This window comes from Morus notabilis, unplaced genomic scaffold, assembly GCF_000414095.1.
Source record: "Morus notabilis unplaced genomic scaffold, ASM41409v2 Scaffold346, whole genome shotgun sequence".
Lineage (NCBI taxonomy): Eukaryota > Viridiplantae > Streptophyta > Magnoliopsida > Rosales > Moraceae > Morus > Morus notabilis.
This window is the reverse complement of record NW_010358050.1, coordinates 14,338-68,216: the sequence shown is the minus strand read 5'-3', so window position 1 is coordinate 68,216 and position 53,879 is coordinate 14,338. Positions and strand designations below refer to the sequence as shown.

Genomic DNA, 53,879 nt, shown 5'->3' with positions numbered 1-53,879 from the left:
TATATATTATAGTGTAATATTATTATATATTATATTATAAGATATAATTACGTTATAATATATTATATATTATTATAGAATATTAAATAAATATATTATAATTTATAACTATATTATAAATTAATTATTATATTATTAATTTTATTTTATTTTATTTTATTTTATTTTTATTATATATTATATTATATTATATTATAATATATAACTATTATATAATATATTTTAATTATATTATGATATTGAAGGGTAATTATGAAAAATAAAAATAAAAAAAAAACTTAGAATGACCATTTCTCCCATATGAAAAATGAATGATGATTCATCCAAAATAAGTGAATGACCATTCTTTTTGAATGATCATTCACTTCTTATAAATCTAACCAAATATCAAACTAGAATTTCATTTCATTCTATTCCATTACTTCCCACCCAACCAACAAAGATTAAATATGTTATAAAATTCAATTTTAGCTACTATGATTGGTAGAGTGTGAAAAGACTGCTCGTTCACTCGATAAGATTTTAGTCTATTGTGTTAAAATCTGTCTCATTGTCGTAGGTGGGATATATAGAAAATTCACTTTGTTATCATTTTGAAATTTTATGATATGTTAAGACTCTATAAGCTATAACTATTTTTTTTCTTTAGCGGAAAAGAAAAATAAAAATGTAGTAAGATATTTATCTCCCCTTGCATTTATATGGATGGTGTCGTGGGTGTAAAGAAAATCCAAAGAATCATAAGTCTATTGACATATTTTGAATATAGGAAAAAGTTGAGGTTGGTACCAATAAAATTTAATGCACCTGGTGAAGTTCACCTCTGTTTCTATTCGCTTTGCCAGTACTAATAATCCAGCCTTTGGACTCAAATGGACCCAGGAGACAAACAAGAGGGTTCATGGATTGTCTTTTTTAACGAAATTTCGTTACGATTATTATTATTATTATTATTTTGGGGCTATCGTCATGATTATTTGAATCTACACATGATGGAGAAAGGATGAAGGAAGTAAAACAATGTGGGGTTTAGAAAAACAAAAGAAACAACAACAACAAAAATCCTCGCAATTTCATAGTAAGAAAAATGAAAGAGAACGAAAATATTCGCAATCACCGCATCAGCAACCGGTAATAGTGACTCTTCTTCTACCCCTTCAAGCCAAAAAAAAAAAGACCTTCACGCTTATAAGTCAGTGTGACAATTCTGCAGTCAACCCCACCAGTTCAAGTGCTACTTCTACTTGCCCTTGTGTTCTTCAAACTTCAAACCGTTAATATTCAGTCAAAAAAACAATAAAAAAATAAAAATAAAATGCCGTTAAGTCCCTCTCATCTTTCACTTCCTCCTCTACTTGGCACCCATCAAAGTTAGCCCCATATAACCTGAACAATCTCTCTCTCTCTCTCTCTCTCTCTCTCTCTCTCTCTACATATCTCTCTTTTACATGGAGAACAAAGCAAGAAACAGAGCCGGAAATGCAAAAACCAAAACACAGAAGGAAAAAAAAAAGAATGGTGGTTATCAAAACGAACTATCAAAGTTGGCTGAGGCGATTTCAGCTCACCTAAATTACAACTACCATAACGCTTTGACAAATTAATCACAAATTAAGTTCCCGAAATCCCAATGCATTTGTTTTTAAATTAATTGCTCATATAGAGAATCATGAATAGTTCTCTGATCCATTAAAATTTAAAACCATGTGGTATTAGCTAAATTAATATTGTATCACCAAAGACATGAAAAGTAGATATTCGTTTTATAGCATTCCAATTGCTAAAATATACTCGTTAATGTTTGTTACATTTAAATTTCTTAAGGCAAAACCGGCAAAAGTTAGGTAATGTGCTGGCTGGTTCTGTTGCGCATTCAATTAAAATATGCTAAAAATAGTAGGTAACTGGTGTACGTTACCATTTTTGTGACAACAACATTAAGAACCAAATGACAGTTCCCAAATGTGACCAAGTATAATGCAGAGTTTTGCTGTCCGAGAAATAATGCAGAGTTTTGCTGTCCGAGAATCCAAATAATAATAATAATAATATCATTAGCTGATGCTAAGAAAACATTATTAAAGCACATAGGAAACTAGTGTACTAAGTATGTTCTTTTTAGAACTTCAAATTTTTTACATGAGTGAAAAATAATGTAGTAAGAAAAACAGTTGAATTTGAATATTGTGAGAAAAATACTATAACAAAAAAGTTTTAGTTGTGAAAAGAACAAGGTCAACCTCTTAAACAAAAAAAGGAAAATTGACAAAAGATCGATTATAGAAGGAGAAAATTAAATTGATTCACTCTCAACCTATCATCATTTACATGTTATATCTTAAATTTTTAATTTTGATATTTAGGATTCTACAATTTATAATTCTTAGAAATGTAGTAGAGTAAAATATGGACTTTAATTTATGAATGGCAATTAGGGTTCAAACTAAAAAAATTTTACATTCAAGCTTCAACTTGCCAACTAATAAAAAATTTACGGTGCAATTGTACTTATAAGAGATGACAGTAGGATTTTTCTTTCTAAATTAATACTTAGAAGATTCTTTGATACGTCTGGTGTACCAGTAGGTAAGGTTTTTCTAATCGTTAGATCTGCGTACTTTTTAGTTTTATGTGATTTTATGTAGATCTGACGGATAAAAAACTTAACCTACCAGTATGTTGGCATGCCGGATAAGGTCTCGTAATACTTTTATGCTATAAAAGTGTTAATTCAGCAAAAAAAGAAAAAAAATGTTGTCATCTCTGACGTGTTAATTTTAAGCTATTGTCGTTTCTTAAGTCATTCTTCTTTCTTCAAGACTTGTTGTCGTAGTTTTATATTCTACGTCGGTTTTAATCCGTTCTCTGTTTTCAGTTGACGACCTTTACCGAACCTACGCCCTTGTTTACGTTGTTGGTGTTTTCCATAACGCTGTTGAGTTATAAGGTTGTCATCTTTTGGTTTCTCAAGACAATGTCGTTTTCTTAAGCTGTTTTTATTTTATCATCGTTTTTTCAAGTTATTGTCATCTCTGATCTCTTGTCATTTTTAAGCTTTTATCTTTTCCAAACCGGTCTCGTTTTTTAAATCCTTAAAATGTTTTTCAGGCCAGCACAAGTTTTTTTTTCTTCCCTCAACTTTGCACCTGCAAACTTACTTTTTGCCTTAAACCGAACTGTTTGTGCCAGCCCGACGATTATAGCTTTTTCTGAAGATCATTAGTGGGTGTATTTTTAGGTGATTGTCCTTATAAAGCAAATTCATATTTTTAACAGTTGTGTTTTTGTTGTTATCGCTTCTTAGTTCTCATTTTTAAGTCCATTTTCGTTTCATGGCAGATTTTTTTTATGGTAATTCATTTTTAATGAAACTATCATTTTGCCATCCTGATATGGTTTTCTCCCATTGCCGCTTCGATTAGGGCTAGTAATTCGTGTTAACATGTCGTGTTCGAGCCGACATGATTATTGTAAACTCAAACACAGAACGCTAATAACACGACACACAAACACGTTTACTAAACGGGCCGTGACGAGTTAATAAAAAACACGTTTATGATCTGTTTATGACTTAACTAGCAAAACTAGTGAAATTTACAACAAATATCATTATCAATAACTAACCAAAAATGCTATTAAACACTACCAATAGCATTTTGATGAGCGCTAAGACATCAGACGCTATTAAAAGTCCTGCAAAAATATAACGTTCTAAGAGCGATATGAAAAACGCTGTAGAATTGAGGTATAATAGCGTTTAAGACATGTTATTTTCAACCTCTTACAGCTATTTAGCATGGCTGCGGTACAGATCAATAGCTTTTTTCCCTTGTTATGTTAATACTCTTGTAGCTTTTTAAAATTATTATTGAATATTTTACCAATAGTAAAAATAATACATAATAACGTCCTATCTACTTTTATTATATTAATATCCTTTTGAATTCATTCAAATAGATGGTGATTCCGAGCAACATCTTACATTTAAATATGAACATTTAAATTAAAACATAAAAACATTCAACGTATCAATTGTTATCAGTATCTACCAAGTTAGCAATAAGATTATGTCTACAACATAAGTCATACAATTTGTCCAAAACCTTAACATTCAAAACAAGTAAAGAAAACAGAGGAATAGCTAGAGATGTCAAAGTATCCAAAACGTCTAGCTAAATGAAATGGTGGAGTAAATCCTTCCATCTTGACAAAATGCTTCGACAAAAAAGCCATCTCCACTGTTTAATCTGTAATGTAAGAAAGTGATCCACTATTAAGTCCCAAGATATGCATAATAAATAGAACAAAGAAAGTAGCAGTACATTATCATATAACCAGTCTCGATGGCATACATAAAGTGTAGAACTATTCAAGCAGTAATGGCCAAAGAAAAGAGCACCTAATCAGCCTGAGGGAGAATGGCGACAGAAACAGCACTTGTATGAATCCGTCTAGCCTTCTTTGTCACAGGAATTCTCTGAGAAAAGAAAAATGGTTAGTTATTTAGGGCGACACTCATAACTCTGCTAGCTAGACAGGTGGGGATCAAACCTGTACTCTGTAAATTCCCTTCTCAAATTTAAGTTTGCCGTAAACATCAACCCCTGAGATTGCTGCACTAGCTTCCTGATATCAAGAGTTAACAAATCAAAAACTTTTTACCAAGTTAAAAAAGAAGGTTTCATTTGGAATATCTAAAACTTAAAACAAAACTACACACTATCTGCAGGTGGTAAAACCTATAAAAGATCAAATAGTAATTGCCCAAGAATCAAGATTGCTCCCAAAAGGTCTATTTGGTCTTTATAATTCAAAAACACACCTTATATCCTCTAAGATCGGATTCTGTTACATCTACCACTTCAAACTTCCATCTTTTCTTCTGCGAGTACTTCTCATACCTGTTGAAATTTAGCGTTTGAGAGTCTGAAATGAGAATATTATAAATACCTTTACCACTAATAATGCTTTGCTTGCCATCTAGCACTAACTTACATTTTGAATATATCCATTGCAAACAAAGAAGCCTATTCCCCTCCAGTGCCTGCTTAAACTTTATCGTCAATTGAATGAAAAGCAAGAGTATACATATAAATGGTGATTGAGATGTCCATTTCATCAGGTATCATTTACCTACTATCACCTCCAAAATGCAGTCCCTCTCATCAGGATCATCCTTAGGAAGCAGAGACTTCAGCAACAAATTCTACAGTCGTTTCTCCTCTACCATAGCTTCACCCAATTCCTCTATTGCCATACTAACCATGTCTTTATCTTCAGAACATTCAACCTTCAGTGACTTCAAACCATTGATCTCCTGCAAAGAGAAAAAAGAGACACCAGAATACATCCCTCAGCATTAACCAATGAAGAGAAGCAATGGAAGCACAATGACTAATAGATTGAAAAACCAAACACTAATCTTGCTCACCTGTTAGCACGCACTCAATCTTTATGAATCATCCTAACATCATCAATCCATTTCAAAATTAACATAATGCTAAATTAATTATCACATTTGTAACTAAGAAATAAACTTTAGTCTTAACATAATTATAATACCAGACCAAACAAAAAAAGAAAAATCACTTAATACATAAATCTTGTTCATCACCCTAGAATACATAAATCTTGACAAACACAGAGAGATTTAGGACGTTTCCAATCCAAATTTTTATTCACACCCGAAAGATACATAAAAATGTGTACCTACATAGACTTTTGAGCAATTATTCATTATTTTTCCCTTCTAATTGGCAAAACTCCATCCAACTGAACAAAGTATCTATTGATCTGTAGGAAATAACAAAAGCCAACAAAATAACAAATGAACACATGCTAAATCAAAAATCCAAACGAACACATTAATTAAAGCATCTCACAACCAAGACAAACAAATGCAAGTTTAGGATGATAAACATTATGCAAACTATAAGCATCATTTCATTGAACATCATTGATATAGATTTACCAAGACAGACAAGAAATAGAATCTAAAAACAAACAAAAGATCGCATAATGAGGCACAATAATAAACAACCATAAAAACATAGTAGGCATTTTAGACATATAAGACCACTATACATTTCAACAAACATGATATGCATCTTAAGCAAGTTTAAAGCATACAGAATGCTTATTCAAAGATTAAACCAACAAGACAGCTTCGGAATCAGTTTTTCACTTCAAAAACTCGGTCCAATATCAATAAATATGTGCAAAAACATTTCAAATCCAATATATACTAACACCCCTTCAAGATTTTCATCTCTAAATCATATAAAAGTCTATCAACAAAACTCGAAATTCATTAAAAAAAAAAAGAACTCATATCAAGCTTACTAACAAAAATAGAGGAAATGATTTCTCAGTAAGAGTATATTTAAGAAAAATAACACAAGCGCATGAAAAAAATAGGAGACCTAACACCCAATCCATTCAAGGCTGCTATTGATTCTTGCATTCACATATAACAAGGAATACATACCTCAGCTTCATCCATGGTCAATGCATAAAACTAATAAACCGTTAGTAACATGAATTTAGACCCAGTAAACAACCAAGACCAACTACTATTGCTTCCGGTGTGTTAAACAAAGGATCTAAAAAGCCAAACAACACTTTAATTAACTTACGTGTGCTGGTGAAGGAAATAATGAACATAGTCCGAAGCAATCTGAGAATCAGCGGCCTGCAAATGCACAAATCCTCAGAATCATAAACGTAAAAAATAACATTAAAATAGCTCATAAAGCTAAATCAAACAAGAAAATGATCATAAATTACAAAAATTTATCCTTATAATAACACCGCCATGGACATGCCACGCCATTGACGATTACAACACATTTTCTCGCTTACAAAGAAATGCAAAGAATCTCTTCTAGCTGCTATCTAGACTAAAAATTTGAAATTTTACAAGCTATAATTCTAAAATGACGAGAATAATTCCATCAAAAAAAGCAACGTAATAAACTATGAGAGATAAGGATTAAAACTGATCTAGAGTGACAGACGTAGACATTATTGGTGAGCTGAAAGGAAAAGTGAAAAACTTGTTGTTTGAAGATGTGGGTTTGTTCGAAATTGGCAAAAAACGAAGAGGAGAAAGAAAGTTGGGGTGATTTAGAGAGAGAAAGAGAAGGGAAATGAGGAGTTACCGGAGAAGATCCAGATGAGGGAAACGACAAAGATGGAGAGCTGAAACAGAGCTGTGACCTTGCCCACTGAAAAATTTGACTTCCCGAAGGCCGAATTTGACGAAGAAATGAGCAGAACAAGCCTTCACGAATGCTTTTCAAGTAATGCTAATCACCCGGAAATGCTTTTCATTTCGACTTGACAAAGATGAAAACAAAGAACCCAGAAAAATTAAATTTAGCAATACACAGAAAAATGAAAAAAATAATAATAATAAAGATAAAAAATAAAAGAACCTCGAGGGTGTGCTTGTAACGGTGAGACTTCCGGAGGTCCTTGGAAATCCGGTGAAGTTCTTACGCATACAAGAATACAAACAATGAGAAATTTGAACAAAAATAAAAATAAAAACATCAATACATGGTTGAAGAGGAACCAAACAACCAAATAAGCTTACGGAATCTAAAACGTGAAAAAAGCCCCAAAGAAACTGAGCATACCTAGGTGTCTTTGAGGATATCACTAAGGTGGGTTTTCTTCTACAAATTTGTCGTTGCAAAAATATGTCCAAAATAAATCTGTCATTTACAAATCTATCAGAAACAAAAATTTACTGACCTAGAGATTAGGGGTTTTCTTCTACAACTAAAGAATTTCAAAGAAAAACAAAAATCTAACCAAAAGAATCGATCAATGGACAATTAAGGGAGAAAGAAGCCCAAAAAATCAAGGCATACCTTGGTATCTTCTAAAAAACCGAAACTGGTATCTTCGGGAAAAACCCAAATGAATCGATCTGCACAGAGAAGAATAGGCGAAGAGAACATCAAAAGTTTACAAACCTAAACTTTAAACGAGGGGATGGAGTGATGCGCAATGAGATTGAATGATTATTGGACCGGTAGGCTCTTTTCTTGGCTGGGGAAGTGGGTTTTCTTCGAATGACTGGGGAAATAAGTGGCAATATGTAGGCTCTTTAGGAAGGTAGCAGAGCAAACAAGAGGAGAGTCAAATAGAGGATTTTCAGTACCGAAACTAGCTAAGTGGTTTTTCTTTGAATTACAGGGCAAACGAGGGAGCAATATGCTAGAATGACTATCCAACAAAGTAAAATTAGTAAAATAATCTTCTTTTATTTTTTATGAAGAAGGAGTCCTAATCATTTTTTATAAAAAATAGTTATTTTATAAATAAAAATTTTTAAAAAGTTATTTTACTAATAAAATTTTTCTATTAAGTTATTTTTACAAAGCCCTTTCCGATGTGGGAATATGGCTCCTCGGGAAGGTAGCAGAGCAAACAAAGGGAAAATAGACCAAAGCATGAATTTAAAATTTTAGAGGGGGCGGGAGGTGTTGGGGGGAGTAATTTTCAATACTGCCAAATTAAATTCTAATATATTTATATATATAAATATATAAAACATTACTCCTGAAAACTTCATGAAATTATAATATATATAGAACATAACAATTTTAAAACGCTAGTATATATTAGCAAATAACGTTTTTCTAACGTTTTTTAGAAACGTTATAACTAACTGCTATGAAAAAACTATTCTGTTGTAGCATTTTTATATTGTATTTAAAACTAATATTAATTGACTACTTAATATCACTTGTAGTTGAAATCTGACGACTATATAATAAGAAAAACTTTAAATTCTATATTTCTCCCTAATAGCCAACACACATAAAAATATCTAATTATTAAACACACACATATATATATATATATGATACTACTATATTATCAGATATATATATATATATATATGTGTGTTTCAAAACATTAACATTTGAATGTTTAAGTGCATAAAACATAAAATAAATATAAGAAAATGTCTTCTTTGAGGTTGAATGTCTAAGTACGCTCTAAAAGTTTCCAGTTGCTTTAATCTATTCATGAAAAAAGATAACATTTTATTAATGAAAGGAAAATTGTAGCATGCACATGCCACAATTTATTCGTAAGATGGAAATGTCTTCATTGTTATACTGCTATATTGAGTAAAAAATTAGTGAAGAAAAAAAAAACTTTAAAAAGGTCATCTCCATAAACAAACTGAACTTAGAATCTTGTTTTATTATTAGTTTTTTAGTTATTGGCCAAAGACAATTCATAGAGTTACTTGTAAAACTTAATTTATAGATAGGGAAGAGCATTATAATATTATATATGATATATATATATAAATATATATTAAACAAAGAATGTCAATATATAAATAAATTTCATGTTACCTTCTGTTCTATTTGAGGTGTTGAGGCTATGAGAATTTTAAGATGAGCCATAAGTGGGTTCATTGATATTCAAAGTAAAAACAACTTTAGTAATTTCATCCACAATTTCACGAATCGATTTGTTGTTTTCTACACATAATAAATAACTTATATGGTTAAGATAACACAAGCTAAGACAGATAATAAACAATAAATAATAAATATATATTTATCTCTAAATAGTCAATTTCTAGTACAAACTAATGCATCAACCAATCCCTAGAAATAATAAATATATTTTTTTAAGAGAATCTTTTTCTCTTCAAAAAATATAAACGGACTGGTCGTGTCTTGTCGTGTCGGCCCAATAACGTCTTGTATAATTAAACGGGTTAAGCGTATTAAACGGACTTGCACCAATCAACCCTATTTATTTGTGTTATTCGTACCAACCCGTTAACGATCTAATTAATAATCGTGCGTTTAAACTTATTTATCTAGTGTCGTTTTCGTATCGTTTTATTATGTCGTGTCCGAAATTATCGGCCCTAGCTTCAACTCATTGTTGTCATCAACATTTGCGTGGAAGCAATCATTGTCGTCTTCTTAGATGTTGTGTTCCTTGTCCATAATATTTTCAAGCTATTGCCGTCTTCAGAATAAAGTCGCTTTCAAGTTTTTGTCTTCCTTCCTTCTGTTCTGTCAAGATTTTAATGTGATGTCGTTTCCTTCTCCCAAAGTTTTGTCACAAGTGGAACCATTATCGTTCTCTATGAAACTGTCGTTTTCCAGGCTGATGTCGTTTTCCAGATTTTGTCGTTATAAATGCAATATTTCTTTGGTTTCTGTCCTTATCTTAATATAACGTGGGTTTCCAGCATTTTGTCGTTTCCTTTCTCTCTTCTTTTATCTTTTGTTTGGAGTTGCGATCCTTTCTTCTTGTACCAAGTCCTGAATGGAATAAAACTAGTGCGACAAATACAATTGAGCTTTTTGCAGAGAAGAGGCAAATTGCTTCTCACCAACACCAAAGCTGTGTAACATTTCATTTTTTTTCTTTCTTTTTTTTTTTTGAGGAAAATGCACAATAACACTTTCCGTTGACAAATTAATACGATGGATAAAAATTTCTCCAATATTATGAATTTTCATCAAAAGTTTGAAACTTTTAAGTTATGAAACATGTTTTGGATGTAAAAACCTTCAGAGAAATTTCGGTAAAAATATCGATTTCAATAAAATTGTAGTGTATTTTCTACAAAACTTTTAAAAACATCAGATAGTCTTGAAAAGAAATATAAAATATCAAAAATAAAACTATTTTTTTTTCATTTTATCAATGTTTTATTAGATAGATAATAGAAAATTATCACCTAACATACTTGTACACTTTATAGATTAGCATGTCAAGATATTAATATTGTTTGAATCACCAGCTTTATAGGACTTGTTTTTATATTGGGATTTCTACCTAATAGGTATAGAGTTTTTATGTTAAACTTATCGATTATGCACAATCAGAACTATTTAATAACTAACCCCCTTTTTTTTGCAAGGGTTACATGTGTTCTTTGATTAATAACCCAACCGACATGACAATTAGTTAAACAATTTTCTATCACTTGATTAATTTGTACAAGTCAGAGGATGTTTAATTGGAGGATTCAAATCATGATTTAAATCATAGTTTATAATTTATTATAATATTTTCTCTCATAAAAAATATACATAAATTAAAAATAATTCTAATCACATAATTTTAATCCATAAATCAAACGTCTCCTTCAAAGTTATTCTCCACTTGTATTTTACTCCTTTACTCCTAACTAGGCGTTTCTTATTTTTCAAACTTTCACAAAGCGTGGAATATCCCACTGTTGGGATGGGAAAGATAAAGCTGAAGATTGTCTTAAATTCAAATATGATCTTATTAAACTTTTTTTTAAAGAAAGGGGAAAGAATTTGAGACTGCCACCCACTCCATCTATGTCTACACACAACCAATATTTTATTGATCTACTGATTTATATGACTAACTTAATTAACATTAATAAGGCTTATTCGTTTGCACTTAAATTCAAAAAAAAATTTGAACTTAAGTTATAATTTTAATTAAGTTCATTTTCTTTTATAAAATTTGAGTTTTTATTTGAGTTTTAACTTGAGTTTATAGTTAAAATATGAGTTTAAATTTCTCCTTCAACTCGAGTTTCTAAACTGAAACTCAAGTTAATAAACATTATTTTTTCTATTCTTAAAAACGATATAACTTTTTCACTTTAATTTCGATTAAGATGATTCTTTTTTTATGCATTCACAACGAATAGATGAATAAAACTCCATCAATATACCATATTAAAATTTTCTATCATCATTGAGTTTTTATTAAAATAATATCTAAATATAAACTCAAGTTTTGACCCACCTAAATACAAACTCAAAAAGATTCTCATATCATATCTTAACTCAAATGTACACAACCAAATACAAACTCAAATTACAACTTCAACTTAAATTATAACTCAAATTCAACTCAAAATTTACATTTAAATTATCATAACTTAAAAATACAACTGAATAAGTCTTAAACGACGTTTATCTTTCGGTCTAAACCTATCAGACTGAATAAAGAAGAACCAAATGCATTACGGCTTGCATTGTTGGAACAAATTCACGTTGAAGCTGAGGATTTGGTAACTTTATTTGTTTCCTTATAATATTCCCAAATCTTAGTTGCCTTTTCTTTTTATAAAATTCCTAATCTTAGTTGTCATTCCATGGAATGTTTGTTTGGATGTTTGTGGATTAGGTGGTACAATCCATTTAATTAATTACCCGCCAAAAAAGATTGAACACTTCTTTAATGTTTTTTATTAAACGGAAGAATAATAAGAGAAAAAAGGAATTAAATGAGGCAAAAGGCCATGTGCTAGAGCAGGTGAAATGACCACACGCCGGTGAAGTATGTGGGGCAAGTTGCTTGCCAAATGCCAACTTCCAACAATCCAATTCCATTACTATTTATTATTTAAATGTACTAAGATCTCGTTCGTTTCGCTGATTTGAGTTTAAAATTCGAGTTGAGATGTGATTTTATGTGAGAGCTTTTTATTGTAATAAAAAAGTTAGATGTGACTATTTGTGAGAGCTTTTTACTGTAATAAAACTCAAATTCTAAACTCGAATCAGCGAAACGAACGAGGTCTAACTCAACTCATAAGAACTATTCACTCTTTTTTTTTAACGAAACTTTTGAAGTCCATACCTTTTACTCATAGGACTATATTTATGCAACATGGGGAAAAGAAATTCATACTTCAATAGTAAATAGCCATTCCATTGCTATTTATTACTGAATTGTACTATTTGAAGTCTTTTGAAATTCGTACTTTTTACTTAGGATTATGAGAATTTTTATGATGTTTTCTATACTTTTAGCAACACTGAATTTTTTTTATTTAGTAGTCGTCAAATTTGTATTATCTTTTAATCTGATTTAATTTTTGAGTAGATTTAATACAGATACAACGATTGATAGGTAGTAAATACTGATTTTTTTTAAAAAATAGAACATTAGAGAAAGTCTCTAGGACTAAAATTGTAAAAAATGAAGTAAAGCAAACCAAGAAATGTCTAACAAAAATATACTTGTTAGTGGGGGTATTGAAGTGCCTGCGCAAATTTTGTAAACTTTTCAATCACTCTATAAAAGATGGTAGATTCTTTAGTACGTTTGTTGTACCAATAGGCTAAATTTTTTTAACTATTAAATCTACATATTTTTTACTATTTTTAAATAATTTTATACAGATTTAACAGATAAAAACCTTAACTTACTAAGTTAGCGTTTTAAAAAATGTCGACCATAAATTAAGTACACGCAGGTCAAGGTCATTTGTCCTTGCATATCACGAAGTAGTAAATGTCAATTAATTTTGCTGATCCCTCCAAGCATAATTCTCCACTCTCTATTAAATTATTAAAACCCCTTTATCGGCTATTAATAAAATTCATTGCCATTTTGAAAAAACAAAAAAACAAAAAAAAAACAAAAGCTACAAATTTAGAAGAGTCGTGGCCTGCAGCATCTAAAATCAGTCATCTTGACTTGTGAGTCTCGTTGCAGAAGTAATTGAACCGGATCTGGCCGTAGTAAATCTTCGAAACCTTTGAGAAGAAAAATGAATAAATGTTTCCCTAGTACTCCTTCATGGAGTAAGAATTTTGATAAAACAGCGGATTCGGAGTATCACCTGTATTGGGAACCGAAGTGTAAGACAGTGCATGAATCAAGGTTTATCTAGAAATAAGACAAAATGACTTAACAAAGATTAAATATGTTATAAAATTCAATTTTAGCAACTATGATCAGTGAGGTGTAAGAAGACTGTTCGTTCACTCCGTAAGATTTAGGAAACGTTTGGTTCATGAATTAGAATTATGTGATTAGAATCATTTTCGATTTACGTGTATTTTTTGTGAGAGAAAATACTGTAACGAATCATGAACCATGATTCGAATCAGGGAATGAATCCCCCAACGATCTATTGTGTTAAAATTTATCTCATTGTCGTAGATGGGATATGGACAATTCACTTTGTAAGAAATCATATTATCATTTTGAAATTTTATGACAACACTCTATAAGCTATAAATATTTTTTTGGAAAAAGAAAAATAAAAATGTAGTAAGATATTTATCTCCCCTTGCATTTATAAGGATGGTGTCGTGGGTGTAAAGAAAATCCAAAGAATCATAAGTCTATTGACATATTTTGAATATAGGAAAAAGTTGAGGTTGGTACCAATAAAATTTAATGCACCTGGTGAAGTTCACCTCTGTTTCTATTCGCTTGCCAGTACTAATAATCCAGCCTTTGGACTCAAATGGACCCAGGAGACAAACAAGAGGGTTCATGGATTGTCTTTTTTAACGAAATTTCGTTACGATTATTATTATTATTATTATTATTATTATTATTATTTTGGGGCTATCGTCGTGATTATTTGAATCTACACATGATGGAGAAAGGATGAAGGAAGTAAAACAATGTGGGGTTTGGAAAAACAAAAGAAACAACAACAAAAAAAATCCTCGCAATTTCATAGTAAGAAAAATGAAAGAGAACGAAAATATTCGCAATCACCGCATCAGCAACCGGTAATAGTGACTCTTCTTCTACCCCTTCAAGCCAAAAACAAAAAAAACAAACAGAAAGACCTTCACGCTTATGAGTCAGAGTCATCAGTGTGTTTGACAATTGTGCAGTCAACGCCACCTGTTCAAGTTCTACTTGCCCTTGTGTTCTTCAAACCTCAAACCGTTAATATTCAGTCAAAAAAATAATTAAAAAATAAAAAAAAACAAACGCCGTTAAGTCCTTCTCATCTTTCACTTGCTCCTCTAATTGACACCCATCAAAGTTTGCCCAAATATAACCTGAACGATCTCTCTCTTTTACATGGAGAACAAAGCAAGAAACAGAGCCTGAAATGCAAAAACCAAAACACAAAAAGGAAGAAAGAGAGTAAAAAAAAAAAAATGAAAATCCTGTTCTGGGTGTTTCTTGTCTTTGCTCTTGAGTTATCAATATTAGCAGAATCAGCTTCTTCTTCATCATCAGTATGTGAAAGTCCAGACCAAGAACTACTCTCCAAGGCCTTCAAATCAGTCTCCGGCTTCAACCTCTCTTGGTTCCAACTCCGAAACTGTTCAAACAAACCCATCAGAGAACTCAACCTCTCGTCCAAGAATCTCACCGGAATCATAGCATGGAAGTTCCTCAGAAACATGTCGGAGTTACAAACCGTCGATCTCTCCAAAAACTCTCTCAAAGGTTCCGTCCCAGGTTGGCTCTGGTCCCTGCCAACCTTGCTCAAAGTCAACCTCTCCACGAACCGCTTCGGCGGCAGCCTCCGGTTCGAACCGGCCGGGACAAGAAATTCCTCGATCCATCTCCTGAACCTATCCAGAAACCGGTTCACCAACTTGGCCCGCATCTCCGGCTTCCCAAACCTGACGGTTCTAGACCTTTCGAATAACCATTTGGGAACTCTACCGTCCGGGCTCGGAAATCTCACGAGACTGGAGCATCTCGACATCTCGGGATGCGGTATCTCGGGAAGCCTCAGACCCATCTCGAATCTCCGGTCGTTAAACTACTTGGACGTCTCGAACAACGCTTTGAACGGAACTTTCCCGTACGACTTCCCTCCTCTGAACGGCGTCAAGTTCTTGAACCTCTCCGCTAACAACTTCACCGGAATAGTCACACACGCGAAGTACCAGAAGTTCGGCAAATCGGCTTTTATCTCCGCCGGGAATTTGACCTTCAAGTTAAACTCGTCCAAAAGCTTGGATTTTACGTCGAAAAACTCGACCTTTCATCCTAACTCTCCACCACATAATCACAGAAGTATCGAACCAGTTCAACAAGCCGCTCACAAAATTAGAAAACCCGAAAGGAAAAGCTCGAAAAGTAGGGTTCTGGTTCTGGGCATTTCCTCTGCTTCTGCAGTGATTTTCTTGGCTTCAATGGCGGTTTGTTTGGTTTGGATACGGAGAAGAAGATTGATTAAGAGAACGAACAAGTGGGCGATCTCGAAACCGGTGATGCAACTGCCGTTCAAGATGGAGAAATCTGGGCCGTTCGCTTTCGAGACGGAGTCGGGGACGTCGTGGGTGGCGGACATCAGAGAGCCCTCGTCGGCGCCGGTTGTGATCTTCGAGAAGCCGCTGATGAACTTGACTTTCAAGGACCTGATGGCCGCCACGTCACACTTTGGGAAGGAGTCCCAGCTTGCCGAGGGCAGGTGTGGGCCCGTCTACACCGCCGTGTTGCCCGGAGACATCCACGTGGCGATCAAGGTCCTCGACAACGCCAGAGACGTCCATCACGACGACGCCGTTTCATTGTTCGATGAACTCTCCAGGCTCAAGCACCCCAATCTCTTGCCTCTCTCCGGTTACTGCATTGCAGGTACCGTACCGTATCGTAAACTATACAAAATTACCAATTACTCCAATTTTTATTTTTATTTTGTTTATTTATTTATTTTTGAACTTCTGATTCATGGCAGGGTTTTTAACCTACCATCTTAAATTGAACCCATTCACGGGGTATAATTAATGATGCTTCTGTATTTTCCCAACCATTTTCCCACACGTAAATCTAAGTACCAGCCTATCATCATTACATTTGACATTAATTATTGAAATTCGTGAATTGTATTTTTTAAATTTTTTTTTGAAATTTATTAGGGGAAGAGAAGCTGGTTCTGTGCGAGTTCATGGCCAACGGCGACTTACAAAGGTGGCTGCACGAGCTACCGACCGGGCAGCCCAACGTGGAGGACTGGAGCGGCGACACGTGGGAGCAGGTGAACGCTTTCCACGCCCACTCGCCGGAGAAAATGGGTTGGCTCACGCGCCACCGCATCGCCGTCGGGATAGCGCGTGGGATGGCGTACCTCCACCACGCGGGATCGCGGCCGGTGGTGCACGGCCACCTGGTTACCTCCAACGTCTTGCTGGCCGACAATTTCGAGCCCCGGATCTCGGATTTCGGGTTCCGGAGCTTTGGAGGCCGAGAGAGCGGTAACTGCAGTACACAGGCGGACGTGTATTGTTTCGGAGTTGTTTTGATGGAGCTCTTGACGGGTCGACCGGGGACGGCGGAGACGGTTGTGTGGATGCGGAGGCTGGTGAGGGAAGGGCATGGTGTTAACGCCATCGACCCGAGGCTTCGACCCGGTGGAGGATCCGACTTGGATAGGGAAATGGTGGAGACTCTACGGGTCGGGTATTTGTGTACGGCCGAGTCGCCTTGGAAAAGGCCAACCATGCAGCAGGTCCTGGGTTTGCTCAAGGACATACATCCCACCATCGACTTGAGCTGAGTTGACTCGTCTCGTCAGCTCTCCAAGTTCAGAGACTGGTGTTGTCCCCTCTCCGCACGCGATACTGCAGCGCGTGCGGCGCGTGGTACAATTTCGCCGCTGCCGAGACGGCGGAAAATTGCCTTTCCTGTGTTTGGAAAAAATTTGAATAGGTAGTTTTTGAATTTTTCGCCAGTTGATTCTCAATACGAGTCATGTTGTGAAGGAGAGTGGACTTCACGCGCCGTCTTGTCGCGTGATATGCACAGTTGATGGGATTTTTTTTTTTATAAAAAAAAGACATTTTGTTGCCTTACACTGCCAATTTACTTGTTTAAACTTTTGGTGTTATTTGAGTTTTTAATTCGAATTAATGTGAGTTTATATGAGAATTTTTTATTATAATAAAAAAGTTAGATGTGATTATTTTTTAAAATTTTTTACTGTATAAAATTTAAATTCTAAACTCGAATCGGTGAAATAAACGGGTTTTTTAACTTTTTAATTTAAATTAAAATGTTATATTTTTAAAAAAATTAAAAATTAAAAATTTAAATTTGTGAAATAAATAAGATTTATATATTATTTTATATTGTGATGTATAGACAAAAATTTACAGGATAAAAAAAAAAAAAAAAAAAAAAAAAAAAAAAGAGAAAAAGAAAAAGGGTGGAGGCGGGGGAGTTATGGTATGGGATGGTCCTGGTGGAATAGATGTTATGGTTTTGGTGAGCATAGAGACCAGGGAATCCCACTTATTGCTTGTCTCTTCTGGATGCGGTCATCAATCATGCATTCTTTATCTTTAATTTTCTCCACTTTATTTTTTGTTTCCATTCCAGTGTTTCTTTATTTGTTTCTGTACCTGCTTTATTCCTTCAACCTTTTCTTTTTTCGCTTTTAGCTTTTGTTAGGGGGATGTTCCTTTTATATTTCACAAAAAGGAAAAAGACGCTTAGATATTCCCTAAGTTGATCACTTTGATCCATTTTATCTAAGTTACGTGTTGTATAATTGGACTTTATAGTGGGGGACCTTACTGCTATATTTTTGGAAATTAACAAATGTCTCTGAGTGTGTGTTCGTCAATTTTGTACGCCATGTTTGTCTGTGGCATTGTTTTGAAACATTCCTCAAGTCCTAAGTGGTGTACTTCTGCTAATTGTGTGAACGTAAATGTCATTTGCAAAAGATGTAATTTACTTGCTTCTTGAGTTGCATTTCTTCAGTGTAACAGTGTTTGCATTTGCAATATGAAATGCTTCAACTTGCAATTATCTTTCGGAAAAAGAAAGATTAATGAACGAAGATTGTTATGAAAAAACGGTCAAAGTACGTCTCTCACACGTCTGTTTTTCTATTTGGTCTTATTGGTAACCAACATATGTAGCCAAAACAGAAATTTTATGCGCGTTTAGAACTTGTTCTAAAATGATTTTATTTTTTGTATGAAAATGAAAATGAAAAGATTTTTTCAATCTCAGATATAAATTATTTTTTAAAATGCGTTTGATAATTTTATCAAGATATTATTTTTAGTATAAAAAATTTAATTAATGTCTTTATCTCTTTCTCTCTGCTCGAGAGAGGAGAAAACGAAAATAAAAATTAAAAAACGATTAAAAGTCTTTTTTTTATTTTTCTCTCATTTTAGACTAAACTAAAAATCATTTTCATTTATGTTTTTTGTCTTTATTGTACGAAATACCGTTTTAGAAACGTTTTTATTTTTTCTTTCTCAAAAAACATAAAAAAATAAAAACATGATCAATTCTAAACACGACGTAGATTACATCTATATGCAAGCAATTTTGTTAGATTTAGAAAAAGAAAGGTTAATGAACGAAGATGTATTGTTCTCAATAGATCAATCAACTGTTCAATTCTACTGACTTATCACTCTTTATCTCTTTTGCTCTAATTTATATACACTTGTGGAACCAATTTATTAATAATAAAAAAGAAAAATGATATATATATATATATATATCGGTTAAAAAGAAAGTAAAATAGAAAAAATAAGAAATTCTATGCAGGACTTTACTAATGGAACTTCTCTTCTCTCTCATTTTATTCCTTGATGCCAAGATAGAAAATTAACGGAGAGCGTAATATAACTGATTGATCTGCAAATAGGTTACCTACTCGGAAGTGAATATGAACTTTTGTTTGCAAAAGCTACACATAATTCCATTATCGATTCTGTCAAGCAATACATAGCAATACATAGACTAAATACGCCATCTAAAACTGCTGATATACGAGACTTTTATATATATATATATCTGTTCATACAAGAAATCACCTAATGAGTCCTTTTCTATCCAACTAAACAAAGAATAAATACAACGGTTATAAGCACCACTAATGAGAGGTAAGTATTGTGGAATTGGACTTTATTAGGACTTGAGTTTGGTGTTTATTGTTGTGTGTAAACGATGTGTGACTTGGTCTTTTTTTTTTTTTTTTTTAACTCTTTACACCCCATCACAAGATGATGCTCTCTTTAGAGTCACTAATATCTTCAATGGGATAGATCAAACCTTTAATAAGATAAAATCTGATCTAGTCAGAATTTGTATATGTCAATAGCGGGGTTGGGTCGCAGTTGTGGGTTTAAGGTCATCAAGTTGGTTGAGTTGTGAGGTATGATAAGTTTTTGGATGGGTTTGCGGTTGGTTTTGTGGCTCAATAATCTTATAAGCTGGTGTTTATTTTCATGTTTTAAACGACGTGAAATTTAAATTTATTTTTTCCCATTAATTTACAATTATGATATCAATCTTCATGAAAAATATAATATAGACTAACAAGAAAATTTTTGTATCTATTTTGAACCAATACTATTATTGTAGAGATCCGGCATCCCTCTCAGGGTGATCCTATGGGTAAAAGTAGTTCGTTGTACGGCTAGTGGCTTGGTAACCGGAGGCGAAGCAAGTCCCATGTTTTATTTTTATTTCTTCATGGATTGACGGCCGAGGAGTTAAAATCCTAGTACGAGTAGACCAAAAATAATATACTAGATTTCAATTTTGGCTACTAGATAATTACTTGTTTCCATAAAATCATACGTCCCCTTGATTAAGCACAAGTTGCCCCATGTTTTAAGATGCCGTTTTTATGTCATCGTCTAACTTTATTCAGAAACCTCAAAATGGTCAAATCTCACACAGGCAAAAAGCTTTCGTGGTCGTTCTTGATTTAACTTGTTGTCTTTTCTATGTCGTGAGCCGTGAGGCTGATATTTTTAAGGCTCGTTTCATTATACCTGTTTAAAATTTAAATTTTATTACAGTAAAATTTTTTTATAAATAATTATATTTAATTTTTTTATTATAATAAAAAAATTTTATATATTAATTTAAATTAAAATTTTAAATCAGTAAATTAAATAAACTTTACAGTTACGTTAGAAGTACATGCAGCGCGTAATGAAATCTGTATTAGGCGTAAAGCAAAAGGCACTTGAGTGAGATCTTCTTTCTTTTCCTAGAGACTAAAGCAGACAACGATGGGAAAAGAAATAAATACAGCTGAACATAATTCCGTGCCCTGTGGGCATGTCTCAAATTTTATCAGTCACCGTTTTTACCTATCCAATATTTTTGGGATAAGGATATTAAATATACAAACACATGTATATATGACTGGTAATTGGTTCTTCTTTTCCTGTAGCATAAAATAAAAGTGAGCATTGCAACCTGATATTTGTTATAGAAAGTGAGTATGGAAAAATGTAAAACGTACCAAGAAAATTTAGTTATTCGAGATTATATTGTTATATAATTTTCAATATTAGTATTATGTTGAATAATTATTTTAGTACAATTCGTGATATTGTATGTTACGGAGATATAATGAGGCCTAACGAAATTTGATTTTTCGTTCTACACGAAATATTTTAAAGTATGAATTTAGTCCTGCTCGATTCGTAGTGCTTGGCGGGGTGTATCTTTTAATAATTGGCCAAAGCATATATAAATAAATTAAGAACGAGATTTAGACAAAAGGTTGTTATAACTTTGGTGGTTTGATCGAGAATTTGAGCATCTGCTAATCTATGGTAGGAATACCTGCTTAACCAGTCTTTCCTGAACTTACAATCAACATTTGTGTTTTCTTTATTATTATTATTATTATTATTATTTACTAAGAAAGCAATTAGCATTACGCGTGGTTTGAGATACATATTTTGAAAAAAATGCTTAAAATCATTAGTATTAAACACCCTCACTAATAAAAAGTAAATTTTAATTGTGAGTTTTAGGACCCGTTTAGTTTGCTGATTTGAGTTTTTAATTCGAATTGATATGAAACTTTTTATGAGAACTTTTTACTATAGTAAAAAAATTAAATGTGATTATTTTTGAGAATTTTTTATTGTAATAAAACTCAAATTGATAAAATGAATATGATCTTATATTACATAATTCACTTTTTTATTAATGAGTGACGTTCAACGCTATTATTACAATCGATATCTTGTGCTCATATTTTCGTCATATTTCCATGTGTAAATGTTCGCCGTGTACTCCAAAACTGAGGTCAAAAGTCTATTCCTTTTGGACAATCCATCTTGGTTGATATTGTGTGCATGTGAGAGCGTGTCGTGTCTTGAAAAAGTGCTCCTAATTAGATTGATACATGACAACGACTTTTGTATTTACATGTATCGAAGTACAATAGTCTAACTCCACTACCATTCCAATCCTATAATCAAAGTCTATTTTTTTCGTTAATTTGAGTTTAAAATTTAAATTTTATTATAATAAAAAATTCTTAAAAATAATTATTTAATTTTTTTACTGTAATATAAAGTTCTCACACAATATCACATCTAAATTTAAATTAAAAATTTAAATTAACGAATCGAGCGGGCCCCGGCGTGCCTTCTATAACCAAGGCGTTGGGTGACTTGATCATTTCCGGCTCATCCTAATTTTCCAAACCGTGAAAATAATGATTTGAAGAGAAACCAATAATTATTGGTTTTGACTTGGGCAGAGGAGACCAATAATTTAGTAGTGATAGCGTGCCTTCTTTCTATAACTAGTTGAATACTATGCACATAATAACCAACCCGTGTGTTAAGTTTTGATATCATGTTATTATCTTTTTTAAATTTATTTAATAATAAAAATCTTAATTTATTAGTTAGTTATTGCACATAACACAAATATCTTTATAAATATCGCCGTTAAAATTAGAGAAAAATTAAATAAGGACACACATGAAAAAAATTATTTCAATAAAAACACTTGGTAAAAAAACTATATACAAGAAGTACATCAAAAAAGGATTACATTGTAGAGAAACTTTTACCAAAATAAAAATAAAAAGCACAAAAAAATAAATAAATAAGCATGAACATATATGAAAGAAATTATGTTAAGAGCAAAGTAAAGGAAAATTGCATTTTAAAAGCACCCAAAAAAACAAATTAGAGAGAAGGCATTTATTAACAAATAACAGTTGCAATTGAATTCGGCGTATAGAAACGGAAATGCACATCACAATAAAATTTTCTGAAATAAAGTTTTGAAATGGAACACAATTAAAAGCATATAATATTTGAATATAAAATCTAAAAAATGAACCAAAATGAAAAAATAAAATAAAATAAAAGTTTAGGGCAAGCATCAAAAAAGGTAAAAAAAAATACTAAAATGAAAAAATAAATAAGTTTTAAGGCAAAAGGAATCAAAATGAAAAATAAAAATAAAGTTTTAAGGCAAAAAGAAAAAGAAAAGGTCAAAAACAAACCAAAATGAAAAAATAAATAAATTTTAAGGTAAAAGGAACAAGAAGGAAAAAAAGGTTTTGGGGCAAAAAGAAGAAAAAACAATAAAAAATGACCAAAATGAAGAAATAAATAAGTTTTAGGACAAAAGAACCAAACAAAAATAATAATAATAATAAAGTTTATATTTAGAATTGATTCCCTTTTTATTTTTCACATTTTTCGGGAAAGAAAAAATGAAAACGTTTCTAAAATGGCGTTTGGCGCAATAAAGACAAAAAATAAAAATGAAAACATTTTTTTGGTTTAGTGTAAAATAAGAGAGAAATGAAAAATGACTTTTAGTCATTTTTCATTTTTTAATTTTGTTTTCTCCTCTCTCGAGCAGAGAGAGAGAAATAGAGACATTAATGGGTTTTTTTACTCTGAAAATAATCTCTTGATAAAACTACCAAACGCATTTTTAAAAATAATTTCTGTCTGAGATTGAAAATGTTTTCATTTTTATTTTCATACAAAAAATAAAATCATTTTAGAACGTTCCAAACGCGTCCAAATTTTCAAAGCAAAACTGAAAAATGGTAAAACATGGATCAAAATGAATAATTAAATAAATTTTAGGGTAAAAAGCAAAAAAAAAAAAAGTCAAAAAATGACCAAAATAAAAAAAAATAATTAAATTTCAGGACAAAAAAACAAAAACGAAAAACATAAAGTCACATGACAAAAATAAGAGAAATGGACAAAAAAACCAAAATGAAAAATAAATAAATTTTACGATAAAAGGAGCCAAAATAAAAAATATAGTTTTAGGGGCAAAAATAAAAAATAAAAAGGAAAACAAAAACGAAGATAAAAAAATAAATATGTTTTAAGATCAAAAGTAAAAGTTTTTGATAAAAAACAGAGCGGATGGATATTTTGACCAAAAAAAGCGCCGTTCTGATAGAAATTTGTGCATGAACCGGAAAGCGCTTGGCGATTTCTATAATCTAGATTCTATCGGTTGAATCTCTACTTTAAAATGGAGAACTCTAAGGTTTACACAATTAGATACGAGTAAAATGCTATTCAATTATTACATTTTTCTAAGTCTAACATAATTTTAATGTGGTCTAACTTTTATGCTATTAAATTATTACATTTTTCTAAGTCTAACATAATTTTAATATGATCTAACTATCATTATTTTGTCCTATAAAATTCTCCTTCTGTCAATACATATTGTAGTAAACAACATATTTATAAAATTAAATTATATAAATAGTAAATTTTAAAATATTTGAAGAAAGTAGTAGTAAAAAGATTTTTACCGGATAAATTTTTTATTTATAATTAAAAAAAGATTTTTACCATGTAAATTTTTTATTTACAAATTTTACCACGAAAATTTTTAGTTTATTGCTATTTATATCAATCATTTACTGTAAATTTATTATTTACTCTGTTCTCCTCACAATAATAGTACTATGATAACTTTTTGACAGGGTTTGAAAAAATCCATATTACGACTGGGTTTTGTTTTGAGCCATAAATTTTTTTGTCATATGTTCGATCGGTTTTGCATATTTTTATTTTGATTGATGTAATTTAGTAAAAAGTAATTCTATTTATACACCATCTTTTATCTCCACATTTCCCTTTTAATTAACATTTCTTATGACAAACACAAATGACAAAAAAGACAATGATAATAAAATTAATTATGTAATTAAATTTTATTATAAAAGAAATTTAATTATATATTTTTTCTTTTCACACACCCTACATATTATACCTCAAATTATAAACTATTGCTATTTTGAAATCTATAATAAAACCCTATTTTTACTTTTTTAATAACGTTTGGCTAAATTGATGTTTAGACAAATACATTATCACCATAAATATCTTACTGTGAAAAGCTTCAAATTAGTTAACTATATATAGCTAGTAAAAATAAAAAAAAAGGTTAATAATGCCAACTCGACTCGATCCGTTCATTTCGCTGATTCGAGTTTAGAATTCGAGTTTTGCTACAGTAAAAAGCTCTCACAAACAATCACATCTAACTTTTTTGTTACAGTAAAAAGCTCTCACATAAAATCACATCTCAACTCGAATTAAAAACTCGAATCAGCGAACTAAACAGGTAATCTCTAATCCGAATTAATTCAGATAGTGATTAATAAAATTTTTAACTGGTGATCTACCCTTTAAAAAAAATAATAATAAAAAGTAACAATGAGAGTCTAAGTGGCTGTTCGGCAGCCCTTTTCTTGAGTTAAAAATTAAAAAAAAAAACTCGAGTTATAACTTTATTCAAGTTCATGTTCTTTTAAGTTTGAACTCGAGTTTGAGACTAAAACTTGAGTTCAAGTTTCTCCTTTAACTCGAGTTCAGAAACTCGAACTCAAATTAATGAACAATATTTTTTTTATTCTTAAAAATGCTATAACTTTTTCGTTTTAATTCTGATTGAGATGATTTTTTTCTATGCGTTCACAATGAAAAGACGAATAAAACCCCACCCATATATCCTATTAAAATTTTTCATCAACATTGAGTTTTTATTAAAATACTATCTAAATACAAATTCAAGTTTTGACCCACTCAAATACAAACTCAAAAAGATTATTATCTCAAACCATAACTCAAATGTACATAACCAAACACAAACTCAAGTTACAACTTTAACTCAAGTTATAACTCAAACTCAACTCAAAATCTACACTCAAATCACCTAACTTAAAAATGACAAAAGAACAACCCCTAAGTCAAGTAAGCGGAGAAAGAAAATTGTAGAAACTTTTATTATTTAGGGCCCATTTGCTAGTATTTTTGCTTTTTCTTTTAGGCCGTAGAAGAGAAGTAAAATTGTGGCTTTTCAATAATGTTACGACAAAGTTTTGAGATCCTTAATAAAACTCTAGTACAAGTATCAAAATCTCATTTAAAGAGTATTTTTAAGAAGCTATAGGGTTAGTTTGATAGTACTATAAATTTTTAAAAAAATACTTTTAACTGTGCTGAAAGAAAAAGTTCTTATTGATTGCCAAAATTATTTTTAAAAGTGATCAAAGTAGAAGCATGTTGCTTCCAAGAAACAGTGCCAAATGCAATTTAGGCTGCTTATGATATACATTAGGAGCAATGTCTCAACTCCAATTCAACAGTAGTTACAATACTATAGGCTCATTTAGTTCGCTGATTTAAGTTTTTAATTCGAGTTAAGATATGATTTTATATAAGAGCTTTTTCTGTCGTAAAAAAATTAGATGTGACTGTTTATGAGAACTTTTTACTGTAGCAAAACTTAGGAGTTGTTCTTTTCGAACAAAACTCAGAAAAAGTTTGAACTTGAGTTACAACTTTATTTAAGTTCATGTTTTTTTGTAAAACTCGAGTTTAAACTTGAGTTTGAACTCGAGTTTGGGGCTAAACTCGAGTTCAAGTTTTCTCTTCAACTTGAGTTCATAAACTCGAACTCAAGTTAATGAATAGTATTTTTTTATTTTTAAAAATGTCATAACTTTTTTGTTTTAATTCCGATTGAGATGATTTTTTTTCTATGCATTCACAATGAAAAGACGAATAAAACCTCACTCATATACCCTATTAAAATTTTTCATCACTATTGAGTTTTTATTAAAATACTATATAAATACAAATTTACGTTTTGACTTAACCAAACACAAACTCAAAAAGATTATCAATTTAAATCATAACTCAAATAGACATACTCAAACACAAACTCAAGTTATAACTTCAATTCAAGTTATAACTTAAACTCAATTCGAGATCATCACTCAAGTCACTCTAACTCAAAAATGTAAAAGAACAACCCTTTAAATTTTAAACTCGAATCGGTGCAATTAATGAGGCCTATATTAGTTGTATCGTATTGAATCAAATGATCATTTGAAAGGTAATTACAAGCATTTGACCGAATTAGTTTACATTCTGAAAACGGTGATATGTTGCAAGCGTTTTTCCACTCTCTATCAATGAATTGTGGAATGCTCTCTTTCCACTCTCTACAGAAAGCCATAACCACAATCCTTGATCTGATTTTTGCAATGAGGAAAAAAAAATACAAAAAATATCACACCAACATACATATTTGAAATACAAAAAATGTCCTTTACTATATAATTATCATATCAGCATATCAAGAGTAGTCTATTGGTGACCCAGGTATCCTAGCGTGATACTGAAGCTAGTGGTACCGAAAAATCCAGCCACGGGTAATGACCGGTCATGTTGCCACTAGATTTCTCACTAAAATATTTTTAAAAATATTGAAAAAAGAAAATTAAAGAGGGGCAGAGCAACACCAAAATGGGTCCCTTCGCGTGGGATCATATAGTGGTGCGAACCGTGCGATCTCCTCCGTGCGACACACCAGAGGAGCCAATAAGATTTTCTTGGTGAAGACCCTCTAGGTACCTGATGAGATGAGCCAACAAGATTAGATGAGAGTTGCAACATGGGGGCTAGAAATTTAGGGTGCGCTTGAAATTGATTTCAAAACGTTTTTATTTTCTGTACGAAAATAAAAATGAAAACGTTTTCATTTTCATTTTTGAATTATTTCTGAAAATGCGTTTGGTAGTTTTATTTAGAGATTGATTTCAGTTTAAAAAAAAAACTGAAACTGCGTGGTTTAATTTTTAAAAACATATAATAATATATTAAATAAATAATACTTCACTGCGTAATTGCATAGAGAGGTGCTTTGGGGTCTTGAAAGCAATGTTTAAAATTCTTAGGCTTATGACCAATTATTGGATGCCAAGACAATCGCTTATACCAATTGTTTATTGTGTGATCCACAATTTAATTAACATGCACACGCGAGATGATCCTCTATTTAGACAATATGATGTCGATCATTCTGCGGCATGGGGCCGTCAGCCCCGAAGACGACGAGATGTGCTCCTTCATCTCCTTCATCTCCCGCATCTCTCTCTCTCTCTCTCTCTCTCCCGCCATCCTTCATCTCCTTCAGCCGGTGTTGATGGCGGTGTTCACGTGGGCGTAGTGACGGCGGCGGCCTCCGACGACTGACGATAGCCACCGAGCGACCGCATCTCTGGTGATGTCTCTCTCTGTCGTCCTTCATCCCTTCATCTCCGGTGTCCTTCATCTCCGGTGTCGGTGTTGATGTCGGAGTGGGGGAGGGGGCTGTCGGGGGTGGTGGGCAGTGGAGAAGAGAGAAAAGAAAAAAAAATGAAAACTATTTTCAGAAGAATGAAAACGAAAACGAGAAAACGGATTTTTTTCGTTTTCATTTTTTCACAAAAAGACAAAAACATTTTTGTTTTTGTTTTTTGAAAAGTTTTGTGCCAAACACGTTTTTAGAGTGTGTTTTCATTTTTTAGCTTCGAAAAACGTGAAAAATGAAAACGAAAACAAAAACAAACAGGCCCTTGATTTCCAATCTAATCTTGTTGAATAGATAAAGAGAGAGAAAAAGAAAGAGAGAGAAAGATAATTAAACAGAACATTTAAATGCTTTTTTTTGAGTGATTTAAAAAAAAATATCAATCTATAGTTTTGAAGGGTGGCATTTGCCTTTTAGTCATTTGCTACATTTTCCCCTTATTTGGTCGTATATATGTTTCAAAGTTGCATTTAATTTTTAAATGTTTTTTTATTTAATTTGTTTAAGTACCAAAGAGAAGATACTTCAGTATTACTACACAATATGGGTCTGTTTAGTTCATTAATGTAAACCCATGATTTTATTTTCTCACAAAAAGTTTGAATAAAAAAAGGTATTGCCAATGAGTTCTCTCACATTTAAATTTAAAATCAAAATTACTTATTCGAACCTATAAACTAAGCGGCCTTATCGATTTTATTCAATATTTCGCCAGTATTAGAGTAGTTCTTTAAGTTATCGTCCATAGGCTACCATAAACCCCGGTTTTCAAGTACCTAGACGACCCTTTGATGCTTTTTTTTTTTTTTTTTTTTTTTTTTTTTTTTTTTTTTTGTATTCTAAATAAGTAGTTTGAGATCCATTAATTTAATAGAATAAAAATGACTTGATCCAATTCTACTTAAATGATAAGTCTAATTTTTATTCATGCTACTATAAATTGGTGACCAACTTTAAACGATATTAATCGAGTAAATGATCTAAAGTGTGGCGGTAGAATATCAAATTTTGATACATTAGGGGAAGATGGACAAATATTTTTATGGTAATCTTGACAAATACTCTTTAAAAGTGCACGAGTCAAGATTTTTACTTTTTATTCTTAATTCATAACTTTTTTAGTTAAATAAATATACTAACATAAAAGTATTTATTAAGAATAAAAAATCTAAATCTAAATTCATTCACTCTCAAAATAAAATTATCTATTTTTAAATATCTTTATCTCTTCACCAATCCACTAGCGATTCTATGAGCACTACTCAAATCAAACATAGCTGCTATATGGGGCCTTCTCTGCTTTTTGGACATCTAATCAGACATGGGCCTATTCAGGAAAGAGCCTAGTTCAATCACCTCAAGTTTAGGTCCTGTAGTACCATTACTTCGGTTGTTTTCTCTCACCGGCTTTCTAAATCCTTCAGCAGTTTGAGAATCTTCTTCCTAAATCTTCAGTTTTGAGCTTCAAAGTTCTTTCCTCTCGAATTTTGCAGAAAATTTAAATCAAAACCGTGTTCGAAACCCTAATTCTGTTCATTTTTGAGCTTGATCCCAATTTTCGTGCGATACTGATCCTCAAACCCTAGCCTCCATGGCGTCGAGAAAGAAGCAGTTGGAGGGCATCGCTTTGCTGTCCATGTACAACGACGAGGAAGAGGACGACGAGATGGAGGACGCAGACGGAGGAGAAGAGGAGCGGCGAGAACCGCCGCGAGACGACGATTACGGAGAGCCAAGGAGTGCCGAAGATGCTCCCATGGCGGACGGCGATAGGATTGTGACTGGTGATTCCGGTAACGAGGAAAATACGCCGCGAGATGTTGTCGACGAGGAGAATTCCGCTCCCGGTAAAGGTCAGTTCCGTCCTTCCACGCCGCTGCAAAATCAGGCTTTGTTCGCGTCGCCGTTTCAGCAGCAACAGCCTATGGATTCGGATAATGCGAGGAGTAGAAGAAGGAAGCTTGCAATTGTGGATTACGGTCATGATGAAATTGCCATGTCTCCTGAGCCTGAGGTCATTGTCGTTTTCTCTCTTTTGGCTGCTAATGTGTGTTCTTTTTATCTCTAGGAAACCTTATTTGTTTTGTATTTGGAGTTGATTTTGCCAAAACCTGAAAAATTTAAGCATTCTTGTTCAGTTAGGTAAAGAGATTAGTTAGTTTGTTTCCTGACATTTCATTTTCTCTTTTTACTCTTTACGTGATATTTCAGACTATTCTTTGGTCAAGGTTTTGCCTTTTATCCGAATCTGAGCCCTGAGAAGATGTGGCAAACTATTTTACGTTCTATATCTGGTTACTAAAACTGAAGGAGTTTTGAAATTTGATTTCTGATTGCTATGTGTGCTTGCAGGAGGGCGAAATAGGAGGAAGTGGTCGCGTCATGCTTGGCACGGATCTAGAATCTGTAAATGGTACGACTTGGTGACTTTTGAGTATATGAGCATCGAGTTTCGTTCATTGTGTGTTTTATCTATCCTCGCATTATTGCGAATGTGTTTCTTTGGCTATGCATTTCTGATAATGTTATTGGTCTTGCCTAGTTCTTTATTTTGGGGTTCTGCAAATGCTACTTGGTGACTTTTTAAGTATATGAGCTTCGAGTTTCATCCATTCTGTGTTTTATCTATCCTCGCATTATTGTGAATGTGTTTCTTTGGTTAAGCATTTCTGACAATGTTATTGGTCTAGTTCTTTTTTTGAGGTTCTGAATGAGTCACCAGTACTGGTTCAGAAGTTCAATTGAGAACTTCGTATTATCTAATACCAGGTCAAACTATCAACTACATAAGTTGCTGATACTTCGCCAAGTTCGGGGTAATCTCGGTGGCAATGGAGTATCAAATTAGGGGCAATTGGACTAAGTTTAACTTAGTAGCTCATGAAAAGTTATAAAGTGGCTGTGATGTCAACATGAACAATTTTGCAAATAGTAACTTTTTTCTATTTGGTTTACCCACACAGATTCTTTAGGTCGGTTTTATTGAAAATTCAGGAAATGTTGGATTTTTTTTCCCTTTTGTTTTCCCCTTCTGATTTTGGACAGTTATAGTGGGCTGTGTATGAGTTTTTCTCCCCCTTCTAAGTTTCCTAATCAGATTGTTGTGTGTGTTATCCGGTACAGATCCCATGTCTTGTTTTTGTCATGGTGGACCGAGAGTCTTTTCAATATATTGAGAACACTGTACGAGTTAATTTTTTTTTTCCTTTCAGGATCGTTGTTTGAAATTGAGACCATGATATATGTGTGAACAGGCCCTTTTCTGTTGCAATTAATCTAGTATACTTTCTATTTCGTAGTTGGCCCTTATCTACGTGCCTATCTGCCTACAATTGTCTGTGGCAGGTGATTTCCATGATGGAACAACTCCTGGAACGGCTCAGGTTCGAACACCTAGCAATCAAGCAACTCCCCTAGTATCCTATCCGTCACAATCTGATAAAATGAACTCTGCGGTGCATGATTTAGAGATTGGAGATGCTACAGAGGTTATAGAGGAGCAAAAAGATGTTGACCCGTTAGATAAGTTCCTTCCACCACCACCAAAAGTTAAATGCTCCGAGGAGTTGCAAGTAAGTTCCTTCTTCCAACAGCTTCTTTATTATTTTGTGCACCTTCTATTTCCTTCAATTTGTTTCTTTTTCTTTCCTTCTGTTATTTATTACTTTCTTTTTTTCTCCCTCCCCACCACATACCCGCTCTCCCTTTTTTTTTTTTTTTTTAAATTTTCTGTTTTCATGTTTGATATGCTTCTCCTTTCTCTAAAAACCCGCAGAGAAAAATAAATAAGTTCCTTGATTATAAGAAAGCTGGGAAAAGCTTCAATGCAGAAGTGCGCAACAGGAAGGACTATCGAAATCCAGATTTCCTGCTGCATGCAGTGAGTTATCAGGATATTGATCAGATAGGGTCTTGCTTCAGTAAAGACGTATTCAATCCCCACGGATATGACAAAAGTGACTACTATGTTGAAATAGGTCCTTACTATTCCTTTTAATATATCTCTGTCTGCATGAGTGCATGTGTGCGCCTGTTTTGCACGTGTTATGTGCGTCCTATCATTCTCCTAAGATGTAAGTGCTGCAGCGTAACTAATACATTTAAGTTGTGCATTAAATTTGATCCTCTTTGCCAATTGTAGTTGGCCAGTAAATTTTATACAGTATATGTCTGATTTGATAGATGGACTATACTACAACAACAACAGGAAGCCTTAATCCTAACTTAATTGGGGTCGGCTATATGGATTTCACTTTTTCACACGGCTCTGTTCGAAATTATACTTTCATGAAGGCCTAGATCTAGAATGTCTTTCCTAACGACTTCGGTCCACGTAATTCTTGGTCTACCCCTCTCTCTCCTAGTATTAGGTATAAGAATGTCCTTCCAAGCACGAACTGATACTTCTAGCGGTCTACGTTGGACGTGTCCGAACTACCCCAAGCGGCCTTCGTTCACCTTAGCTCACCTTATCTTCTATTGGTGCTACACCTACTTTACTACAAATAACTTCATTCATTTTGCGATCTATTCTCGTATGGCTACTCATCCATTTTAACATACGCATTTCTGTTACACTTATCTTAGATATATATTGTCTCTTAATAGCCCAACATTCACTACCATATAACATAGCTGGGCGGATTACAGTCCTATAGAACTTTCCTTTCAACTTAATAGGCATTTTGTCGTCACATAAAACTCTCATAGTCTTCTACTTAACTCACACTGCCTTAATTCTATGTTGAATATCCTCTTCTATATCTCCTTCGTACTGCACTATAGACCCAAGGTACCTAAACTTCCTAGAAGCCCCACTTTCTACACCATCTAAAGAAATTTTATCACTCTGATTACTTGAGTTACTAAACCTATAATGCATGTATTTAGTTTTCATCTTACTTAACTTAAATCCCTTTGTCTCGAGAGTCTGTCTCCACAGTTCTAACTTATGGTTAACTCCTTCCCTATGTTCATCAACTAAAACTATATCATCCGCAAAAAGTATACACTAAGGAACTCTATCTTGGATTTCTCTTGTCAGCTCATCCATCACGATGGTGAAAAGATAAAGATTAAGAACAGATCCTTGATGAAGGCCGATCCGAATGGGGAACTCTGTCGTGTAGCCTCCAACAGTTCTCACACTCGTGACCACCCCATCGTACATGTCCTTGATAGATGGACTATACATTCTACAAATCTGTTTAATTGATCCTAACGATGATCTGTTTGCCATCTGATTTTTAACGATTGTCGGCATTATTTGTGCACGTGCGTGTTTGTAATTGTTCTCCTTATATCCTTCTAAATATCTATGGTCAAAGAACTAAATTGGAAAAAGGAAAATTGAGACAAAAATAAAATGGTTTTCTGAACGTTCTGCATCTCACCAATTATTTTGTTGCTAGGACATGTGGTGTGATAGCTGATTTTTTTAACATTGATCCTTCTTGTTGCTTACATTCTGATGCCTTAAAAACCACAGAGGCTGATATGAGGCATGAGATGGATAGAAAGGAACAAGAAAGAAAGAAGAATCAGAAGGTTGATTTTCTTTCAGGAGGGACACAACCTGGAAATGTTGTTGGTGCTCCCAAAATTAACGTGCCTATTCCAGGTTTGAGAACTACACTGCACTGAACTTTTCTAGTTAGTATAATTCACAACCCCATTCTAGAAATTTTCTAAGGTACTACCTATATGGAGTCCTAGTGTACAAACCTATAACTTTATGGGTTCGACCTTATGTAAAGTAATTTTTTAGGCGTTCCAGCTGTGGCTGTTGCTGGGTTACATGCCGCTCCGCCATCTGCTGATGCAATCCCCCGGGATGGTAGACAGAACAAGAAGTCAAAGTGGGACAAGGTTTTTCCCCCTTATGCATATGGGATAGTTATCTTTCTTGTATGATGTAAGAGAGAATTGATAAGCTCGGTCTTTGAATTTCTTGTTTCAGGTAGATGGAGACCGAAGGAATCCTCTCCCTTCCAGTGTGCCGGATTCTATATCCGCTGTTGGAGCTCAGGCAGCAGTCTTATCTGCTGTCAATGCTGGTGCTGGATACATGGCCTTTGCGTAAGTTCGTTGAACTACTTTAGAATACCATTTCTGCTAACATCAATCCTGTTCGTTAACTTTGCCTTGTCTAAATTCATAAACTTTTTGTCTCCCTCTTTATTTGTTTCTTCCCAAGCAAAATCTCAAGTAGTTCGAACCATCAACATCCATGGTATAACCTAGTATTTACCCTTTACAACCATAATACTGTGTTTTCGATGTCCATTTCATCCTCATGTTGCTTTCAAATTAGCAAAAATTCAGCCGGACACAAGATTTTACCCAAAGAGTAGATGGTGGAATTTTTGCTCTCTCTTAACAGTTAACCGATGGAAGTGGTGTTTGGATTATGTACTAGACTGGTTGTATATAGATAAGTATATTCTGGATTTAAAAAATAACTGGATGGTATATACTTAAATTGTTATTATATGGTAACTTTGAACATTTGTAATACATAATAAGACGCCTGATACTTGGAAATTTACGTACCATATGATATTTGGGTGGATTTGTGATCAATATTTATGTTCACTGTTTGTCGAGATGAAAAGCTGCAGATGCATTTTGGAGTGATGAATCTGAGTTATCTAGATTTGTTTTTCTTGAAAGCTCAATGTCCACTGTCACTCAAGTGGTGACTTGTATCATCTGATGTTCAAATTTTGGTTCTGTCTGTGTTGCAGGCAGCACAGACGGCGAGAGGCAGAAGAGAAAAGATCTAGCGATAGGAAGTTAGAGAGAAGATCTTGATAATCTGTTGTACTTCCCAATAGTTACTAATATACACACAATTTTGAAATCTGAAATTGATATAGCCATTGCAACAATTTCCCCAACTTAAGTTAGTAAATTGGGGTTGTATTTTTGTTATAATGTCTCTGTATATTTATGGAATGAAAGGTGATGTTTGGTAGATGGATTCGTTCTCTGATTCGAATCATAGTTCGTGGTTCGCTACAGTATTTTCTCTCACAAAAAATACACGTAAATCGAAAATGATTTTAATCACATGATTCTAATCCATGAACTAAACGCACCTTGGTTTCGTTGATTCACCTTCAATTAACCTATCCCAATTTCCCTCGGTTTTGGTTGAGCATCCACTGTCGGATTACTGCGTCCTGTACGGTCCGCTTGTAATATTGAACGCCTCATCAGGTGGTTTTCCTTTAACTCTCTCCCCCCTTTTTTCATCCCATTTTCTATTGAACTATAGATTCTAACTCTGTTCAGGAAGAAGAAAATTGCTAAAGAAATCACTCCAGTTTGTCTATTTCATGTCTTATTTCTATTTCTTTTTTTTCCTTTTACTTTGTTTCTTCAAAGTTCTTCATGGTTAGTTTTTTATTTTTGCTTTTCAGTTTTCAAGAGCTCAATCCTTTAATAATTTTTGGCAGGCCTTTCTAAATCTCCAAATCAGATGCTTGCTGCAAACGGGCTCTTTAAAGCTGTTTTTTGGTTGTTATTATTTTTGTTTTGTATCGCTTGTCCCAATTCATTCTTTGATTATTGCACAACCAAGCATTGAGGTGTATTGATAAAAAAAATACCAGGCGATCTTTTCGCAAACGCTCCTTGCAAGTTGCATGTGGACTGCTGTTAGGGACGCAAGGGTGCGTAGAGATGGCAATCTTACCCATGGGTATCCGCCCTTAATAGGGTGGTATGGGGATATTATATAGGGGTGGGGAAGGGTATGGGGCCAGCCAGAATTAGCCTCTGATTTGGAGATGAAGCGGGAGTGGGGGAAGCTCTCTCAACCCCACCCCCTCCCAATTACATGTACTCTTATATATGTTTGAGTTTAAATTTAGTTTTTAGATTTTAGTTTGTTATTGTTAGAGTTTAGATTTAAAATTAAGATTTCAATGTATTTTTATGACATATTAATAGTTATGTTATTTAATTTTTTAATTAATTTAATGGAATTTTTTTTTTAGGTTTGATAATGTTGCGAGCATTTTTTAAATTCTTAATGGGTAAATGAGTAGGGTATGAAAATAGTTTTCCGAATAGAAAAATGTTGTAACTCTACTAACATGATACATCACGACATGACAACACACTAGGCACAACATGAATGTGCTAGAGGAGCATAACATGACACAGTACATATTCAGCGCAACACAACATGTTAATTCGTGTGCCCTGGTATCACAGATCTAATTCCGCGGTCAATGTCAAGTTTAATTGTTGAGCAAGGTGTGCCGAGCCCGACACGATCTACCCCCACAAACACCACATCACCGCACGTCAACATGCTAGGAACATAATATTGGACGTGTAACATAAATACATTATCATGTTCTATTTATTATTTTTCCTTAATTTATTTTTTAAGTCTGTCTTATGCATTTGAGTTTTTTTAATCAACTGTATACTTATTTAGTGCATATTTTAACCATTTTCTTTTTTTAAAAAATCAACATTTAAAATTATTATCAAAGGTTTAGCCTCATTTTTAGTTCCTAAGTGATAGAAAAATTTCATTTTGGTCATTGACATTTAAAACATCTTAGAATTAATCACCTATCTATGAAATTTTCCCCAAGTAGTCATTCCCTTCATCTGTTAAAATCTCAACGAAAAAAGATGGTTTAGGACCATGTGTTGCTTAGTGAAGGTTAAGTTTGAAATTTTACATGTTAGCGCATAATTAAGAAGGAAACAATGTTTAACAGTCAGATGGATAGAAGAACTTATTTAGGACAACTTAGTAATTTAGATACTCGTTCTAAAAAATGGAATTTTCTCCACTAAGCCTACTAATTTGTAGTGTTAGTTAAAATCACATTAGATTAAAAAAGTATATAAAACAGATAGTTTCTAATACAGATCTGATGACTGAAAAGTAAAAAATTATTGATAGTTCAATTTTTCTGGTCCTACCAGAGAAACTCTCCTAAAAAATTTATATGTTAGAGACCGAAATGAGATTTAGCTATAATTCAAAACTAAAATAGAATTAATCTATGGATCAATATGGTATTAAACAGACTAACCTAATTAAGCACGTGAGCCGGCATCATGTCGGGCTAATGGACAATGACTCGTGAGTTAGCTACACCATACAATATATAAAAGAGAAAATTGTTGAATCTATCTTAGAGTGTCTAGATTTGAATTTTTACCCCTACTATTGGTTAATACTTTTTTTACTAATATAATTATTTGACTAAAAATGATATTAATAAAGAGTACGGGATAAAAACTAAGATCCCTACACTATAAGTGGTATTCGTCTATTTTTTTTCTAGTTTTTTCTATATTAAAATAGCAGACCTTACTAAACACAACACGACAATAAGAATGTGTGTGATATATAAAGCCACGGTCCATTTAACAGCTCTAGAGCCAGGCAAGAGCATTACCGTATTTGGTGTGCTGAATTATCCACGTTATCATTACTCAGCACAGTTTGCTTGGCTCTTTTTTATTTCTTGCAAATTTACTTAGATTTAAAAACTTTTGGATGTCTACATATTTTCACGGCTGGTCATCACTAATTAATCGGTGCTCCTATGCACAAAGATCCCTATCTTTCTAGCATTCTATGAAAATTTACAAAATAGAAAATCTAAAAATTAGTTAATAGATGCATCAAAGGCTGACATAGCCGAGTAGAAAAACCAACACGAACCCTTTCCTTTCGGAAGCAGATGCCGAGATCTTTTGCCCTCCAGCTTTCATCACCATCCTTTATGCCACTACCCTGCCCACGTTAGTCTTAAACAAAGTCAAAAACGCATACTAGTCAAGAGAGAATTGGTCTTTAGAAAGCGACCCATTTGGACATTTTTAACTAGAGCAGCATAAAATAATAACAATAATAATATTATCATACACATGCACGCATATACACATCACCAATCACTCTTACTTTTATGTCAAAATCACCCTTTTTACGTGATGTGCCACTCCAATTTCTAGCTATAGCTAGCCGAAAGGAATCCATTTCGCGCCCTCCGGCAAAGAAGGAAAAAGATGGCAATGTGACCCTACTTACTTACTCATCTCCATCAACACACATATCCAAGCACTCCTTTTCACCAACTTTATATTTCTTGGACCGCATATTCTTATATATAATCATATTATATTTTATTCATCAGAAGTCTTTTCTAATTCGATTCCTCAATCCATGTTATTGCTCCAAAGTTATTTGGTAAGCATATTCATGTCTAATCTTATAGTTATATAAATTTATTTCCTAATGAAACACACACACAGACACATATATATATATATTAGTCGACAAAATCATTCCTTGCAATTCCAGTAATTACTCTTCGTTGTACCCCAGAAAAAAGCAGTTCCCGTTTTCTCGTTATCCATATATCCCCCATGATAGCACTATATATATATATAAGTGATAATGTTCCCTTTTATGATCCTCTAAATTTAGCTCATCATAATTACACGCATCATAAACCCATATCTTGATCTAGATCTATGATCATCACTTTCTTTCACCAATATATTCCCTTGCTTTTCCTACGAACTAATTAATGTCACATTCTTACCGTAGCTGGCTATCATTACCAAGAAAATATAGTAATTAAATACATATATACACGTGTTTTTACCATTTATATATATATATATATATATATATATAGCTTTAGTTTTAACGTGTTCAAAGATATACTTGTTTGCCTTTTTCTCATCAGCTAGAGGTCTATTGACTGAAGCGATCAATCTTTTGGATATTTTTTGGCTTTTGCTGGTACGTTTGCTAGTCTCTTTCTTCCTAGCCTGCATGAAAGTGAAATTGCGCTTTACTTAACTACATGCGAGGGTTACGAATTTGGACCAAGCACAGTTCATTTTTTGGGTAGTACTACATGTATCTTTTTTGGGTCTTTTTTTTTTTCTGATTAATTTCTTAAATTAGTATTTTTAGGAATATACTTGGAATTCCAGTTTTGTGACAAGGAATCTCCTCGTCTAAATCTGCAAATTAAAGAGTAATGTCTTCAGCAAATAATTCTTACTACCTGATATAGCAGACTTTTTTCTGTATATATCAAGGATATATATGCATATATTGGAATCTGACTTTATTTCCTATTCTTTTTAATGTATTTCTAATAATATCACGTCACATTATAATTAAAATGTCATGTTAATTAAAATTTTATATCACATTAAAAAGTGAGGCCATTTAAAATATTTTACTTTTTAATTGATGTGACATGATTTTATCTAGAAGACACAAAAGGGGATCTGTGAACCCATTCTGCATATATGCTTGAAGCAGAGCATGAAATTTTTTTTGTTATTGAACTGTTGTGCGTGCGTGTGTGTATATATATAAACTTATATATAAAGGTTTTTCTACTGTCTCTCCAGTGGGAGTGGAAAATATAACATATATAATTGAACGTAACATTAATGTTAGAGATGTGTAAAACGATTTTTGGGTGATTAAGGGGCCGTTTTTTTATCCTTTTTGAGTTAGGTGATTTTAGTGTAAATTTGAGTTGAGTTTGAGTTATAACTTGAGTTGAAGTTGTAACTTGAGTTTGTGTTTGGTTGTATACATTTGAGTTATGGTTTGAAATAAGAATCTTTTTGAGTTTGTGTTTAAGTGAGTCAAAATTTGAATTTGTATTTAGATAATATTTTAATAAAACATCAATGCTGATGGAAAATTTTAATAGGGTATATGGGTGAAGTTTTATTTGTCTTTTTGTTGTGACCGCGTAGAAAAAAAAATCATCTTAATCAGAATTAAAACGAAAAAGTTATAGCATTTTTAAGAATAGAAAAAATATTTATTAATTTGAGTTTGAGTTTTGAACTCGAGTTGAAGAGAAAACTTGAACTCGAGTTTTAATCCCAAACTCAAGTTTAAACTAGAGTTCAAACTCGAGTTTAAACTTAAAAAAATATGAACTTAAATAAAATTATAACTCAAGTTGTTTTTTTAAATTTTTTACTAAAAAAAAGGAGCTGCTGAACAACTCCTAAATTTCTTGTGATATAATTTCCTCTCCCTTTCTCTGGGGAGTGCTGTTCAGGTTTTTGTTGCTAACAAGTTCTGCTAGAAAGTTGAATATAATATATATATACACACATACAGCTATATATATATATATATACATATTTAATTGCTTATAAATCTCGAGTGGTACTGGGTACGCCTATATTGTGTGGAGTATATACATGATTGAGATCGGAATATTGTATAAGATCTATTAAATAAATAAATACATAAAGCCATTCAAAAATAAATAAATAAATAAATAAAAAGATAAAAGAGATAAAAAAAAAAGAGAAAAAAAGGTCCTCAAAAGTGAAGGCTGCAGGTTTATACTTTATAATCTTATCTTCCCCACCTTAATTTGACTTTTACGAAAATATTATTTAACTGGTCGATCTTTTTGCAGTGTATCTGGTATCTACATGCACGCATTAATGATTAAAGTTTTCAAGAGAATATACATAGATTTTTCTTTTGAGCTTCCTTGGTGGGGCTTAAAAAAAATCAATTATTGATAATTTTTTTATTTTTAACTGTTAAATTTATATAAAAATTTATATATTTTGAATATTTTTTAATCTAATATAATTGTTTTGATTTAATAGTCATAAATTGACAATACTAGTTAGTCAAAACCTCTTATTTTCAAACCCATTAATAAAGTCTACTATATTTTGCCGTCCTCACTGGGACAGTTTTTTGTTTTTTTTTGTTTTGGTACAAACCTTTAGTAGAAATGCAGGTTACTGATAACAATTGCATACAAAAAGAACTTGTAAAAGTTAAGAAATTAAACTAACTGCCAAAAGTAAAACTAGTTTCCCAAATTAAGGATAACAGATAATCCCATATAGTTAACGTCTACATCGCTGATCATAAATAGAAACAATTCTTCATATAACTTTTTATTTTCTTTGAATACTGTTTGAAAAGTACATATGGCCGGAATTTGAATTTACATATTGTTGTTTGGAGAGAAAAAGGCACAAATGCATGTTATTGCATTTGAAATTGGGGATAAAGATGTGTTGCTATATAAGTAATCATATGCATGAATCTGAAGTAAAGTTCATGACAAGGCCGAATAAAGCACAACTTAAATATTTCTTGGTGCTATACATGTCAAAATAAACCTTTTTTTTCTTTGAAACCTTTTTTTTTTTTTTTTTTTTTTTTTTTTTTTTTTTTTATATACTTTAGAACTATCCACAATCACCAAATAAAAAATAAATTTTAGCTCTGCCTTTTTTGTTTCCCTATTCTCGTCTGCATTCCCTTCAAAAGTCGTGTAAAATCTGCACATTTGAATATGAGAAATATTATTACGTATGAATTTATCATATGTCACGAGATAAAATAGTAGTTCATAGAAACGTTCAAGTTATCTAGGAGCATCAGTACCACAATTCCCACATGAATATTATTCAAACATGTTGAAATATGTATTCAATTTAAACATGACTTTTTAACACAATTGCATCTCGAACTTATCATGGTTTAACAAATTGTCTTTAAACTTTTAATTTTGACAATCAACTCTCAAACTTTTAAAATTGTTGCAATGTGCCCAATTTCATTTAATTTGTTAAATTTTTTTTATTAGATTTAAAGGATTAAAAGTTAATAAATTGAAATATTTGTATTACATTTGAATTAAGATGTTAGAACTTTTTGTCGAACATCTTTTTTCAAAATTAATTTAATACAGTCATCATTAAAATAAAGCATATTACAACAACTGTATAAATTAAGAGAGCAACTTATCAAAATTAAAAATGCAAAAATAAGTTACTAAAATCATACTAATATAAGAGGTAAACGTGTAAAATAACAAACATATTGTAACAAAACCTCCAACTGATTACTATTATTATCTTTACAATAAATTCACACGGATCATTTTTGATTCTTTCAACGACTCTTTATTTATTTTATAGTCCAACTCCAAAGACAAAAAAAAAACAGACATCATACAAAAGCTCTGGCAGAAACTTGAGTACGGAGCAACGGAGCATATTAATGTTGCACAGCAAATGACTGTAATACCCATAAATTCATATCACCATAAAACATAAATAAGAGATCAATATTGGGGTATACATTTACTCAACATATTGGGGGTATGCATTTCCACCAAATAATATATTAATATGGGGTCTACATATATTATTATCATTTACTATATTGATTCGAATGCCGTACATTTTTCCTTTTAAAAGTGGCGCCTTTTAAGGTAGAATGTTTATGATTTGATTAATATCGCATCAAAATTAAATGTGTGTATATATATATAATTTTTTATATAGATTAAACAATTAAAAATAATAAATTATTAGTAATATTCATTATTCAAGTCCTACCGTCTAAAGCTGCTTAAAAGAAATAAAATTTATATAAGAGACTATTTATTCTGTATGCTTTTTAATTTTATATTTTTTTAATTACATTTAACGATTAAAAATTAATCTTACTCACAGATAAAACCCACCAGAGAAAGATTTAAAAAGTATTTAAAGAAACAAAATTAAAGTTCTGGGTCCGGGGAGGTGGGCGCAGAAGCTAGCGTAAATGAATAGGAGCATGAATTTCGCTGCGTTTGCAGAAGAAAAAGCGAAAACTCGAGCTATTACTGTTATGTAAAAAAGAAAAACCCGCGTTTTTTTTTTTTTTTTTTTTTTTTTTTTTTTTTTTTTTTTGCAGAGAAGGGCTCCAATTTCCATGGTTTGAGTTTTGTCTTGGCATCAGAAAAAATAGACGTTGGAGAATCGTACACTGTTGCTTCACACGTTGTGCTCTACTCACTAGTCAGACACTGTTTTATCTATAATATAACTCCCTCATTCAGGTCTATATATTTTTTTTGTAAATAACATCTTTTAGAAAGGACATCTTTTTGATCCACAGATCAAAAACTATAGCCCGTTTAATTTATTAATTTGAATTGAGAGCTTTTTATTGTAAAAAAAAATTAAATGTGATTATTTTTGAGAACTTTTTACTATAATAAATTTAAATTCTAAACTCAAATTGTTAAAATGAACTAATTCTGCTATTTTTTTTTTATAAAATACAAAAAAAAAAAAAAAAACTAAACTGATTCAGCATCTTTGTAATTTTACCAAGGGGGATAAACCTAGTAATTGTTGGCCAAGTTTCATTGGGACAAATCGTTTTGGATTTAGTGAGAAATATTTTCCTCTTCTTTTTTTCCCAATATTTTCTAAATGAATTCCATTCTTTTTTTTTTTTAAAGAAACTGAGGAATTCTAGTTTGAAAAGTTAGGTGCTATTTTGCCCCCATCCCTTTCGTTATTTTTAAATTTTAGAGGTCACTAATAGAAAGGAAAAAATCTGACCCAATTTTATTCAAAATATGAACCCAGTTTTCACTTATCTCATACATTGGTCGGGTAGAATTCTTAAAGTGGGATTGTAGAATATTAAATGCTGCGTAAGAAGCATAAAGAAATACATACTTACCACTGAATCAACTCATTAATGGCAATTCCATTCTATTTGTGTAATGTGGAAGGCTGTAAATAAGTGGTAGAGCTAGAAAAGTTATTTAATAGAGACACCATAAAAAAAAATTTGAACGCATTTTTTTTTTGGGCATAAATTGAAGGCATTTTTTCATTGAATAAGAACAATATATTTTTATACTTCAATTTTTAAAGCACAGTTATAACTTTTTTACATATAAAGTAAGGACACAACTGAGAAATTATATAAATTTTAGAAATAAAAAATCAAAATTTCAAGATTTGAGTGGAGCATGTGTGCCATGTAGCCCCTTAATGGTTCCTACGCTACCTGTCTGGTACTACGAGCTTTTTTATCAATTAGAATGTCAAGTAATAACATGAGCTTTTTTTTTTTTGGGGTAAACAAACAAATAATATTTTGTTTCTAGAATAATAATAAGGCAAAATTATATTGTAGGGTAATTTTATGATAATATAACAATTTCGTGTACACAATATTTATTTGAGAATTTTATTTTAGTCCACAGGTGGAAATGGTTATTTACCGGTTTGTGTTTCTTGTAGTAGGAGTTATATTCGAGTTTTCAATTCGAGCTGAGATGTGACATTTCTGAGAGCTTTTCACTGTAGCAGAAAAAGTTAAATGTGATATTTTCTGAGAGTTTTTTACTGTAAAAATCTAGAACTGAAAACTCGAATCGGTGAAATGAACGAGGCCGGATATGATTTGGTGTCTGTAAGTACGCCTTCATCATAAAGAATATTTTCTATTTGAAAAATAAAATTACCTATTTATCCTAAGTTTGAGTTGTTTGAAAGATATGTGTCAAATAAACTCCTTTAAAAAAAGTGCAAAATGAAACTGTTCTAACTTGCTACGACAATGTACAAAAAATTATCTTTTTTATTCTTAACGCATTAAAATAACTACACATATAAAATTGACAATCACAGTGATCTACATAAACACCCTTTCAACTTACTTTTTTACTAATAATTGAATACACAAAATAAAAAAAAAATCCTGAAAAAAGTAGGAAAATGAAAGAAAAAGAACTTATCTCTGTTTTTTTAAGAGAGAATAGTTGGTGGAGCTGGGGAACTTTTTCTGACGCTATGTTTGACAGGAAGGAGTAGAGGGAGGGAGAGGGGCGGAAGGAAAAAGTGAATCTATTATTTGGTTGAAGGGAAAAGATGAGACATGGAGGGAGAGAGTTTTTCTTTTTGCGCTTATTAATTTAGATCTTTTCATTTTCAATCAATCTACTTAAATTTTAAATTAAAAAGACTCTTTTATCTTTTTAAAAAAATTATTAATAAATAGTAAAATAGATAATATAATAATTAGATAAATAAAAATCATCTAATATTTCAACTCCTCATCTCTTCTACCAAATAATAAAAAAGATTATTAATAATTATATTCATTCTTCATATTTCTCATCCCTCAAACTCTTTTCATCATTCCTTCTCCATCCCTCTTACTAAACAAAATCTCAGGTTCTGTTTGGTATGAGAGTTCAAACTAAGGTGGTTTGAACCTTTAACCATATGGATTTTGAATTGTGGGGTTTGAATTGAGGTTCAAACCATTTGAACTATGTGTGGTTATAACTTGGGGTTCAAACTGGTCAAAACTGAGGGGAGGGGTGATTTTATTTTTGGGGTTCAGCATTGTTAAAATACCACATTAGGATTTAAACCTTTAATATTTTCTCTTTAAACTAAACATTGATTTTGTTGGACTAGGTTCAAATCACTTTTTACTTTTTACAAACAAACAATGATTTAAACTTAAACCATGATTCAAACATTGAGAATCCTCAAACTAAGCATAACCTAATCATGGAAAATAGAATAAACAAAAGAATGCGATAAAACAATAAATTTCTCTACAAATATGTTGATTGTATAATGTTGAAGGGATGAAATTGTTATTTTAGACATATTTTAGTTATTGGACTTTTTTTAAGGGGTTATCAAGCATATTTAAAAATCAAGAAAAAACTCCAATGTATCAAAATCAAGAAACCCATAACAACACGGTCCTACAAAACATCGCAAAAAAAAAAAAAAAAAATCTAATAGATTGAAAACACAACCTTAACACTTGAAAAACGATACAAACACACTAACAAATTGTTATAAAACTATAGTTATGACAACAAAATGCAAAGAAAAACCTCAAAACACTGCTGCCAAAACTTTCGGTAATGAGATGACCGACGAAACGAAACGAGGAGAGGCACCGGACTCTAAGAGACACACGGGGATGTTGATTCACTGCCCGAACAACGGCATATGAAACCATTAATGCTCCACCACCGCCTCCCCTAAGAAATGACGCTGCCACCACCACAAGTTGACCATTGCGCGGATCAAAACCCTGAAATACATTACAAATTTTGTGTTTCCTTTTCAAGCTTATATGATCTATTATAAATGGTCAAATATGATTTCTTAATAAATTAGATAGCTGACAAAAAAAAAATTTATAACAATTAATAACATTAAATTTTTATCATACCATATCATTAATTATATATATATATATATATATAATCTTGCACATTCATTTTTTCTCGAGTGTCACACTAATTGTTTTTTTGGGGCAAATAGCATTAATTCCTTACCTTAATTATTAATATGTGCAATATTCTCGTAAGTCTCACATGGGTCCCATGTCAAAGACTCATGTCCAGTTATGTCTACCATTTTAACAGTCATGACCCCTAAATTTATAAAAAAAGGCTTGTATGGACGTTCATTAATTTGCACTATAACAAAGCTTGGTTATGGAATCAATATTACGTATAAAATCCCAATTTTTTTTATAGGAAAATGAAAGGGAAACATTCAAACAAATATTTTACGAATGAGATATTACGTAGGATTCAACTAGAGCTAGAAATGATTCAACAAAATAACGTACTCAGAAAAGAGAAAATAAGTAACATAAATGTCCCTTATAACATCATGATTCATGATACTCTTTCTTTTTGACTGAAAAAAAAAAAAAAAAAACAAACGAATAGTTCTGTTCTCTTTGATTTTCTCTCCTTTTAAGGAAAAATATTTAGTACCTTGGTAAGAAAAGATGATTTATTTGTTGAAAAAGAAAAAACAACCAACAACCAATAGTTTACCCTTTTATTCATTGTTTTTCCCTTTTTGGGGTTACAAGTGTGTGAAGCACTGAAGTAAAGTTGAGCTGGAAAAAATTAATGAAAACTTAGGCAACGGTAACATTGAGTTTGGAAGTTCCTTAAGGGGCAGACTTGGGAATATGAAAAAAAAAGATAACGGAACTTTTCTAATGAAAAAAGTTGAGTTAAGAGGGAAAGAAAAAGAAACACAGTCACACACATATAGATACACATATATAAACCAGAAAGAAAGCAGCTTAGTGGCCATTTCCTCTTTGCTTTCACACACATTTCTTCACAACTTAAAACTTCAGAACTCCCTCTCTCTGTCTCTCTAATCTTTTTCTTTTGCTTTCTCTCTCTGCTTTTCACCATCATTGACGCTTATCTCTCTCTCTCTCTCTCTCTCTCTCTCTAACTGATAACTGATACTTCCAGATTCTATTACTTCAAAGCAATCTCCGAGACCATTTTTCTCTCTTGTTTGATTCATTTACGGAGTACCCATTTGGATTTAGACCCATGGCGGCGCCTAAACCAGAAGAGATAACTCATCCACCAATGGACCAACTTCAAGGCTTAGAATATTGTATTGACTCAAACCCATCTTGGGGTATGTCAATATTTGGTCTTTTATATATAACCTCAACTCTCATTTCATTAACTAATCCATCTTTCAGAACTGGGTTATTTATTTTTTTGTTTTTCTCATTTTTGTACATGTGAAAAAAAAAACCCCACAGGGGAGGCTATAGCTTTGGGTTTCCAGCACTACATTTTGGCCTTGGGAACTGCAGTGATGATCCCTTCATTCCTTGTTCCTTTAATGGGTGGAAATGATGTGAGCTCATTTTCCACAATGGAAATTTATATCTTTTATTGTTATCATTATTATTTTCCTTCGGTTCTGATCATTGAAAAACAATTTTCCTCTAATCAGGATGATAAAGTGAGAGTAGTACAGACTCTGCTCTTTGTTGAAGGAATCAATACACTTCTACAAACACTTTTCGGAACCCGATTACCGACTGTCGTCGGAGGGTCTTATGCATTCATGGTTCCGATCATATCCATTATCCATGATTCTTCACTGACTAGAATTGAGAATGATCACATTGTAAGTTCAATCTTTTTTTGTTTTTGGTGTTAAACTTGTCCAATGGAGATCCCTGTTTTGTTTGCTATCCTGGTGTGAAAACTTAAATGGATGCACATTGTAGAGATTTCTTAACACCATGAGAGCAGTACAAGGAGCTCTAATAGTAGCTTCAAGCATACAAATTATTCTAGGATACAGTCAAATTTGGGCCATTTGTTCCAGGTATTTTTCCTTAAAAAGATCAATGTGTCCTTTAAAAAAATAAATACAAAAAAAAAAAAATCAATATGCAAACACAAGATTGGTACTTCTTATTTTACTTAATAAATAAAATCTCTCTCTCTCTCTCTCTCTCTCTCTCTCTCTCTCTCTCTCTCTCTTATATTTACAGGTTCTTCAGCCCCCTTGGAATGGTTCCAGTTATTGCATTAGTGGGTTTCGGTCTGTTTGATAGAGGCTTCCCAGTGGTCAGTTAGCAAACCTTTTTATTTTCAATGCCACAAAAACCATTTTTTAAAAAAAGAAATTCTTTGCTGTTCCCAAACTTGAAAGAAGGATAAAAATAGGATTGTTTAATGTGACTAATTCCTTTTATCCTTGCTTGCTTCACTAAAAATGTCTTTCAGGTTGGAAGGTGTGTGGAAATTGGCATTCCAATGCTCATCCTTTTTGTAGCCTTCTCCCAGGTATTTATACACTTTCCCTCTCTGCCAAATTTTTACTTGCAGTGTAAAGTTGATGAGGATCTTCTTACCTATTATGGTTTTTTTTTTTGTTTTGTTTTTGTTTTTTGTGTGTCCACAGTACCTGAAGAACTTCCATGTGAGACAGCTACCAATACTGGAACGTTTTGCTCTTCTAATATCAGTGACAGTGATATGGGCATATGCGCACCTCTTGACAGCCAGTGGTGCATACAGGCACCACTCTGAACTGACCCAAGTCAATTGCCGAACAGACAGGGCCAACCTCATTTCTTCTGCACCATGGTTGGAATCAATAATAACTCCTTTTCATTTAATTCTTGGTAATTTTGTTGGACTAAAAAAAGCAGACACGCAACACAAATTCATTGCTATTCTAAGTAGGCCATGGCATTTGAAATGTGAGGCTGTTGAGACATATTAATTATGTGACAAATTGACAATTTCCTTTTTTTTTTTTTATAACAATAACAGGATAAAGATCCCATACCCTCTTCAATGGGGTGCTCCTACGTTTGATGCTGGTCATGCCTTCGGAATGATGGCTGCTGTTCTAGTCTCATTGATTGAGGTAGATATCTCAACTAGATTTTAGGCAAAAGCTGCAGTTGAGCAAATTGACTGGTCCTAACAAAGAATTTATCTATCATAGACCAATGTTACTTTAGACCAACGTTACAACCTTTCAAAAATATAAACGGAATAAATGTAATGTTACACCTCCACTTCTGCATATTATAGTCTAGGATCGGTCCTCCACAAGGAATGAATATTATTTGTTTGTTAAGTCACAATGTAAAGGGAGATTATTTTTGAGTTGACAGTCAACTGGAGCATACAAAGCTGCATCACGTCTAGCCAGTGCCACACCACCGCCGGCTCATGTTCTCAGCCGAGGTATTGGCTGGCAGGGAATAGGGATCCTTCTAAATGGACTATTTGGGACATTGACTGGCTCAACAGTTTCTGTGTAAGTCATGTTTCCCATCTTTCTTTCTTTTTCAGACTCTTACTAGTTAATGCAACTGCACTAATTTCTTCTTGGGAACAAAAACAGAGAAAATGTGGGCCTTCTTGGAAGCACTCGTGTTGGAAGCCGCAGGGTTATTCAAATCTCAGCTGGTTTCATGATATTTTTCTCAATTCTAGGTAGCTGATATATAATTAAAGAGGGGTAAAAAATTACCGCTAACTCTTGTCTGTTATCTGACTTTTAACGTTCCAACTCTCTGGCAGGAAAATTTGGAGCTTTGTTTGCATCAATACCCTTCACCATATTTGCAGCCGTGTACTGTGTTATGTTTGGTCTTGTTGGTAATTATATATTCTCAAAACTGCAAACCTTTGTTTTATCACTTACAGACTCTCTTCTTTAAATTTCAAATCCCTTCATCTGATTGCTAAATTGTTTTCTCTACCAGCTTCTGTGGGGCTATCATTTTTGCAATTCACAAACATGAACTCCATGAGGAACCTTTTCATCACAGGGGTTGCTCTCTTCTTAGGCCTATCTATTCCGGAGTACTTCAGGGAATATACTTCTAAAGCCCTTCACGGACCTTCTCACACCGGGGCTGGATGGGTGAGCATAACATCTAGAACAATGCTAGGGATGTACTAGTGGTGTTCAACATCATACGCTAATAGAAAGTGGGTCCCACAACATGAGGTTCGTGAATGGGACACACTTTCTATTTGTTGGTGGTGCATACCAACGGTGCCTTTAGACATTTTTCATTGTCCATAACTTACCAAGAGGGAAACTTTTTATTTCTAAAGTAAAACTCCGGTTTATGTGCAGTTCAATGATTTCCTGAATACCATCTTCTTCTCATCCTCAACTGTGGCATTGATTATTGCCGTTTTCTTGGACAACACACTTGATTACAAGGACAGTGCCAGAGACAGGGGAATGCCATGGTGGGTCAAGTTCAGAGCTTTTAAAGGAGACAGTAGAAATGAAGAGTTCTACACACTTCCCTTCAACCTCAACCGGTTCTTTCCTCCATCTTGAAGTGGTGCCGTGCCCATCATCAAAATGTAAGTTGAACTTGATCAGAGGAAAAGCATCACAGAGGAAAAGCATCATTTCCTGCTAGGGGACCATCATGATCAGAAACACAAAAGAGCAACTAATAGCTGTTCTGAAATTCTAGGAGACGACTTCCCTCCTTTTCATTTATATATATTTGACTCGGATTATTCGGGTTTAATCTAATAAATTAAATTTTTGGGTGCTTCTTTGCTACCCTATTTTTTTATTTTTTATTAAATTTTTGCTTCCCGTGCCTTTTTTTTTTTAATCACATCTTTTTCTTACAAAAAAGCATTGAAATGGAAAAATCGCAGTTCCCAGTTCCAACAAACAGTACTTGCAGCCCTATTCATCCACTATTTTCCCCTTAAAATTTGAGTGTTCAAGGGAAAAATCCTTCTCAAAGAATTTTATGATTTTGCCAACTTCTCATGTTCAAAGTGACACTGCAATAATGATGGCTGGTCATAATCATTTCAAACAGACAACGAAGGAAATGCTCGACAAAGGGGAAGGAAAACGGTTATGGTTCATATTATTTGAAAGGAAACTCGCGTTTTTTACTTAAAAAAATTAAGTAAATGGTAAAAAGATCTTTCATATATGCAACTATTCTAATTCAGTGTCCTACTCACATGTGCTAATTCTAAACAAGGAATGTTTAGAAACAAAGAAAGAAACTAGCTATTCCAACATTGCAAGTGCTTGTCCAGAAAGGTCTTCCTCAAGCATCAGAATCTATATGGTTCCTAAGCTGTACAAACTCATCAATCCATTCATGGAATCTGCAAGTACAACAAAATCTATGTTAATGTGTGTGTATGAGAGGCAGAGAGGGACGGAAAGAGAGCTCCACTTACATGTTTATTGGCTCAGTTAAATCTGCAAATACAAGACCAAAGCAAATTCAGAATCATATGAAATTGGAGGTTCAAAAAGAATAGAAAAAAAAAAGAACCATCTAATATTTCATATCCTCAAAAAGACTGGAATTAAGACAAACCTGTCACAGAAGTACTGTAGCTGGAATTGCAAACAAAGCAAGCAACACTTCCAATCCCCTTGTCCCTTTCACCGAGGCCACAAAATGTCAATAGTAAGTACAAATTTACACACACACACACACGTACATATTGTAATGACTGAAAAAATCCAAGACTTTAAATAATACAATTTATGTATTTAAGCTAAGAATTTTCTTAGAAAATACTATGTTATATTTTCTAACTGAAGGATTTATAGAATTAACATCTGTATTCCTAAATTCTGTAGTAGATTTCATGCTAAGTTCATATTTTACGATCAAGTAAATTCGATCGATAAATTCTCACCGTACTTTAAGGCAGAAGAATTTTCAGTACATATGTAGTTTGAGAATCTTAATTCCAAGAATCTCCGAGCACAACATGATGTTAGCAGCGTATAAAAAAAAACGCTCTGACATTTTAAAAGAAGAGAAAATCCTTAATTGCCAGACAGCTAGGTTAAAGTCACAAGATAAATGCCTATAGTAGAAGGGTACAATGTGAGCTCGGGAGTTGACACCATCAGAAACAATGTCATTCCCGGGATATAATGCAGAAATTTAAGTTTAGAATTTGTTTAGTCTGGAATAAATTTCAAGACTTGAAACAGTTTGAAATATTGCGCGAATAAGAATTTAACGTGATATTGAAGTAGTCAGGGATTAATATTGAACTGTAAATAAACAGTAGAAAAGGAACCGTCAGAAACTAGAATTTCCTGTCGGCTAAGTACTTCCTTGCCGTCAGTATAATTTTTGACAGTTTCAAAGGAAACTTAAGAGACTGGACAAAAGTACAAGGGGTAGGTAATATTTTTCTCTCTCCTTCTCCACTTGGCCGGCCATGCATAGTGAAATTAGAGCTAAATTTTGACTATTTGAGTGTGCTAGAGGGTTTCATGTTAAGGTGTGATGTGATAGTAGTGGTTGAAGGGGAAATCATGGCATACTTGCTTCTTCTTATCTCCACCTAGAACCGGCCATGCTTGGGAGATTGGAACTCAAAATCTAGTTGAATTAATGGAGTGGATTTAGTGTTAAAAAAAAGACTACCAACTTGTCTATAAAAGGGACCATCATAAGCTAGGCCTTATTTTTTTTTACTCTTCTCATTTTTGCTCCACCCCAAAACCGGCCACACTACACTATTTCCTCTCAAAAATTTTCTCTCACTCTCCCAACCTTAAGCCACTAGCAAACAATAGAAGAAGAAGGAGAAGATCAAAGGGTTTTAGGAGGAGTCTAGTCAAGCATCTCTACAAGGGTATATACTCTAAATCTCTCTTTTTTATGTTCTAGTAAAGTTTGAGATGTAGAAATTGTAATGACTGAGAAAATTCCAGACCTTAAATAATACAATTCATGTATTTTTAAGCCAAGGATTTTCTTAGAAAATATTATGTTATATTGTGAATGGAGGATTTATGGAATTAATATATGTATTCCTAAATTCTATAGCAAATTTCATGTTAAGTTCATGTTTCGATCAAGTAAATTCGATCGATAAATTCTCGCCGTATTTTAAGGCGGAATAATTTTCAGTACAAGTATAGTTTGAGAATCTTAATTTCAAGAATCTCTAAGCACGGCACGATGTTAGCGGCGTATAAAAAAAAAACGCACTGGCATTTTAAAAGAAGAAAAAAATCCTTAATTGCTAGACAGTTAGGTTAAAGTCGCAAGATAAATACCTATAGTAGATGGGTACAATATGAGCTCGGGAGTTGACACTGTCAGAAATGTCATTCTCGGGATAGAATACAGAAAATTAAAATTTAGAATTTGTTCAGTCTAAGATTAATTTTAAGACTTGAAACAGTTTGAAATATTACGCGAGTAAGAATATAAAACAATATTGAATTATTCAGAAATTAATATTGGACTGTAAGTAGTAGATTAACTTACGTGAGCTAAACTAATTACCTCTAATCAGTATAAATTTAATCTGTTTAGAGGAAATAATTGAGGATAAGATCAGGCACGTAATCTTGCCTTAATCAGATACTTTATATAGTGAAATTTTTAGGGTTCTTGCACTTTCTTTCTCTTATTCTCGCTCATTCTCTCCTCTCACGTTTTCTCTCACACAAACCATCAATGGCCAAATACTCAAGTTAAGATTCTGACCTCCATTTTTGACACCGCCGGTGTCAATAGAAAGATCTCGACGAGCTGAGTTCAACGACATGCGGCACGACCTCCAACCCCG

The 53,879-nt window shown here is 32.7% G+C and overlaps 3 protein-coding genes and 1 pseudogene across 4 annotated transcripts; 3 read left to right on the top strand and 1 right to left on the bottom strand.

Moving 5' to 3' along the window:
• Positions 1 to 4,399: 4,399 nt before the first annotated feature.
• Positions 4,400 to 6,502, bottom strand: LOC21389740 (annotated as a pseudogene).
• Positions 6,503 to 14,759: 8,257 nt separating this feature from the next.
• On the top strand, positions 14,760 to 17,558 carry LOC21389739 (calmodulin-binding receptor kinase CaMRLK). The gene is made up of 2 exons (XM_010091383.2): positions 14,760 to 16,341; positions 16,623 to 17,558. The coding sequence occupies exons 1-2, from the start codon at positions 14,904 to 14,906 to the stop codon at positions 17,258 to 17,260; spliced, it is 2,076 nt and encodes a 691-aa protein (XP_010089685.1). The 5' UTR covers positions 14,760 to 14,903; the 3' UTR covers positions 17,261 to 17,558.
• Positions 17,559 to 29,463: 11,905 nt separating this feature from the next.
• Positions 29,464 to 35,088, top strand: LOC21389738. Of its 2 annotated transcripts, none has more exons than XM_024161190.1 (8): positions 29,464 to 30,142; positions 30,481 to 30,541; positions 31,474 to 31,700; positions 31,904 to 32,105; positions 33,617 to 33,748; positions 33,905 to 33,996; positions 34,088 to 34,206; positions 34,875 to 35,088. In XM_024161190.1, the coding sequence occupies exons 1-8, from the start codon at positions 29,720 to 29,722 to the stop codon at positions 34,939 to 34,941; spliced, it is 1,323 nt and encodes a 440-aa protein (XP_024016958.1). In that variant the 5' UTR covers positions 29,464 to 29,719; the 3' UTR covers positions 34,942 to 35,088. The 2 variants fall into 2 exon arrangements, with proteins under 2 accessions (XP_024016958.1, XP_010089684.1); XM_010091382.2 differs by having other exon boundaries at positions 33,896 to 33,996.
• A 12,014-nt stretch (positions 35,089 to 47,102) lies between these two features.
• On the top strand, positions 47,103 to 50,881 carry LOC21389737 (nucleobase-ascorbate transporter 2). The gene is made up of 13 exons (XM_010091381.2): positions 47,103 to 47,421; positions 47,552 to 47,649; positions 47,749 to 47,925; positions 48,029 to 48,129; positions 48,299 to 48,374; positions 48,534 to 48,593; positions 48,712 to 48,896; positions 49,086 to 49,182; positions 49,436 to 49,581; positions 49,669 to 49,760; positions 49,848 to 49,925; positions 50,033 to 50,193; positions 50,413 to 50,881. Exons 1-13 carry the CDS (start codon positions 47,331 to 47,333, stop codon positions 50,623 to 50,625), a joined length of 1,575 nt encoding a protein of 524 aa, XP_010089683.1. The 5' UTR covers positions 47,103 to 47,330; the 3' UTR covers positions 50,626 to 50,881.
• The last annotated feature ends 2,998 nt before the right edge of the window (positions 50,882 to 53,879 follow it).

Bases quoted from the DNA above. Each gene is read 5' to 3' on its own strand.
- LOC21389739 (XM_010091383.2), top strand. From the start codon at position 14,904: ATGAAAATCCTGTTCTGGGTGTTTCTTGTCTTTGCTCTTGAGTTATCA. The intron at 16,342-16,622 runs GTACCGTACCGT...GAAATTTATTAG, and splicing joins CTCCGGTTACTGCATTGCAG to GGGAAGAGAAGCTGGTTCTG.
- LOC21389738 (XM_010091382.2), top strand. From the start codon at position 29,720: ATGGCGTCGAGAAAGAAGCAGTTGGAGGGCATCGCTTTGCTGTCCATG. The intron at 30,143-30,480 runs GTCATTGTCGTT...GTGTGCTTGCAG, and splicing joins CCATGTCTCCTGAGCCTGAG to GAGGGCGAAATAGGAGGAAG. The intron at 31,701-31,903 runs GTAAGTTCCTTC...AAAAACCCGCAG, and splicing joins AATGCTCCGAGGAGTTGCAA to AGAAAAATAAATAAGTTCCT.
- LOC21389737 (XM_010091381.2), top strand. From the start codon at position 47,331: ATGGCGGCGCCTAAACCAGAAGAGATAACTCATCCACCAATGGACCAA. The intron at 47,926-48,028 runs GTAAGTTCAATC...TGCACATTGTAG, and splicing joins GAATTGAGAATGATCACATT to AGATTTCTTAACACCATGAG. The intron at 48,594-48,711 runs GTATTTATACAC...GTGTGTCCACAG, and splicing joins TTTTTGTAGCCTTCTCCCAG to TACCTGAAGAACTTCCATGT.